The following is a 72,089-nucleotide window of genomic DNA, read 5'->3' as shown; positions in this document are numbered from 1 at the left end:
TATTTGAGATGTCATGTCTAATATGATTTATGTTTAGTTTTCAGAACTTAACAACAGGACATATCAGGACTTACTGAAATCAGAACTTACTGAAGTAAGAGCTTAATATCAGAACTTAAGGTCATATCAGAAATTAAGTGTGGGAAGACTTTCAGTTAAGGAATGAAGCTGATTTACAGGAGAAGATCGAGACTAAAGCAATAGAAGATATGCATGGAAAGAGTTAGAGGATTAAAAGACTTGTAGAAGATATCAGATTGATATATTTTAGGAGATAGAATTGTATTCCATATCAATTAGAATATATCTTATAACTGTGTACTATACAAACATAAAATTAGGGTTTACACTATGTGTGTTATGATTATCGAGAAGATTATACATTGTAACCTAGTAGCTCTTAGTGATATTTGTTCATCACTGAAAGAGAACATCAGTTCATATTGTAACAGAGTTTATTGAATATACTTGATCTTTGTTACATACTTGTGTTAAACCGATTTGATTGTATAAACACTGTATTCAACCCCCTTCTACAGTGTTGTGTGACCTAACAATTGGTATCAGAGCTTTTTTGTTAACACACATATAGTAAAGATCCAAACAATCATGTCTGAAGAAACACAAACCCCAACTAAGCCCACCAAAATTCAAGAAACTCAAAACACCCAAACCCACAGTCGATATGAGACTATTAGGGTTCCCATACTGAGACCTTCTGAGTATCCCATATGGAAAGTGAAGATGGCTATGTTTCTGGAAGCTACAGATCCAGAATACCTTGATAGGATTAATGAAGGACCATATAAGCCTACCAAACTCTCTGTTGCAGTTGCTGATCAACCAGCAAGGTCCATACTAAAGGAGAAAGGTGATTATACAGCTGAAGACATCTCATCTATTGCCAAGGAAGCTAGGAAAATTGGAATGGAAAGGAAGGTGTGAATAAAAGCAATAATTATATGCCTGTTCCTAATGCTCCTAGAAAGAAATTTTACAACTGTGGAAACTCTAACCATCTTACTTCTTTATGTAGGAAAAATAAAGATATAAACTCTTTACCTCCTAAATCAGGAGTTAAGAGTCAGTCTGTTAGGTTTAAACCATAAAATCCTTGTTTTCGTTGTGGTAGTTTATGGCATCCCATTTATACTTGTAAGGAATATCATAGTTTGTACTATGATTTTTATCAAATAAAATCTTCTTTAAAGAAAGTTAGTATTATTACTTCTAGTGTAAAGTCTGATGCAAAGTTTGATATAAATTCTGATAAACATCATGTTAGCATAAACTTTGAAATTAAATCCGCTACAAATGCTAACAAACTTAAAAAGGCCAAAGGATCCAAGCAAGTTTGGGTCCTTAAAACTAACCAATAGTGGTCTTTGTGATTGCAGGGCAACAGGGAAAATATCCTAGTTCTGGACAGTGGATGTTCAGGACATATGACTGGAAATAAAGTCCTGCTATCAGACTTTGTGGAGAAAGCTAGCCCAGGAGTTTTTTATGGAGATGGCAACATGGGAAAAACTCTGGGATATGGCATTATCAATCTTGGAAATGTCATCATTGAAATAGTAGCTCTTGTCTCAGGACTTAAACATAATCTGCTAAGTGTGAGTCAAATCTGTGATAGAGATTATCATGTGGATTTCTTTGAAGAACACTGTGAAGTTGTAAGCAATTCTACAGGAAAAGTGGTTATAAAAGGTTATAGGCATGGTAACATTTATGAAGCCATACTTTCAACAAGTTCTGATGGTTCTGCAATCTGTCTGTTGAGTAGAGCATCAATTGAAGAAAGTTGGAATTGGCACAAAAGACTCGCTCATTTAAATTTCAGTAACATAAATGAGCTAGTAAAGAAAGATCTTGTGAGAGGACTGCCAAAATCAGTATTTGCTCCTGATGGCCTTTGTGATTCATGTCGAAAGGCAAAACAAAGAAAATCTTCATTCAAGAACAAAACTGAATCTTCAATTCTTGAGCCTTATCACCTAGTGCATGTTGATCTATTTGGTCCAGTCAATATCATGTCTATTGCAAAGAAGAAATATGTTATGGTTATAGTGGATGAGTTCACAAGGTACACTTGGGTGTATTTCTTGCACAAGAAGAATGCAACTGTATCTACTCTAACTGATCATGTCAAACAGCTGGATAAGTTGGTCAAAGATTCTGTTAAAATAATAAGAAGTGATAATGGCACTGAGTTCAAGAATTCAATCATGGAAGAGTTCTGCAAAGAGCATGGAATTAAGAAGGAATTTTCTGCACCTGGAACTCCACAGCAAAATAGAGTTGTAGAAAGAAAGAACATGACTCTCATTGAAGCTGCACGAACTATGCTTGATGAAGCAAAGCTACCAACCTACTTTTCGGCTGAAGCTGTGCAGACTGCTTGTTTTCCACAGAATGCTACACTCGTAAACAAGCATGGAAAAATACCATATGAGATGGTGAAGAAAAAGAAGCCAAATATGAAATACTTTCATGTATTTGGTTGCAAGTGTTTTATTCTTAAGACTCATCCTGAACAGCTGTCAAAATTTGATCTAAAAGCTGATGAAGGAATTTTTGTTGGATATCCACTTTCCACAAAAGCCTTCAGAGTCTACAATTTAAGAACAAAGGTTGTCATGTAATCTATCAATGTATCTTTTGATGATAAGAAGATTACTGGACTTGAAGATTTCAATGATCATGATCAGCTGAGATTTGAAAATGAAGATTTAAATTCTATTACTGTAAATTCTGATGGCCTAAATCCTGATCCTGTAAGTTCTGACGGGTTAAGTTTTGATGTCATTGAAACTGTGGTAACTACTCCAAGGGAAAATGCATCTGTCCAGGGAGAGCAAGCCAATGATCCTACCAAATCTCAAGACGCTCAAGAAATATCAGAACCTGTCACTGGCTCTTCAAGTTCTGATTCATCAAGTTCTGATGAGCCAAATTCTGATAATTCTGGAAACTCTAATTCTTCAAATCCTGAAGGATCCAACTCAAATTCTGAAGTCTCAGAGAGCATATCTACAGGGGGAGCATCAGAAAATGCTGATGGAGACAGTATGGATCATGGCGGAGGATCCAATTCTAGAAATCAACTTCCATCTGCAAGGAAGTGGACCAAATCACACACACCTGACTTAATAATTGGAGATCCTAAAGCAGGTGTTAGTACTAGAACTGCAACATCAAATAAATGTCTCTATCATTCTTTTCTATCTCAGACTGAACCAAAGAAAGTGGAAAAAGCTCTTCAAGATGCTGATTGGGTGCAAGCAATGCAGGAAGAGGTAAATGAATTTGAAAGAAATAAAGTTTGGACCCTAGTGCCAAGACCAAAGAACAGATCTATTGTTGGCACAAAATGGATGTTCAGAAACAAAACTGATAGTGATGGCATAATTACAAGAAATAGAGCAAGGCTGGTTGCCAAATGCTACTCTCAACAGGAGGGCATTGATTATGATGAAACATTTGCACCAGTTGCTAGATTGGAAGCCATAAGAATCTTTTTGACTTATGCTGCTCATAAAAAGTTTAAAGTCTTTCAAATGGATGTGAAAAGTGCTTTTCTCAATGGAGAATTGGAAGAAGAGGTATATGTTGAACAACCTCCAGGATTTGTAGATTCAAAATTTCCAAATCATATCTACAGGCTTGATAAAGCACTTTATGGCCTTAAGCAAGCTCCAAGAGCATGGTATGAGACTTTAGCTCAATTCCTTCTGAAAAGTGGATTTCACAGAGTTACAATTGATAAAACACTGTGCTACCTCAATCATGGAAAGGACTTACTTTTGGTACATATATATGTTGATGATATCATATTTGGTTCTACAAATGCCAAACTATGTGAAAGGTTTGCAAAGCTAATGCAGTCAAGATATCAAATGAGTATGATGGGAGAACTTAGCTATTTTCTGGGACTTCAAGTCAAGCAAAATGAAGAAGGTACTTTTATCAATCAATCCAAGTACACCAGAAATTTACTGAAGAAATTTGGAATGCAAGACTGTTCAACTGCATCCACTCCCATGGCCACTGCAACCAAGTTAGATAAAGATACTGGTTCATCAGTAGATATTACTAACTACAGAGGTATGATTGGCTCTTTACTCTATTTAACTGCAAGTAGACCTGATATCATGTATGCTACCTGTCTTTGTGCAAGATTTCAGGCTGATCCAAGGGAACCTCATCTAATAGCTGTGAAAAGAATTTTCAAGTACCTCAAGGGTACAGCTGATCTAGGATTGTGGTATCCTAGAGAATCAGATTTTAAGCTAATAGGTTATCAGATGCAGATTTTGCAGGATACAAAATAAACAGGAAAAACACTAGTGGAAGCGGCCAATTTCTTGGAGGCGGATTGGTTTCTTGGTTTAGCAAGAAACAGAAATCAATTTCCATATCAACTGCAGAAGCAGAATATATTACTACAGGAAGCTGTTGTGCACAGATTCTTTGGATGAAGAATCAGTGACTGGACTATGTGTTAGAATTTTCTAAAATATCTATTTATTGTGATAATCAAAGTGCAATTGCTATGACAGGTAATCCAGTTCAACACTCAATGACAAAGCACATCACATTAGGTACCATTTCATATGGGAACATGTGATGGAAGGTACAGTGGAATTGTATTTTGTTCCAACAGATTCATAACTAGCAGATATCTTTACAAAACTACTATGTGAAGCTACTTTTACAAGACTGGTAAATGAACTTGGAATGGTTTTAGGTTCTTTCTCTAAATCTGCTTAGTTTTTGTTCACATGTATTAGACTTTATGATCAGTGTTTACAGATTATCTTATCTTTATGTAATATGTGCTTAAATTGTAATACATTAAATATTGATTGTTATCTGATGTGGATCAATATACTCTGATAGTGTTTTGAATGTTCTGTGGCTATTCATTCCAATGAGGATAATTGTGCTAGATGCTGACCTAGTAGTCTTTAACATACTAGAAATCCCATGTTTGAATTAGTTGTTTATGTGAAAATTCATTAACACAAGCAAATTCTGATGTGAGCTTAGTCAAATTTACTTTGTGTATATTATTACTAAGTCACAAACTAGATTCTTGCTTCTTATCTGTCAAATTCTGATGTCAGTAAATCTTAAGGATGAACCACATGCTTGATAAGCCTCACTTATCTAAAGAAAAGAAAATTGAAGTCAGGTACTCCTCTGAGATCCAGAGTAAATATGTGGAAGGGAAGACCCAAGTGCATTGTTGGTATTAAGTAATATGCATTAGAAAAGGAAATAAATTTTTCTTGGTGACTTTTCATATTCTATGATTACTGGAGAAATACTCTGATAATAGCATAAATTCTGATAGCAGTTATGATTCACTTACACTGAGAAGCCACTGTAAAAAGGAATTTTAAAAGATGCATAAAATGAACACAAACAGTTGAGGTGGATTCTTGCATAAATTTATTATATAGTAGACTTCATTATTAATGACAGATTTTAAGCACTTTTCTTAGTTATGCCTTATTTCTAAGATGTACTGAAGTTTATCAGACTTTAATCTTTATCTGATATTTTTCTAATGCACACACTTTCACTCCATATGAATGATGAAAATTACTGTGGTGATTAAGTTATTTTTGACAAACAGTTAAGTGCCATTTGCATAAATTCTGAGGACAAGTTCTGATGAAAGTTCTGATGCTTAAACTCTGAAGAAACAAGTCAGTATTTGTATGAAGAATCACAAAAACAAACTTTCACTTTTTGAGTACAGAAGCCATGTTCTGATGACCGTTAAAATTTGATGATAGTCAAGTTCTTATATTAAATCCTGATGGAAACTCTGATGCTTACGTGGCATTATTTATTTACTTGACTTATTTGTGGTAAATACTATAACGGTTATATTTTATCAGAATATAATTAGTTGAGATAAAAACATTCATAATCATTTAGTAAGTGGGAAGCGTGTTTTCCTTGAAACACTGCATGTGCACATTTATTACTGCTTAATACCTGTGCCCACTAATAATTTTTTGACTAATGATATATTGCCAGGTGTCTAAAATATGTTCTGCTTCAATCATAACAGTTGTCAAAAAGAGAGTTTATATATGGGAGTTAAAAGATTTTATAATCTTTAACCTACTTTTCTTTCTCTAATCTCTCTTATTCTCTCTCTCTCTCTCTCACTAATATTCTCTGAAGCTATTTTCATACAGGCCTTTTATCAAACACCTTGTGTACACTCTATTTTCTCACTTATTTTTCACAGAAATGGCACCCAAAGACATCATTTTCAATGGAGCTAAGTTTGTTCCTAACAACTACTTGGCTATACTGAGCAAGGATGAAGCCCCATCAGAACTTCACTTCATCCAAGACTTTTTGTCTCGAAGTGAAATAGGCTATGCACTGACCCAGCTAGAAGCAATCTCAGGGACTCAGGTGCTGGAGTTCTGGAGGTCTGGAGTTTATGATGATGGTGGTGCTAATGGGTCCCCAAACATCATATTTACAACATGGGAGGATGCACATGTGGTGACTTTGGCCACAGTTCGACAAGCACTCCAATTGCCAGAAAACTACACTTATTCAACAGTTGAGGAGCCAGCTCTTCAACATCTAATGGCCAATCTGGGCTATGAGAAAAGTTTGTTAAAGCTTGGGCAGTTGAAGAGACCCTACATCAGGAGGGAGTGGAGCTTCTTCTTTGACTGCATCATAAGAACCTTTGCAAACAAGTGTTCAAACTTTGATGCAATTCCTATCCTAAGTCAGCAAATTGGGTATGCTCTGATTACTCAATCTCATTTTGATTATGCTAATGTTGTACTAGAATCATAGGTGATAGGATGACAGAAGATAGGAATACAGTCTATTTTGCTAGATTCTGTCAACTTATTTATAGTTTTTGTAACTCTGATGCACCCCAATTAGCAAGTGAGTTGATTTCACCATTTAAACTTGTTAAAAGAGCTTTTACTGATTTATTATCAACTGATAATAAGAAAACTGTTCTAAGACCCCTCCAAATTCCATAATCAGTCAAACAGTTTTTGGTAAACTCTGACCCAAACACCTATACCTCCATATATCCTGATGTCCAACCATCCCAACCTCCATCAGCACCTACAACCACTACATAATCAACCACCTCTCAACCGCAACCAACTCAACCTACCATCAGAACATACTTCCAACCAGCTCTATCCTCACAACAACAACCATCAGCACCTACCATCAGACCTTTATCTTCCAGGCCTAAGAAGGCAAAGTCTGTTTCTCAACCTCCACCACAGAGAAGGAAGATGATTCTAAGGGATGAGTCAGATGATGAAGAAGCACAGGTTCATACATCAGAACCTGTGACTGTGGAAGCTGAATATGTGGTTTTTCAGAAAGAAAAAGAAGTTGAAGGGTCAACCCATCAGGATTTAGATGAAGCTGAGGGTTCAGGAAATTTGAAGAGGAAAACTGTAAGTTCTAATGCAGATCAAGCAACTCCTTCACTATCAAGGAGATTAAAGAAAATGAGGGCAAAAAGGCACATGGCTAAGTCTCCATCTGAGGATACTACTGAAGCTAAGGAAGGGGATCAGGAATCTCTGATCTCAAAGCCAGTTGTGATTGAATCTTTGCCACCTCCAGCTCAAGCCAAAGACACTGCTAATGATACAGTGATCACTCCTTCTGTCTCTCCAGTCAGAGAAATAAAAGGTGAAGATTCAGGATTAAGTCCTGAAATTGACCTTCAAAGGATGATTATTCCTACTGTTTTATTTCTGGAAGCTCCAACTCCAACAGCTCAACCATCTACAGTCAATTCTCCTATTCTATAGGCTGAGATACCAACAACTCCTATTTTGGAGATAAATTTTGATGATCAGAATTTAGATGAAGTTGTTCCAGAATCTCCAACAACAAGACACACTCACTAATACTGTCAGAAGATAATGAGTCTTCTTCAAGTTCTGAAGACAGTGTTTCTGTTGAAACTCCAGCTCCCATTCTAGGAAAGGAGGCATTGATCCAAAAATTTGTTGAACATGATGCACCTATTCCTTGGGAAGATACTCACAGAGGTGTGGAGTAGACCAAGAAGTGGAATAAAACTGATTTCATTCCAAGCTCTAAAGTTCTGACATAGCATATTGCTAAGGCTGATGAACTGATGACAAGTTCTGATTTCAAGACAACTCAAAGTCACAGCTCTGTCTACTAAACATCTTCAAGGCCTACACTCTCAAACTCATGAAAAGGTTGATAAACTTCTTGAAAAGGCTGAAAAGCTGGATATGGAGACCAAGCTTGATAAAAAGAGGTTTATCAGACCTATTTCTGAGAAAGTTGAAGCCATTGAGAAGATTCAAGAATAGCAATAGGCCCAAATCACTGAGGTCCTGCAGAATCAAGCTTCTCAAAAGGCTCAGTTGGATGAAATCCAATCTTCAGTTGAACTTCTTCTCTCTCTCCTACTACCCGACGATGCCAAAAAGAGGGAGAAGGTAAGTAAGTCCAAATGCTCAATCACTCAGATACTGAAGAAGATGGATGATAAAGGTGATGACCAGGGAAACTCTGATAAGAGTAGAGGTCATGGTCAAGGGCAGAGCAGCAAGGCTTCTTCTAGGAAACTAATCTCTGATGCAAGCAAATCTTCTACTCAAAAGAAGACAAGTTCTGAAGCTGCTCAAATTCAAAATCTGATAGCAAGTACTGATACTCAAAATTTGATATCAAGTTCTGATAAGCAAAGTCTGATGACAAAGCCTAATGTTCTGATACAAGGTGGAAGTCAAGACTCTCAGAAGTTTTTGCAAACTCTGAAGCTACAGGGGAAGCAGACTACAGTCTACTACAAGGATCCCAAGAATCAGACACTTGATGAAGAGATTGCTAGAAGATTATTTCTGAAACATAAACCTGGAATGGATTTAGAAAATCTTAAGGAAGAAGAAGCTAGATTTAAAGCTGAAAAGACAAATCTAAAGCCAAAAGCTTCTGTTGCAAAGAAACCTCCAAGGCCTAACGAAAAAGGCAGGTGATCAAGGAGAAGTCAAATACTGAGGCATCAAAGCCAAAGACTAGATCACAGACTGAGATTGATCCCAAAGACAAAGGGAAGGGAAACGTTGATGAACCAACCAAGCCACTGGAGATGAAAATTCCTCAAATCCTGATGAAACCAGTGTACAAAATGGTTCAAGTTACTAATGATACTCTTGCTGAAGATGAAGATGTTTAAACTCTGAAAAGAAGGAAGATTTCTGAAGAATCAAAGAGAACCTCTGACAATGCTCAAGTTGTTCAGAGTGACGAACTGCAAGCTACAACAGAAACAGCAAGTTCTGATAAAGTCATCAAGACATCAACCTCTGACATAGCTCAAGTTAATTTAGACAAGATGAAAGTAGCTTACAAAAAGAAACTTCTATGGAAAAATCTCAAACCATCAGATCCAAAGAAAATCCAATTGCTGTCTGATTTCATGACTATTGGTTAAATGCTAGAGAACCAAGAAACAGGGTTGGACTAGGTTCTGATGAAGCTAAAATCAAGACATGAGTTGAAGTTGCTACTAGAGATCCATTTCTATTGATTGACAGACCTCTTGAAGATGTTACACAGAAACACCTTGATAAGGTTATCTCTGTTAAAGTGGTACTGGATGATCATGACAAGCATAATGTCAAAGAAAATCTGATTCTATTTCTTGAAGATGGAAGGACATATCAAATGTCAGAATTAGATGTGCTGAACAAATCCCTGAAAGAACTTCAATTCTTTCATTACCTTTTAGAGGTAAAGTCTGATATTACCAGGAGATGGTCAAATTTCATATTGAAGACTATAAGAGATAAAGCTAGAATTTTTGGTTCAAGGGTTACATAATTCATTCCTAATATTGTTGAAGATGATGGAAGTGAAATTCCAATAAAGAAGGATTCTGCTAAACTTGAAGTGATTTTGAAAGAGAAATGTCTATGCTACAATGAAGATTCTTCTCATCCAAGGGTAATAAGACTGAATGATGGTTTAGAAAGAAACCATACCTCTGCTCTAAGGACTGCAATCTACCAAATTGGAAGTCAGAATGAAGAGATGAAGCTAGTCAAAGCTATACTATCTCAAGTCCTGAGGAATAAAGAAGAAAAGCTGATATCAAACTTTGTCAAGGATCACTTTGGATTCAGATTGACTCAGTGAGATTGGTAAAAGCTACAAGGACTGTAAGTTGTAGTTAGTTATCTAGTTAAACTCTTATTGCATTTGTACTTTAAATGTTTTTGACATCATCAAATCTATTAACTTGTATATTTTGCATAATTTACAAGTTGAGGGAGATTGTTAGATATATTTGAGATGTCATGTCTAATATGAGTTGTGTTTAGTTTTCAGAACTTAACAACATGACATATCAGGACTTATTGAAATCAGAACTTACTGAAGTCAGAGCTTAATATCAGAACTTAAGGTCATATCAGAATTTAAGTGCGTGAAGACTTTTAGTTAAGGAAAGAAGCTGATTTACAGGAGAAGATCGAGACTAAAACAATAGAAGATATGCATGGAAAGAGTTAGAGGACTAGAAGACTTGTAGAAGATATCTGATTGATATATTTTAGGAGACATAATTATATTCTATATCAATTAGAATATATCTTGTAACTGTGTATTATATAAACACAGACTTAGGGTTTACACTATGTGTGTTATCATTATCGAGAAGATTATACATTGTAACCTAGAAGCTCTTAGTGATATTTGTTCATCACTGAGAGAGAACAACTCATATTGTAACAGAGTTTATTGAATATACTTAATCTTTGTTACATACTTGTGTTAAATCGATTTGACTGTATAAACATTGTATTCAACCCCCTTCTACAGTGTTGTGTGACCTAACATTTCCATTTGCCTGAAAATAACACTAATGTTCCACACACAGACACAGATGTGAGCACCATGCTTGTGTTTATGGGTTATTCTCTCAATCCTGCCAAACTAGGTGAGGTTAGGAGAATGGGCCTTAGAAAAGAGTGGAGCTTTCTCTGTGATTCTTTTATAAAAACATTTTCTGGTAAATTTAGAAACTTTGATATAGTTACTTACTCTATGCTAAATATGTTGTATATGCTTTTGAATGATAAGTAATCTATGATCGAATTAAGGTATAAATTAGGAGATATTAAGAAGATTTCAAAGAATATATACTATGCTAGATTTCTTATGATGCTAGAATACCATGATTCTAAGGACCTCTTGATTGAGAACCCAATAAATAAGCTTAATTGTTGGGTCCAAGAAAAGAGGGTACTTGCTGATTTGAACAGGAATAATCTTCACAGTGAAGTACCTCTCAACTATCTGCCAATCATGGAGGCACTTCAGGTAAGTGAGGTAATTATTTCTATCACTACTCTTTCCCAGCCTCTAGTTTCTTTGCATTCAACTGTGGCTATGGCATCTGTGATTGCTAGTTGCATCCTCCTAAAAGGATGTAACTATTCAAAATAGCTCATCTTCAAGAGCAGAGAACAAAAGGGGTAGGGCACCACAGACCAAACTCAAACCTATGTCTGAAAGAAGAAGTTGAAACCTTTCGGGAAGTCACAGGGTGCACGAACAGTGCCAACTACAGTCAAAGACTCAGTTAATGCACCATATCAAACTCAGGTTGATGTGGCTCCAATTAATGTGGAGTCACATCCAAATTCTCTCCCAATTAAAATACCTCACACACGCAATTCTCCCATAAACTCACTAGATGTGGATATGATAAACATATCAATTCCTGATTCTCCATTTTTGAAACTCATGGAGGAGCCAAAATCTAAAGCAAGTGAGCATCATCTTATTGATGATTTTGTTGGCTCACTTGTCATTTCTTTCTGAGGCTACTAAGAAATCTGTGCATAATCTCAAATCAATCACCACAGATTCAACAGTAGTTTCAAATACTAACTCTATCATTTATAATCTCTCGACATATATTCCTCATCCATTGAAAAGTGATTGTCTCTCAAAGGATATGCTTACCAGCAATTACCCGTCGACATTCACAACTGCTATTTTGACGGATGTCTCTCATCCGTTGAAAGTCTCTACACAACCTGAAATTTCTAAACTTGTGACAAGTGTAGATGACTTAGTGGTTGTTCAATCACTCTTAGGATTTAGGGAAGGGAGTGACATGAGTGAGAGGCTGGGTTGCTCTCAGGAAAAAGGAGAGGAAAAGAGTGAATACATGGATGCTATTTCTTCCAGCATGGCAAAAGTGAGTGAGATGAGTCCCACCTTAGATGGTGAATGTGAGGGCGTGAGGGTGGGAAGCCAAGGGGAGCCCTTGATGCAAAAAAATAGAGAGATAATGAGAGAAAAGCAGGTACAAAAGAATGGGAAGATCCTACTGCTAGTGAGTTAATGGATGTGAATAATGCAGAAAAAGAACAACTATTTCAGCAAGAATATCAATTTGTTCTAGATTCTGTCTCTTTTGATGTTGAGGCATTTACTCATCCTGTTCCAGCATATCAGATTCTAGTTGAATAGGGCAATGAGGATTCTGAGAAGACTGTCAATTTGGTACACACTACAGCCTCTGTGCAAAGGGCAAATGATGCAATCAACTCTCTTCCACCTACAGTTGGTGATGATCTTGACTTAGATTCTGGTTGCTCTTTTGGGGATGATTCTAATGAAGAGGATGTTGAAGAAACTGGCCTGAACATAGATGCAGGACCTAGCTCACCCACAAGCACTCCATCCTGGATGTTCACTAAAGATTGCAATGATCATCATTTTAAATCCACACTATTCAAGCTTATCCATCAGACTCAATCATCCATCCAAGCGACCACTGATTTCAATACCAAATGTCTTCCACAAGCCCATCTTGAATCTCCGTTACTGCACAAAATTCAATCTCTCAAACAAAGTCAAGATGTGAATAAAATCAAGAGCACCATTAAGCAAGTCAAAAAGGACATCAATGACAGAATGAAGTATAAACTTCCTGAGTCAACAATGAAAGACATTCACCAGAAAATCAGGAAGGACTTTGAATTGAGTAATAAGATTGTAACATTGGATTCTAGGTTGACAGCATTGGAGAATTCAATTACCAAGGCGCTTCTCAATCAAGTGCATCAGAAACTCCTTCTTAAAAAATTGGTGGCTGCTCAAACTACAACCCCCTACCATACTTGATAATAACAAAAAGGGGGAGAATGATGTGCATCTCCAAGTTAGTTAGGTAATAGTTCCATCCATTACCTTCTCTAAGCCACCAATGTTGGACATTATTGATTTAATCAACATAGCAGCAGCTGAACTCAAGCTGAAAGAGCAAATGAAGAAGCTTGATGAAAGAGTTGAGAAGGAATTTGGTCTAATTTCCAGTAAAGACAAATCTGTGAAGCACTCCACTTAATTGAGACCAATTCCAATAAATGAAATGAAGCTGGGAAATATGGAAAAAGGTCAAACCTCATCTAAAAGACATTAACAGGCCATTGTGGTTTTGAAGCCTAAGAAACACTCATCAAAACACTCATTCAAAAATCCAATGGACCTAGTCTATGCAACTCTTAAACCTAATAAAAAAAAGCTGCTAGGTCACTTAATTGCAAATCACAAATATCCAAGAGATTCAGTTTTGAAGAAAAGGGTAGCAAAGATCTACAGGCGTGGCAAACTGATTTGTGTGATAGCTGGACATCCTTAATTTGGAGAAGCCAAGAGAGAAGAGAAATTGAGGCTCAAGTCTCAGGAAAAGCAGGCTGCCTTGTAAAGCAAAGAAACAAGCTGAAAAGCCTGATACAAAATCAGAAACTGAGAAGCCTGCTACCATAACTAAAACTGAGAAGCATGGGGAACCAAAGCAGAAATCAGAAAAAGGGTATAGGAAGGAGAGAGCCAAAAGAAAGCTGGTAGATAAAAGGAAAAACCAAAACCAACTCGTTCTACTACCATAAATCAACCATCCATGCCCATAATGGAGCAAGCTGAAATCAAAGTCCATCATGGTATAAACTTTCATGGTGAGCTAATCATTCCCAATGATGAACCAGAAGATTGGGAAAGCCTACATATTCCTGAGTTGAACATCCCAATTCCAACTACTTCAAAAAGGAGAAAGAATATAGCAAGAAAGCCAGTCAAGTGTGTCCCATTCCAATCCAAAACCTTATCCAAACTCAAACCAACAGTCAATAAAGGAGATCAACTCTTTATCAGTGACATAAAGGAATTTTCAGACATTAATATTTACTTGGATTATCTAGATAAAATGAGAGTAATTGATGCCCACAACAGACTTCCAGAAAGATTAGTGTTCAGGTACAAGAGTGGAAAGGAAATAACTTGTCGTCTTCATAGGATTCTCAATGAAGGCTACTCTATCTTAGTTAAGGTAATCTCTGTAATCAAGAAAAATTTTGGATTCATCATGGTGGCCAAAACAGAGAAACTTAACAAAGTTCAACAAATACAAAGAAGCTGGAGAGACCCAGGTGCATTACCAAGAATCTTAACTATTCCTGACACTGGAAGTAGAGTGCACTTGAGGCCATATTGGCTGATGGAGTTCAAGGATGAAAGAAATACCAGAAGATTTTTCAGACTAGAAGGCCATCTAAAAATATCAAGCAATGAGACTCTCAAGGAAATGCAGGAGATGCTGGATCAATCTAATGAAGATGAATCTGAGTTCTACAAACAACTGCAACACCAGATAGAAGAGAATAACGAGAAGCTGGGAAAGAATACTAGACATTCAAGGAAAAGGGATTAATTTGCTCAGTCTAGAGGAGCACCTTGAACAAGGCCTGTGAGATTTTTGTGAACTTTCCTTTATCAATTTTCAATAAAATTGCAACACTTATCATTTTTATCTCCATGTTAGGAATATATTATAGGCTTGATGATAACTCAACAAAACACTCTAAGTAGATAAGTTAAATGATTTTTTATCCATCAAAGTGATGGAGTATCTTATGTTTAAATAAGTCTGTAGCACATTTGTGGCACCCTCCAAACCCGGGTCAGAAGTTTGGGGTCCACAACACACACACCCCCAATATAATAACCTGTTTATGAAATAATATATGCAATGACCCTACTTACTATAATCCACGGATCGCAACAGGTTAAAGTATGCCCACCAACCACAACCTTATTTATATTACAAACGTACCAAATCCCAATTTATTTATCTTACAACTGAAGTAAAACTTTATTACAAACTTTCAACTCAAACTAAGATAAACATCTTCTGCTATCTTATTCCATTTCAACCTGGAAACCTAGCTTGCATACTTGTCTGGGGATCCTCGCTACCACCATTTTCCTTTTTAATTGGAAAGAACATAAACAGATTCACAAGAGTGAGCTAACTAGATCAGCAAGTCATAATGACAACAATGAGATTAAACAATGATCAATTGAATGATATAAGGAATTACGTTTCCTGATAAGTAATGATTAGAATTGGATATTCACTTTTATTTTAAAAAACCAAGGTTAAGCTACTGATCAGTCACGCACTAACCCCGAGCAAGGCTCACAGCTCAACTAATTATACTTGATTCAAGGCACACATTGGCCTATCAGAACCACGAATTTGGTCATACCATGAATCTGGTCCATATTTAAAAACACAATCCAATTCTATAATAACAACATGATAAACAATTTAAATCAATAAAAAGAATCATAACTAACATTTATCTCGAAGCATAGGGTGATTCATAGCACCATGAAGGTATAACAAGGTAAACATGGAGATTGACTTTCAACCAAGGAAAGAATCAGAAAGTAGAAGACCAAAGATTTAATGATTACAAGGATTGGTCTTCTATTACACAAGGTATAAAGGTTCGTATGTTAATCAATTCCATATCAAGGATCTTTATGTGGTATATATGTATTTGTGGAGTAGTATCGTATATGTATGGTTCGTATCTTGAGAATTCAACAATCAGTGGTTTACAAAGAATAAGGCTTACAGCTCAAGATCAATAACAAGAATCAGGGTTTAGGGTTAAGTACTTCAAAGTACTTACAATATAACACATAACTATCTCAATACATACCAAGATGGTTCAAGAATATTTGCTACATGATAAGGAAGAGTAGAAACACTTGCCTTATCTCAATCCGCTTTCACTTTACTTGTATTTGTCTATTGATTCTCACTCACCCACCACTTTCTTCCTCTTTCTACGTCTCTCTTCCTCTGTTAAACATCACATGTATTTATTAATTCTTATTCTCATCTCATTCTATTCATTACAAGCTTCAATCTACCCTTCGTTTCACCTAAATCCGAGGTACGGATTGAAAGTTACGATAAAAACCGTCAACAATGCATATACATGCATATCATACATCAGTCTGATCACATATAGCACATAGCACGTACGATATTCGATCAAAATAATTTTTCAAAGAAGATTCGGGGTTAAAATGATTTTTCAGGTATTTAATACAAATTTTTAAACCTTTTTTCGGAATTAAAACGAGTCAGTTAATCATTTTATAATTAAATAACAAGGTTTGAATACCCGAATCTGACTTTAAAATCATTTAATAATAATTATTGAGCCTTGAAAATAATTTAAAATAATATTTTAAAGCTCGAAAGGTTTTTTCAGAAATTTTAAATTAAAAGAAATAATTAAATCTAAATAATTAATTAAAATTAATTAATAACTAATTAAATCAATTAATCAATTAATATTTAAATTAATTGATTAATTAAATAATTAATTATCAACTAAAATTAATTAATAAAATAATTTGTATTTATTTTCGAATTAAAAATAATTTTTAGAAATTAAAAATAATGAATTTTGGAACTTAAAATAATTAAAACTGATTTTCTGAAATTAAAATAAATGGAAATATAGTTTTTGAAATTATTTAAAACAGAAATCCATTTTTCGTAAATTTTTAAAACTGAAATACATGATTTGTAACTTTGGTAAACTACATGGGTTAAACGGTAATTTCTCACCATCTTCTTCCCCGTTCTTCGTCCCTGGTGGCTGGCCGCCATTAACGGCGGCCACCAAGCTTTCCGGTGACTGTAAACAAGCCCATATCTGCACCAAATTTACGGGGTTTATTCCCCTCGATCCCAGCAACACAATCGTACAAAACTCGAGCAAACCATCGCTAACTCTCCCGGAAAGCTCATCCAAAGATTCTGACGCCGCCAGGCGGGTTTCCGATGAAGTCGATTCGGGGGTCAAACATCACAACCGAATATACGAATTAATTTGTTTTTACACAATCTATATGTTGTTATAATTTGTTTCAATCCAGAATCATCACAAATGCAACCCCTAATTTCAATTGAATTTGTTCAAGAACATTTAAAGTAATTATAAACCCTAATCTTCAATTCAGAGAATTAAACTCAAATTTCTATATGTTATTGAACTCTAAATTCAACATTTAATATATCTAAATTATCATGACAAAATTATCTATAAGATGCAATCATCAAATCACACAAATAACATTCAAATCAAAATTTCGTATATTAATCATAAATTATTTTGAATTAAAATAAATAAATAGGAGATTACCTTTGATTTCTGCAGTAAAACAACTTTTAGATTCTGAAAGTACTTTTCAAGAGCTTCGATTCAGTTATTCACACGCTTGACTTCGATTTCGATAATGCCTTCATTTTTAGGTTTGATTTTGAAGAACGCGACGAATATTCGAGTTTTTCCCTATAAATTATATATTTTAACTGTTTGTTTATGATTATCCAAATAAAATAAAATAAGAAAAAGGCTCTTTATACTTATGGAATATTAATATCCCATTGAATCATATCGGATCCGGAAATAGATTACTTATCCGCTAAGTAACTATAAAAACGATCTAACTTGATACCAGTTTTGGATAATTATCAAAACCGGGCTTCTTGTAAAACACTCTACGAGAAGATAATGTAAAAATATCCCGTCTCCCGAGAATACAGGTTTTATTGATCTATCGAAATGACTTTCGTATCGAAAATTTTCCACCAAGACTCGTACGGGTCAAACCATACTCCGGATCGAAAAAGTCATGACACGAAAAATATTCAGAATAATCAGATTAGGTTAAGAAGGAGTTTTCCGAAGATCTTCAGTTTGTATAAACATAAAAACGATTGAAGTTGGACGATTCCCGGTTTTATAAAATAGTTTTATAATTACTCTGAAAATAATTATAAAATCTTTAATTCATCTATAACATTATATAGCAATCCAAAAATTACCAGAAAAATATCAAAATTATCTATACTTTATTCTGGGCATATTAAAATTAAAATACTCAAATTCTATCACATATAAAACACCTAAATGTCAATACCAATCATCAGATAATTCACCAAAATTCACATAAAAATCATATAATAATTATTTATTGATAAAAATAATTACACGATATTTCCCGGATATTATATCTTTCCCCCTTAAGAGGATTCTGTCCTCAGAATCTCCTAAGTAAACAAATAAGGGTACTTTTCTCGCATATCACTTTGTAGCTCCCGGGTTGACTCTTCAACCTTTGGGTTTCTCCACAATACTCTCACTAAATTTTCAACTTTATTCCTTAATACCTTCTCTTTCTTTTCTAGAATCTCTATTGGATTCTCTACATAAGACAAATATGTCTGAAGTTCTATCGGCTCATACTCGATTACATGCCTAGAGTCTGGATTATACTTCTTAAGCATCGATACGTGAAATACATTATGAATGTGCTCCATGTGTGAGAGTAACGCCAATTCGTAAGCTAACTTACCGACAGGTTTCAAAATTTCAAAAGGTCCAACGTATCCGGGACTCAGCTTCCCTTTCTTTCCAAACCTAGAAAATCCTTTCCATGGTGACACTTTCAGTAACACTAGATCTTCTTCTTTGAATTTCATATCCTTTCTGGATTGATCAACATATTTTCTTTGGCGATCCTATACTGCAATTAACCTTTTCTGAATGACTTCAACAACTTCTTTTATCTGTTGCACCAACACGGGTCCAAGTATCTTACGTTCTCCAACTTCATCCCAATATACCGGTGATCGACATTTGCGTTCATAAAGAGCTTCGTAAGGAGGCATTCCAATACTAGCGTGATAACTGTTATTCTAAGCAAATTCCACTAAGGGCAAATGTTCGTCCCAATTTCTTTTAAAATCAATGGCACAAATACGTAACATATCTTCAATAGTCTGGATTGTTCTATCACTTTGGCCATCAGTCTGTGGATGATAAACTGTACTCATATTCAATTTAGTTCCCAAACATTCTTGAAAACTTCTCCAAAATCTTGAATTGAATCATGGATCTCGATCAGATATAATCGACATAGGGACTCCTTGACGAACTACTATATCTTTCAAATACATATGAACCAACTAGCATCATGGTTCGCTTTCATCCTTGGTAATCCGACTATAAAATCCATAGCAATGTGCTCCCACTTCCATTCTGGAATCTCTAATGGTTGCAATAATCCACTTGGTCCCCCGTGGTTCGCCTTAACTCTTTGACATGTATAACATTTGCTAACCCATTCGACAATTTCTCTTTTCATGTCGGGCCACCAATAATTCTTCTTTAAATCTCTGTACATCTTGGTACTCCCTGGATGGATTGAATACTTTGAATTGTGAGCTTCCTGTAGACTTTCATTCTTTAACTCTGCCACTGGTGGAATCCAAATTCTGGAAGAAAATACGAGAATACCTTAATCATCCTTTTGAGTTCATAACTCTTATCCTACCAAACGATTAATATCTTGGTCCATTACTTCCTTTTGGCATTTCTTTATCTCCTCTAACAATTCTGGCTGAAAAGTCATACTATACATCCTTGCTTCATTAGACATACAAATTATGACTTCCAATTCCAACTTCTAAAACACCTTATATAACTCCTCTGGTCTTGTTAACACGTTCAGTCTTTCCTTTCTTCTTAATGCATCTGCCACTACATTTGCTTTTCTTGGGTGACAGACAATCGTGCAGTCATAGTCCTTGATCAACTCCAACCATCTTCGTTGTCTCATATTAAGTTCCTTCTGCGTGAATATGTACTTCAAACTCTTGTGATCCGTATAAATCTCGCATCTTTCTCCATATAGATAATGTCTCCAAATCGTCAAAGCGAATACTATTACCGCTAGTTCCAAGTCATGAGTAAGATACTTCTGCTCATGAGGTTTCAGTTGTCTAGACGCATATGTAATAACTTTATCATGCTGCATCAAAACACAACCTAATCCCTTATGAGAAGTGTAATATCCCGTAATTTTTAGAATTAGATTAATAATTGAATAAAATAATAAAAAGGATTAAAATTGGATTAGGATTAGGATTTAAAATTTAAATTAGACCAATGGACCTAAAATTTGGATCGGATTATAATATGGATAACTTATAGGTTAAGGTATAAGCTTTTGTATCGTTATAAATACATCATATTCGTCTTTCTCGCTTTTTGTATTAAAATTCGTAGGGCTCTTCTCAGCAAAAATCAGCAGTCTTGTAAAATTCATAGAAAAATCATCGTAAGACAGAATTCAGTGATTCTAGATTTTTCGGAAAGGTCTTTTCATTATCTACAACTTTCATGCTTTGTGTTTTCCAAGAAAACATGGTTTAGTGGGTCAAAAAGGCTATATTCAGATATGGTCAGATTTTGAAGTAAGTTTTCGATCGATCTTGCTAGTGTTTTCAAAAGCTTGATGCGTCAAGTTGCCGAAGGTGGGGACACGAAGGCTGGTGGTATTATCCCACAATGGCAAGCGGTCCGGAGGTGGGGACACGAAACCAACCGGTATTATCCCACAATGGCTAGAGAGGTACGATCTTGGACCTATGAGATGTCTGTTTCGGCCCTGACGAGGACGTCAGGAGATTAAGTGGGGGAGTTTGTAACACCCCAGTCCCACATCGAGGAGATTTGGGACTTATATTTAGTTTATATGGCAAAGTACTACTACTACTATGTGCACCAACAAATCATGATCTTTTGGGGGATTGTGGTGGGCTTGTCGTAACCCAAGTTGGCTGCACTCGCGACAGTATGCTTCGCTTATTTCGGACTCGTGATCGGGACTTGGTCCGATTTTCGAAAAAGGCTCGGATTTGATCCGGGTTGTCACATATGGTATCAAAGCAGGCTGTCCTTCGGACTGTATTAGGTATGGGACTAGTACATTCCCTAGGATTCGATCTTGTGGGCCATAGTTTAAGTTTGACCCCTAGGAGATTAGTGGGAATAGATGTATAGGATTGTTGTGAATTTGGGGACCAAATTCTTTTTAAGGAGGGTAGTATGTAATATCCAGTAATTTTTAGAATTTGATTAATAATAGAATAAAAGTATTAAAATTAGACAAGGACTATGATTTAAAATTTTAATTAGACCAATGGGCCTAAAATTTGGATCAGATTCTAATATGGATAACTTGTAGGTTAAGATATAGAGTTTTATATCGTTATAAATACACCCCATTCTTCTTCCTTGTTTTTATTCATAAAATTCGTAAGGCTTTTCTCAACATAAATCAGCAGTCTTGTAAAATTCGTAGAAAATTCGTCGTAAGTCGGAATTCAGTGATTCTGGACTTTTCGGAAAGGTCTTTTCGAGCTCTACAACTTTTGTTTTTCGTGTTTTCCAATAAAATATCGTTTAGAGGGTCAAAAAGAGAAAATTCAGATCTAGTCAGGTTTTGAGGTAAGATTTCAATTGATCTTGCTAGTATTTTCAAAATTGTATGTTATGCGTTTATATTTAATTATCAAAATTTGGGTTAAGTGATGATATATTTGATAGTGTTGTGTGTTATAGTATATGTATTATTGTATATGTGTTGTGTCAAGACGATAATTTTGAATCTTTGATTTGTGCCATGGTGTGTGAAAATATCGAATAAGAACTTAGGACCGCAGTCACCGGATTGTAGTGACAGTTTTCAGAAAATTTAGGACCGTTATCACTGGGTTGTAGTGGTCGTAGCATGAGTTATTGATTTTGAATTATTGTTGTTTATGTGGTATGTGTATTGTGTGTATCGAATAAGAATAAGAATAATAATAAGAAAGTGTATCGAACGTGTTTGTTTCGTATATCATATCGTATAGATTACCGTATTTTGTTATATCTGTCAATGTTACTTGGCCCACTAGTTGGATCGATTGGTTTCTTACTGGGCTGTATAGCTCATTACTTACAATTTCAGGTTTCGTCTAAGAGTTTGAGTTGAATATCATTGGAGTTCGAGGACCTAAGTTTTGGAGTAGATTGACTTTTGGACTTCCACTTCCGTTAGCTGCGCTTTTGTAATAGTCATATTTGTAATAGATTTTTTATCAATAAATTATGTTTTGTATTAGTTTTGATTTAGATTTAATAGTCCAGAAGAGCAGGCCATTATAAAACTTTGGGTTGGATTTATTTTAGAAAGTGTTTTACAAAATTATTATTGATTTCAGAAAAATGTTATATTAAAACACCCATTATTTTTCTGCTTAAGAGTTAGTCAATTTGTACTTGCTGAGCTTTGTAGCTCACCCCATTTAATAATTCAGGTTCGGAATATTTGGAGCATATTAAGAATAAGGAATGAGAACTATGTGGAGATCTGCGCTGCTTAGTTTCGTGCTACTTGAATTAAAATAAAGACTTTGTTTTTAGAGAATAAATTTGATTATCTGTTTAGACAATTATTATCAGATTTGTGGAGATGCGTTTCTATTTTTATGATATTGATTATTGAGTTTGACCGCTGCTTTGACCTTCGTTATATACTGAATTAACGGTCCTAAATTTTTAGAAAACTGCCACTACAATCCGGTGACTACGGTCCTAAATTTTTATTCGATATTTTCACAAACCATGACATAAATCAGAGATCTCAAATTATCGTCTAGACATCACATATATACATCGATACATATACTGTAACACATCATACTTTCAAATATATAATCACTTAGCCCAAAATTTGATAATAAAATATAAACACACAACACACAATTTTGAAAACACTAGCAAGATAACTGTAACCTGCCGCACTTCCGGAATATTAACTCTAAATTAAAACTAACACAATATACAATCTATATATCCAAAATTCAATTACAAAGGATTCTATTACAAACGCGCAGCTAACGGAAGTCCAAAAATCAATCCAATCCAATCCTAAGTCCTCGAAACTCGAATGCTATCCAACTCGAATCTTAGACGAAACCTGAAATTGTAAGTAATGAGCTACGAAGCCCAACAAGAAAATAATCGATCCAACTAGTAGGCCAAGCAACACATATACACTATAAAAAATACGATAATCTATACGATACGATAAACTTTCGATACACTTTCATATTCTTATTCGATACATACGATACACATAACACATAAACAACAATAATTCAAAATCAGTAACTCATGCCACGACCACTACAACCCGGTGATAACGGTTCTAAATTTTTAGAAAACTGCCACTACAATCCGGTGACTACGGTCCTAAATTCTTATTCGATATTTTCACAAACCATGGCATAAATCAGAGATCTCAAATTATCGTCTAGATATCACATATATACATCGATACATATACTGTAACACATCATACTTTCAAATATATAATCACTTAGCCCAAAATTTGATAATAAAATATAAACACATAACACACAATTTTGAAAACACTAGCAAGATAACTGTAACCTGCCCGCACTTCCGAAATATTAACTCTAAATCAAAACTAACACAATATACAATCTATATATCGAAAATTCAATTACAAAGGATTCTATTACAAACGCGCAGCTAACGAAAGTCCAAAAATCAATCCAATCCAATCCTAAGTCCTCGAAACTCGAATGCTATCCAACTCGAATCTTAGAGGAAACCGGAAATTGTAATTAATGAGCTACGAAGCCCAGCAAGAAAACAATCGATCCAACTAATAGGCCAAGCAACACATATACACTATAAAAAATATGATAATCTATACGATACGATATACGAAACAATCACTTTTGATAAACTTTCATATTCTTATTCGATACATACGATACACATAACACATAAACAACAATAATTCAAAATCAATAACTCATGCCACGACCACTACAACCCGGTGATAACGGTCCTAAATTTTTAGAAAACTGCCATTACAATCCGGTGACTACGGTCCTAAATTCTTATTCGATATTTTCACAAACCATGGCATAAATCAGAGATCTCAAATTATCGTCTAGACATCACATATATACATCGATACATATACTGTAACACATCATACTTTCAAATATATAATCACTTAGCCCAAAATTTGATAATAAAATATAAACACATAACACACAATTTTGAAAACACTAGCAAGATAACTATAACCTGCCCGCACTTCCGAAATATTAACTCTAAATCAAAACTAACACAATATACAATCTATATATCGAAAATTCAATTACAAAGGATTCTATTACAAACGCGCAGCTAACGGAGGTCCAAAAATCAATCCAATCCAGTCCTAAGTCCTTGAAACTCGAATGCTATCCAACTCGAATCTTAGACGAAACCTGAAATTGTAAGTAATGAGCTACGAAGCCCAGCAAGAAAATAATCGATCCAACTAGTAGGCCAAGCAACACATATACACTATAAAAAACACGATAATCTATATGATATGATAAACTTTCATATTCTTATTCGATACATCGATACACATAACACATAAACAACAATAATTCAAAATCAATAACTCATGCCACGACCACTACAACCCGGTGATAACGGTCCTAAATTTTTAAAAAACTGCCACTACAATCCGGTGACTCCGGTCCTAAATTCTTATTCGATATTTTCACAAACCATGGCATAAATCAGAGATCTCAAATTATCGTCTAGATATCACATATGTACATCGATACATATACTGTAACACATCATACTTTCAAATATATAATCACTTAGCCCAAAATTTGATAATAAAATATAAACACATAACACACAATTTTGAAAACACTAGCAAGATAACTGTAACCTGCCCGCACTTCCGAAATATTAACTCTAAATCAAAACTAACACAATATACAATCTATATATCGAAAATTCAATTACAAAGGGTTCTATTACAAACTCGCAACTAACGAAAGTCCAAAAATCAATCCAATCCAATCTTAAGTCCTCGAAACTCGAATGCTATCCAACTCGAATCTTAGAGAAAACCTGAAATTGTAATTAATGAGCTACGAAGCCCAGCAAGAAAACAATCGATCCAACTAGTAGGCCAAGCAACTGAAAGGAATATGTCCTAAGTCCAATCATGTATTAGAATTTAGGAATAACTTTTATGTAATCTGTTTTGATTTCATTGATATTAATAAAGACTTGTTTTGTTTTTATTACGGGCTTTATCTATTTAAGTGTTTAAATAAGATATACCATAGTTTAGAGTAAAGCTTTTTATGGATTATGATGAGATCATAATAGTGAGACGTAAAAAGATGATAACTCTAAACTTAAATAGTTCCTGGTCATAGGATTACTAACTGGTAATTAATAATCCACAAAGATCGGTACATACTATGCTTGCTTCATTATGAAGGATGTCTGTTCTCATAGACATTTATGTGGTGACACTATAGCTAGTATGTAGGTGCTTATTATGGAATAAGTTCACTGAACATGACTCGCCCAGCTGAACAACTGATGGAGTTCACTCACGTGTCAGCAGTTGTTCGCTTAGTGATAGTTGTACAAGTATCCTTAGACTTGAGGTCATCATAGTCATCTTGTGTACACTGAACTATGCTTTGGTTTAGTTCTTAGTCTCCAGGGACAATTATTAGGGCTCTTCTGGGTATAGGAATTTGTACACGAAGATAGTGTATGATCAATAAAGGATCTACCCCTTCCAGTGAAGGAAGCGAATGTTCAAGGCTGATCCACTTATGCTAGTTCAGGAATCTCTGGCCAGAGTAAATGAAATTAGAAAGGAGTTTCTAATTTGCATAGAACTACGCATAATAGATGGTAAGCAAGTGATTGAATTAGATAGGCTTGACACGAGATCCATGCCTTGTATTTAATCGGGACATTGTAGGGTAGAAGGAGTTTATTGTACGGTAACTATTCACTGACAGGTTCTTGGTATTCTAAGCAGTGAATTCATATTATCCGGATAGTCGCGATATGTTGAGAAGCATCACTCACGACGTAGAATAAATGTGATTAATTAATTAATCATATTTAATAAATTAGAGAATTTATATAAATAATGATAAAATAGTTTTATTATTATTTATTTCTACTACCGGCTTAATATTGAACCTACAGGGTCACACCATAGAAAGAGAATGATTTTATGGTGGAGGAATTAATTAATAATGGCTAATAATTATTTATTTGTGAAATAAATAATTAATTGGCAAATTTAATAATTGATTAAATGAGATTTAATTGATTATAAATTAATTAAGAAAAGTTCTTAATATTATTAATTAAGGATTTAATTTTTGGAAATTAAACCAAGAGAGAGAATTAATTCTAAAGTGTTTAGAAAAAGGATTAATAATTAAAAGGTGTTTTAATTATTAATGAGAATAATAAATGGGATAATAATAATATTATTTATGGGAAAATTTCAGCTGAAAATTTTGCCTATAAATACACTATTATAGACCCTATTTTATTCTAACCCCAGAAACCCAAAAGTTTCAGAAAACCAAATTCTCTCCACCTCCTCCTCCTCCTAAAAGTCGTTTTCTTGGTGGATACCGGTGGAGTGCTTCACACTTGAGGAGCAACTGCTAAGGATCTCTGATCGTTGTCTCCGAATTATTTTAAAAGGTTAGATTCGATCCCTCGAATTTTTATTCACGATTTATATGCTTTTATTTGGATTTTGTGTGTGTAAAAGTGTTTTACCATGACCCCGCTGCGTTAAAAATCCAAAAATGGTATCAGAGCCTAGGTTGTATGCATATAGATCTGTGGTAAAAATTTCAGAATTTTATGTGCTTGTATGAATTAATTATGATTTTTACAAGTTATATCATGGATTAATTTTGTCTGATGAGAAATCGTTTCTCAGAATATTTTTGAATGTTGATCTGGGTTCTACAAGTGTTGTAGATCGTCTGGGTATTTTTTTCATAATTTTAGGATGTATAGATTTTTTATTACGAATTTTTGAAGTTGTTTCAATTAAAATTCGTAATTAAATAATTATACATATATATATAAATTGTTAGTCTATTTGTATATACATCTGTGTATTGTCTGTTTGTTGTTGCACGGAAACAAAAAAAAAAGGGGAAGCACAGACAGACATGGCAGAAGAACAGTCTGACAGCACGCAAACCGAGGGAGAAGAAGGACCGCGCGTCGACCACGCACGCGTGGGGCTCACGCGCTGGCGTGCCACGCACGGCGCGTGGAAGACACGCGCTGGTGACGTCGTGCTGACGTCATGCTGACGTCATCAGATGACGTCATGCTGACGTCAGCATAGGGGTCAGGGGCGCGTGAGGCGCGTGGGCGCGTGGGCGCGCGTGGGGGGAAGTCTGACACGTGCCTGACAGCGCGTGTGCGCGTGGCGGCGCGTGGGACATCTTCTCGGGGCGCGTGCGGGCGCGTGGAGGCTCAGAATTGGGCGATTTTGGTGCCGTTGGATTCGTATTTTCGAGACGCTTCTAATGGTATATTATGTGATATTTTATGAAATTGTTTCGAACTATTTATAGCTAAGAAAAGTGTTTTTAAGCTGTTTTTGACTGTTTAAATTGCTTTTAAATGCTTCATGTGATACATAGAGATGTATATTGCTTAGATTAATGTGCTAGATGAGATAACATGCCTACCTTGATGTTTATTCATGTTTATATATGTGATATATACTTAGTTTATCATGCGATGATAGATTTAGGTGAACTTGAATGAATATAAGGCGTTTGTTAGACAACCTAGTATAGTGAAATTGTTTCATAACCTTAAGAATAATATTATGAATACAATCATGAGATTCTTGTGTTTATGAAACACGTAATTGAATATGAATTTTCGATATGAGAGAAAGGATGATTCTGTCAACAACAGATTTCTATCTGTAAGAAAGGGTTATTAAGTGACGCCTCTTGACAATGCTCCACCCAATCTGGGAATCATCTGATTATTGATTATTGATTTGAAATATTTAATTTAAAAGGAAGAATCTCTTTATAATATGATTATGATTGTAACGTAATATAATCCCTCTAAAATTAAATAATATCAAGTAGTAATTGGCCAATGATACAACGGGCTTGTGTCGGTCATAGCCTTCCAACATGATAGAAAAGTAGTTCTTATTTTTGAATCATTGTCGGTTCGTGCTACAGCCGAGGGCTTTGATTTCGAAATAAGAAATACTTGTCTATTACATAGAGATGTGTACATTGAATAAGAATCTAAAGGTCGGTACGTGCTACAGCCGTGGGCCTTTGGGGACTGATTCAACTGTACGGAATGTTGGGTTAGACTTGACTTAGAATATTGAGTTTGTCGTGCTACAGCCGAGACTCAATTATTCAAGAGGCTAAAGTTTGATTAGGGAATAACATGAGATGTAATTGACAAGAGTTGTCTGCCTATTGAACATTGCATGGTGGTTCGTGCTACAGCCGGGGTTGTGTAATGGAATGTAGGATCCCTATTCCCACTAGCATTATGATGCTTAATTTTTCACGTAGGGGGTTGAATAAATTAGGAAAACTAGTGGGAGCCACTTATGAATAAAGACCCGATTCATATAGTGTTTTGAAATGAAATCGAATATTTGCTAAGTGTTGTTATGTGTTTATCATTTACAGATTTACTTTGTACGTTATGTCTTCTGCACTATCACTCAGGAGCATACTGGATGCTCACAAATTGACTGGTCCTAATTATGCTGACTGGCTTCGAAACTTGAGAATTGTTCTCAGGATTGAGAAGCTGGAATACGTGATTGACTCACCTAAGCCTACTGAACCTGCTAGTGATGCACATAATGATGAACACATTGTGTATCGTAAGTGGATAGATGATGCAAATGTTGCTCAATGCATCATGCTAGCTTCCATGAACATTGAGCTACAGAAGCAACATGAGCATATGGATGCTCACACTATCCTCATGCATCTACAAGAGTTGTATGATGTGGCAGGGAGGACAGCTCGATATGAGATATCGAAGGAGTTGTTCGGTTGTAGGATGTCTGAGGGATCATCTGTGAATGACCATGTACTTAAGATGATCAATTTGATTGAACGTCTTGGACAACTTGGTTTTGCCATGGATGGGGAGCTGAGCCAAGACTTGGTCTTGCAATCGCTTCCGAGTTCGTTCTCGCAGTTTGTTGTGAACTTTCACATGAATAAGTTGGATGTCAGCCTGCCTGAACTCCACAACATGTTGAAGATTGTGGAATCGAATTTTCCCCCTAAGAAGAGTTCTGTTCTTCTAATTGGTGAAGGTTCCAATCCTAGGAAAAGGAAGAGGAACTCTTCCAAGAAGAAGAAAGTAGGTGAGAAAACGCCGGTTCCACCAAAGGCTGAAGACCCCAAGAGCAAAGTTGTTTGCTTTCACTGTAACAAGGTGGGGCACTGGAAGAGGAACTGCAAGGTTTACCTTGCAGAATTGAAGAAGAAGGGTAGTGAGACTACCGCTTCTGATTCAGGTATGTTCATGATAAAAGTGAATATGTCATTTCTACTTGGGTATTAGATACCGCCTGTGGTTCTCATATCTGCAATTTGTTATAGGGACCAAGGAGAAGTAGGACTCTTGAGGAAGAGGAGGTGATTCTACTGATGGGAAATGGAGCAAGAGTTGCTGCTGAAGATGTAGAATCATTTCATTTACATAGGCCTACGGGCAAGACTATTGTTTGAAATAATTGTTATTTTGTTCCCTCGATTGTGAGGAATATTATTCCCATGTTAGACTTCGCTGGATTTTTCATTTATTATTGAGAATAATGAATGTTCTATTCTTAGAGATAATATTCTTTATGGACGTGGTGCTTTAAATAATGGTCTGTATATATGTGACATAATTTACTTCAGATTGAACAAACTAATAAAAGAAAAGGGATGATGAAAATCTCACTTTATTGTGGCACTGCAGTCTCCATTTAGTGGACATGGAGAGAGGGCTGCAGATTTGCTAGGATTAGTACACACAAATGTATGTGGACCAATGTCTACGCAAGCCATGGGTGGATTTTCATACTTCATTACTTTCATAGATGATAGATCTGGATTCGGATATGTGTTTGATGAAACACAAGTCTGAGGTCTTTGAAAAGTTCAAAGAATATAAGTATGAAGTGGAGAAACAACCAAACATAGTATAATAACTCTTCGATCAGATCGAGGTGGTGAATACTTTAATGGAGTGTTTCTAGATTATCTCAAAGTAAATGGTATAGTCTCCCAGTGGACTCCTCCAGATTGGTATCTGAAAGGAGAAATCGAACTTTGTTAGACATAGTTCGGTCCATGATGAGCTATGCAAATCTTCCAGTATTCCTATGGGGTTATGCATTGGAAACCTCAGCATATTTAATGAATAAGGTGCTTTCCAAAATCTGTTCCTCAAACTTCGTATGAGATATGGAAAGAAAGGAAACCGAGTCTTAAACACGTTAAGATTTGGGGATGTCCAGCTTATGTCAAGTAAGTTGACCCAGATAAGCTGGAATATTGATCCGTAAAATGTAGTTTTGTGGGATATCCTAAAGAGACTTTAGGGTATTACTTTTGCACCGATCATCGGGTGTTTGTCTCCAGACATGCTACCTTCTTGGAAAAGGAGTTTATCCTTGAAGGAAACAGTGGGAGCAAAATTGAACTTGATGAAGTTCAAGAAGCACAAACTACTACGGATCAAGTGGAAACACCTGTTCTGACTGAACAACCTTTTGTGGAATAGCCCATTCATAGATCAGGGAGAGTGTCTCGCCAACCTGAGAGGTATTATGGCCTTGTCATTGAGAATGACAATGAGTCGTCGATCATTGATGTTGACGACCCTGTGACCTATAATGAGGCTATGAGTAGTGTTGACTCAGAGAAATGGCATAGTGCCATGAATCCAGAATGGAATCTATGTATACGGTATACAAAAGATAGATTATAGCAGATGGCCAGGTGGAGACCTATAAGGCCAGGCTTGTGGCAAAAGAATTCAAACAAAGGCAATGGATTGACTTTGATGAAACTTTTTACATGTAGCCCTGTTAAAATCAGTTCGGATTTTTCTTGCGATTAATGTGGTTTAAAGCAAGCTTCTCGAAAGATGGAACATTCATTTTGATGAGATAATCAAAGAGTTTGATTTTATCGAAAACGTAGATGAACCATGCGTCTACAAAAGGGTTAGTGGAAGCGCGGTAACATTTCTTATATTGTATTGAATTAAAGTTGACACACACAACAACATAGCAGACCCACTCACAAAGCTACTTTTTGAAAGTCACTTTGATCGTCATAAAGATGAGATGGGTATTAGATACCAGAGTGATTGGCTTTAGTACAAGTGGGAGATTGAAAGGAATATGTCCTAAGTCCAATCATGTATTAGGATTTAGGAATAACTTTTATGTAATCTGTTTTGATTTCATTGATATTAATAAAGACTTGTTTTGTTTTTATTACGGGCTTTATCTATTTAAGTGTTTAAATAAGATATACCATAGTTTAGAGTAAAGCTTTTTATGGATTATGATGAGATCATAATAGTGAGACCTAAAAAGATGATAACTCTAAACTTAAATAGTTCCTGGTCATAGGATTACTAACTGGTAATTAATAATCCGCAAAGATCGGTACATACTATGCTTGCTTCATTATGAAGGATGTCTGTTCTCATAGACATTTGTGTGGTGACACTATAGCTAGTATGTAGGTGCTTATTATGGAATAAGTTCACTGAACATGACTCGCCCAGCTGAACAACTGATGGAGTTCACTCACGTGTCAACAGTTGTTCGCTTAGTGATAGTTGTACAAGTATCCTTAGACTTGAGGTCATCATAGTCATCTTGTGTACACTGAACTATGCTTTGGTTTAGTTCTTAGTCTCCAGGGACAATTATTAGGGCTCTTCTGGGTATAGGAATTTGTACACGAAGATAGTGTATGATCAATAAAGGATCTACCCCTTCCAGTGAAGGAAGCGAATGTTCAAGGCTGATCCACTTATGCTAGTTCAGGAATCTCTGGCCAGAGTAAATGAAATTAGAAAGGAGTTTCTAATTTGCATAGAACTACGCATAATAGATGGTAAGCAAGTGATTGAATTAGATAGGCTTGACAAGAGATCCATGCCTTGTATTTAATCGGGACATTGTAGGGTAGAAGGAGTTTATTGTACGGTAACTATTCATTGACAGGTTCTTGGTATTCTAAGCAGTGAATTCATATTATCCGGATAGTCGCGATATGTTGAGAAGCATCACTCACGATGTAGAATAAATGTGATTAATTAATTAATCATATTTAATAAATTAGAGAATTTATATAAATAATGATAAAATAGTTTTATTATTATTTATTTCTACTACCGGCTTAATATTGAACCTACAGGGTCACACCATAAAAAGAGAATGATTTTATGGTGGAGGAATTAATTAATAATGGCTAATAATTATTTATTTGTGAAATAAATAATTAATTGGAAAATTTAATAATTGATTAAATGAGATTTAATTGATTATAAATTAATTAAGAAAAGTTCTTAATATTATTAATTAAGGATTTAATTTTTTGAAATTAAACCAAGAGAGAGAATTAATTCTAAAGTGTTTAGAAAAAGGATTAATAATTAAAAGGTGTTTTAATTATTAATGAGAATAATAAATGGGATAATAATAATATTATTTATGGGAAAATTTCAGCTGAAAATTTTGCCTATAAATACACTATTATAGACCCTATTTTATTCTAACCCCAGAAACCCAAAAGTTTCAGAAAACCAAATTCTCTCCACCTCCTCCTCCTCCTAAAAGTCGTTTTCTTGGTGGATACTAGTGGAGTGCTTCATACTTGAGGAGCAACTGCTAAGGATCTTTGATCGTTGTCTCCGAATTATTTTTAAAGGTTAGATTCGATCCCTCGAATTTTTATTCACGATTTATATGCTTTTATTTGGATTTTGTGTGTGTAAAAGTGTTTTACCATGACCCCGCTGCGTTAAAAATCCAACAGCAACACATATACACTATAAAAAATATGATAATCTATACGATACGATATACGAAACAATCACTTTCGATAATCTTTCATATTCTTATTCGATACATATGATACACATAACACATAAACAACAATAATTCAAAATCAATAACTTATGCCACGACCACTACAACCCGGTGATAACGGTCCTAAATTTTTAGAAAACTGCCACTACAATCCGGTGACTACGGTCCTAAATTCTTATTCGATATTTTCACAAACCATGGCATAAATCAGAGATCTCAAATTATCGTCTAGACATCACATATATAAATCGATACATATACTATAACACATCATACTTTCAAATATATAATCACTTAGCCCAAAATTTGATAATAAAATATAAACACACAACACACAATTTTGAAAACACTAGCAAGATAACTGTAACCTGCCCGCACTTCCGAAATATTAACTCTAAATCAAAACTAACACAATATAAAATCTATATATCGAAAATTCAATTACAAAGGATTCTATTACAAACGCGCAGCTAACGGGAGTCCAAAAATCAATCCAATCCAATCCTAAGTCCTCGAAACTCGAATGCTATCCAACTCGAATCTTAGACAAAACCTGAAATTGTAAGTAATGAGCTACGAAGCCCAGAAAGAAAATAATCGATCCAACTAGTAGGCCAAGCAACACATATACACTATAAAAAATATGATAATCTATACGATACGATATACGAAACAATCACTTTCGATAAACTTTCATATTCTTATTCGATACATACGATACATATAACACATAAATAACAATAATTCAAAATCAATAACTCATGCCACGACCACTACAACCCGGTGATAACGGTCCTAAATTTTTAGAAAACTGCCACTACAATCCGGTGACTACGGTCCTAAATTCTTATTCGATATTTTCACAAACCATGGCATAAATCAGATATCTCAAATTATCGTCTAGACATCACATATATACATCGATACATATACTGTAACACATCATACTTTCAAATATATAATCACTTAGCCCAAAATTTGATAATAAAATATAAACACACAACACACAATTTTGAAAACACTAGCAAGATCGATCGAAAACTTACTTCAAAATCTGACCAGATCTGAATATAGACTTTTTGACCCATTAACCACGTTTTCTTGGAAAACACAAAGCACAAAAGTTGTAGATAATGAAAAGAGCTTTCCGAAAAGTCTAGGATCACTGAATTTTGACTTACGATGAATTTTCTATGAATTTTACAAGACTGCTGATTTTTGCTGAGAAGAGCCCTACGAATTTTAATACAAAAAGTGAGAAAGACGAATATGATGTATTAATAACGATACAAAAGCCTATACCTTAACCTATAATTTATCCATATTATAATCCGATCCAAATTTTAGGCCCATTGGTCTAATTTAAATTTTAAATCCTAATACTTATCCAATTTTAATCCTTTTTATTCTATTATTCAATTATTAATCTAATTCTAAAAATTACGGGATATTACATACTACCCTCCTTAAAAATAATTTGGTCCCCAAATTCACAATAATCCTAAAGTTCATGACACATCTATCCCTGATCTATCAAAGGTCAAACTATGGTCACAAGATCGAATCCTAAGGAATGTACTAGTCCCATACCTAACACATTCCGAAAGACAGCCTGCTCTAGATACCAACTGAAACGACCCGCACTTCCGGACTATTAACTGTAAATCAAAACTAACACAATATACAATCTATATATCGAAAATTCAATTACAAAGGATTCTATTACCAACGCGCAGCTAACGGAAGTCCAAAAATCAATCCAATCCAATCCTAAGTCCTCGAAACTCGAATGCTATCCAACTCGAATCTTAGATGAAACCTGAAATTGTAAGTAATGAGCTACGAAGCCCAGCAAGAAAATAATCGATCCAACTAGTAGGCCAAGCAACGCATATACACTATAAAAAATACGATAATCTATACGATACGATAAACTTTCGATAAACTTTCATATTCTTATTCGATACATACGATACACATAACACATAAACAACAATAATTCAAAATCAATAACTCATGCCACGACCACTACAACCTGGTGATAACGGTCCTAAATTTTTAGAAAACTGCCACTACAATCCGGTGACTACGATCCTAAATTCTTATTCGATATTTTCACAAACCATGACATAAATCAGAGATCTCAAATTATCGTCTAGACATCACATATATACATCGATACATATATTGTAACACATCATACTTTCAAATATATAATCACTTAGCCCAAAATTTGATAATAAAATATAAACACACAACACACAATTTTGAAAACACTAGCAAGATCGATCGAAAACTTACTTCAAAATCTGACCAGATCTGAATATAGCCTTTTTGACCCACTAAACCACGTTTTCTTGGAAAATACAAAGCACAAAAGTTGTAGATAATGAAAAGACCTTTCCGAAAACTGTAGGATCACTGAATTCTGACTTACGATGAATTTTCTATGAATTTTACAAGACTGCTGATTTTTGCTGAGAAGAGCCCTATGAATTTTAATACAAAAAGCGAGAACGACGAATATGATGTATTTATAACGATACAAAAGCTATGTGTCCTAGCTTTCCACACTTGAAATATGTAAACCCAATTTCTAGAACCTTGCCTACCTGATTCCTGGTAGGCTGATCCTTATTGGCTGGCTCTCTGGCTGGATGATTATGGCACTCCCTTGAATAGTTCCCCTTCTGGTTGTATATATAGCATACCAGATTCAACTTGCTGCAAATTACTCCATGCTTCTTTTCACATACCTGGCAGTCTGATAAAGCTGGCCTCTGCTGGGTTGAATGGTTCCCAGTGGCTGGATAATTTCCTTGTCCTACGTCGCCTGCATTCTACCTTCTGAAATTAAGATTCCTTCCAGGATGAAACTTGCCTTTCCTCTGATTAAAATTTGAAAACTTCCCTGCTTGTGACTGTCCTTCACTGCTCCAATGTGATAAAATGATTATGAGTGAGGTAGTAAATGTGGTAATCGCAAACCAAGAGAAGATTCCTGTGAATCAATTTTGTCCAAAGTGTGAGATCGATATTTCGGGGTATAAGTTTTCAGCCGACTTGATACTCTTCAAGTTGGGAGAGTTTGACATAATTTTAGGAATGGATTGGTTAGGAGAGAATAACGCTCAGATTAATTGTAAGACCAAGAAAGTGTATTTAAAGACGAAGAGTGGAGAGAAGGTAGTATTTAAGGGGCAGAGGCAAGAGCAACTATTTCTTACAATTGTTCAGGCTAAGAAGCTACTTAGAAAAGGTTGTGAGTCATTCCTAGCTTATGTAGTGGATTTGGAAAAAGGCAGCCTCAGCATGGAAGATATCCCTGTAGTTAACGAGTTCCCAGATGTGTTTCCCGATGAACTACCAGGCTTACCACCAGATCGACAAATCGAGTTCGAGATCAACCTTGCTCCAAGCACGGAACCAGTTTCAAAGGCCCCATATAGGATGACACCAGCAGAAATGAAAGAGTTGACAAGCCAGCTACAAGAATTGTTGGATAAGGGAGTGATACGGCCAAGTACGTCGCCATGGGGAGCACCCGTTCTGTTTGTAAAGAAGAAAGACGGGAGTATGCGATTATGCATAGACTATCGGGAGTTGAATAAGGTAACGATCAAGAACCGCTACCCGCTACCAAGGATAGATGACCTTTTTGATCAGTTGAAGGAAGCAAAATGCTTTTCGAAGATTGATTTGAGATCGGGATACCATCAATTAAAGATCAAGGAAGAAGATATTCCCAAGACCGCATTTAGGACCAGATATGGGCATTATGAATTCCTAGAAATGCCGTTTGGATTGACCAACGCTCCGGCCGCATTTATGGATCTGATGAATCGGGTATTTAAGAAGTATTTGGACAAATTTGTCGTGGTATTCATTGATGACATCCTTATTTATTCTAAGTCGGAAGAAGAACATAAGCAGCACCTCTGGATAGCATTGGAAATACTTCGTCAAGAGAAGTTGTATGCCAAATTTACCAAATGTGAGTTTTGGTTAAAGGAAGTTCAATTTTTGGGGCATGTCATTGGAAATGAGGGAGTTAAAGTGGATCCGGCAAAAATTGAGGCAGTTATGAGTTGGGAGAAGCCAAAGACTGCTACGGAAGTGCGAAGTTTTCTAGGATTGGCCGAATACTATAGAAGATTCGTCAAGGATTTCTCGAAGATCGCCACGCCATTGACCAAGTTAATCAGAAAGAATCAAAAGTTTGAATGGAGTGCAGAATGTGAGGATAGCTTTCAAGAGTTGAAGCAGAAGTTGGTAACAGCTCCGGTGTTGGTACTTCCAGACGATCAAGGGAACTTTGTAATTTTCAACGATGCTTCACATAAGGGTTTGGGTTGTGTGTTGATGCAACACAGTAAAGTGATCGCATATGCGTCAAGACAATTAAAACCGCATGAGTTAAAGTACCCGACGCATGACTTGGAACTAGCCGCCATAGTGTTCGCACTTAAGATTTGGAGACATTACCTCTACGGAGAGAAGTGTGAAATCTACACGGATCACAAGAGTTTAAAGTACATTTTTACTCAGAAAGAGCTCAATATGAGGCAGAGGAGATGGCTGGAATTGATCAAGGACTATGACTGCTTGATAAATTACCATCCTGGAAAGGCGAATGTTGTGGCCGATGCTCTGAGTAGGAAGGAGAGACTGAATTTGATGATAACATCAAAAGAGTTATCTAAAGAAATCGAGAGATTTGAACTGGAACTTTGTGCTTGCGGAAAAGTTGAGGAATTTTGTCATGCAATGACCTTTCAGCCAACACTAGTAGAAAAGATAAAGAAATGTCAAGAAGAAGTAATGGAGAAAGAGAAGAATCAGTTATCTGGAGAGGAGATTAATACTCGAAGGGATGAGCAAGGGATACTAAGGTTCTCTTCCAGAATATGGATTACTCATGTACCTGAATTAAAGAATGAGATCCTCCATGAAGCCCACAATTCGAAATTTTCAATCCACCCGGGAAGCACCAAAATGTATCGAGACTTAAAGAAGAACTTTTGGTGGCCAAATATGAAGCGAGACGTGGCAGAATGGGTTGCGAAGTGTTATACTTGTTAGAAGGTGAAGGCAGAACATCAACGACCAAGCGGATTAATTCAGCGCCTGAAGATTCCAGAATGGAAATGGGAAAATATCGCTATGGACTTTATAGTAGGACTACCGCAAACGAAATCCGGGCATGACGCAATATGGGTTATAATTGATCGTCTTACGAAGTCGGCGTATTTCCTTCCAATAAACGAGATGTCATCATTGGACAAGTTGGTTCATCTGTACGTGCGCGAAATCGTACTGAGGCATGGAGTGCCCGTATCAATAGTTTCAGACAGAGATCCCCGATTTAACTCGAGATTTTGGAAGCAATTTCAGGAATGTCTGGGCACAAAGTTGAATATGAGCACGGCGTACCACCCGCAGACTGATGGCCAGAGTGAAAGGACAATTCAAACAATCGAAGACATGTTGCGCAGTTGCGCAATCGATTTTGCAGGTATTTGGGACGATCACTTACCGTTGATTGAATTCTCTTACAACAACAGTTATCATTCCAGTATCGGCATGCCACCATACGAAGATTTGTACGGGCGAAAATGTAGATCACCAACAAGTTGGGATAAAGTAGGAGAAGGAAGAATTCTCGGCTCGGAATTGGTACAACAGTTGCATGATTCAGTCAAGTTAATTCAGAAAAGGTTGCTTGTTGCTCAAGATAGACAGAGGAAGTATGCGGATCCAGCGCGTAAGGATGTTCGATACCAAGTTGGTGAAGCTGTGTTGCTGAAGGTGTCACCTAGAAAAGGGTTGTTTAGATTTGGCAAGAAAGGGAAGTTAGCACCTAGATACATAGGTCCTTTTGAAATATTGAGTCAAGTGGGAAAGGTGGCCTATGAGTTGGCCTTACCACCTCAATATCAGCATGTGCATAATGTGTTCCATGTGTCGTTGCTTAAGAAGTACAATCCTGACGCTAGTCATGTGATAGAATATGAACCTGTAGAAATTCAGGCAGACCTGTCATTTATGGAGCAACCTGTCAAAATACTTGACTGGCAAGTAAAGAGTCTTAGGAATAAGTCGGTAAAGTTAGTGAAAGTACTTTGAAGGAACCCTAAGGTCGAAGAATCGACTTGGGAGTTAGAGTCTGATATGTGTTCCCGGTATCCTCATCTGTTCTCTTAGATTCTGGGGACAGAATCCCTTAAGGGGGAGAGGATGTTACGACCGACATTTTATGTAATATTATTTGTGGATTTGGTATAATATTAAAGCCGAATGAAAATATATTCAATGATTGTACGTTGGTGTGAGTGAAAAATTTCTGCATTACAAATTTGCTTTATGTAGTATATGATTTTTCAAAGCAAGAGTTTATTTAATTGCTTTATTTTAAATTTATAAGGAATATTCTAAGCCTTGGAAAAAATTTCTTTTAAAAGGTATTTTGTTCACAAATTTTGAAAATGATTTTATAAAGTCTCTAAAAATCCAAGTTATTTTATGGTATAAATTTTATAATTTTTGAACTTGTATTTTATTTTATAAAAATAAATCTTTACAAATTTTATTTATTATAATTAGCAAATTACATGGCTGCCCTTGCATGCAAATACTCTTCCAATTCAACTAAGGGGCAATGAAGATATTTCCAACCCCACTCACTTTCATTCTACTAACCAAATTACCACTTTGTCCTTGCATGCAAATCTACCTAACTATGTTGCAAGGTTACTCTTGTAAATTCTCAAATCCACTCACTTTTGGTCAAATAAAAACCAAACTAACATGATTATTACTCCACATTCACCCCACCATTTCCACACTCCTCCTTTCCTCCCCCTCCTCTCGGCTCTCCCCTCTCCTCTCGACTTTTTGGCCGAAGCCATACCCCCCTCCCTTTTCTTCATTCTTCATTCAAGCTCCCACTTTCCAATCAAGTAAATGTTACTTCCCATATCTTGATCATACATAATTCAAAGAGTGTTGAGTGAAAAGTATAAGTTTAAAGGTTGCATGTAAAGGTTTTAGTGAAACTCAAAATACAACCTTGATTCTTGTAAGTTTAGGGTTGTTTTTGAGAGGACTACAAGGAATGGAGAAGTGCCAAGTCTTGAGAGGGAAACTCTTGATGATTAAATGGCCATTCCCATCCATTTCATTCGGCCATGACCATATGGGAGCCGAATGAATGGTTCTTAAGACTATTCTTGTTGCTTAAATCAATTTTTGCATGTTTATGTGATAATGACTCGAATTTTGTGGTGAAAATTTGATAAAACTCTTTGCATGCTAAGTGATCATCTAGGTATAGCTTATGCTAGGCTTGCATGTCAATTTTATGATAGAATATATGTAGAAAATATGTTGTTTTGGTTTGCAAAACCCGAAGGCATGCATGCATGTGGATTTCTCTTAGAATGTTATAAAATTTTGATTATTTGGAAAGATTTTGTTAGTGAGCCTTAATTTTAGTAGGAATAATGTGTTAATATTGATTTATGCTTCTTATTGCATGGTAATAATTCTTGTTATCTTTTATAAAAATGCATAACTTGTTGTTTCAAAAGCATGAAGATTTGTGAGTTGTGAAGTGTAGTTTCTTTTGTTTTGCCATAATTGTACCTTAGGTAAGGATGATCTCACCCAAGGTTATTTTGAGAATAAGGGAGTTAGTTCAGTAGATTACCATGTTTAAGTCTTGGTTTGAGTATTGGGTTGTTGGTAGTTGAGTTTGTCAAGTCAAAACCTTGGAGAAAGGAGAGTTATAGTTTCTGCAGAAAATCAGTTTAGAACTCTGAGGTTTAGAGTGAGTTTTGACCATGTCATTGATGTGCACTTTGAGGCCCAATCCACCAGAAGTTATTATTGGGAGTATATAAAAGGTTTTAGGAGTTGGATGGAGGTTTGCATGTCATTTGGTTAGGTGCACAAGAAGAATGACAAAATCTGTCCAGCAGGGGACAGTTTTGCTGCAACTTAGAAATGGGGAGATTTCACCATGTCATGGGTAGGCCCTCATTAGGCCCTGTTGGGCCTTAGTTATAGGGAGTGTCAGAGAAGTTTTTTCAACCATAGTTCATAGGATATGAGTTAGAACCATGTGTCACAAGTTAATTCAAGTCAGGGCATTTTCTGCCCAGAAAAACAGGGGAACCTTGGACTTTTAGCTTAGGCCCAAGAAGGCCCAAGCCAGGCCCTTGAGCCACATCAAGTTTGTAAGATGCCCTTAGGTTAGGAGAGTCTTGTGTAAAAGTTTTGAAGGAAAAATTGTAGTTTAAGAGTGTCTAATGCACTCAAGAAACCATAGTTGTCATTCTGAAATTTGCACCAGTGAGCACTTTCACTTATCGCATAGTTTTAGAACACTTAGGAGTGAGCATTAGGTCGACCACCATAGTTGTAAGATAGTATAAGGTCAGTAGAACAAAAGGCACAAGTAAGGGTCAATAGGTTTTGGATACTTTAGTAAAGGCACATCGAGTTAGGAAGCCAAAATTAGAAGACTTTGTCTAGTTTAGCGACCAAGTGACTTTCGTTGTGAGTCGAGATCATCCAAGCCTAGTGTTGCATTATGGTATATATGGTGTTATTTGGTATTAATATATGATACGAGAATATGTGGCTATGTGTGTACAATTGTAATTTAAAAGTGAATATAAATTAAGTGCGTATAGGCCTAAGTGCCATCCGTGTTTAATTTCGAGTTGTAAATAGGTTAAGATGGTAAGAATATATTATAATGAGGATTATTATTATTTATGTAGGATCTCGAGATGAGGGAAAACTTGCCATAAAGGTCGAGTGAAGCTCCAGTTGCTCCTACCAGTCAGACCAGACCAGCCTTTGTCAAGGCAAGTGATTCAACTTGACCTTCGTATTTACTGCTAATGGTTCACACATTGCTGCAACTATCCTGAGTCATGTTGTTATATTTAAATCAAGCGTATCTTATGCTTATCTTTGAAATGCCATGAACCCTCGAGTACGTAATGCAAGTAGTTCAAAAGTCTTATTCATGATAGTCTACTAAAGTAATTTGAATGCCATGATAAAAGAAAGGGTAGTTACCACTCTTAGTTGATTCTCTTGAATAACATGCTGATGATTCCTAAGTATTGATATCTCATCCTGATACTTGAACCCCTATAGAACCTTACCTTGAACCCTGAAAGTCAGACACTTATCAAAGTGATCCCTCATTGATTGATACCCCTCTTTCTTATCCTAAAGTTTGACAATTCTGATATATCCCGAGCTAAAAATCATTTCTTCATACCTTAACACCCTTAGTATTCATGAAGCTTATCTTCTTGATGATCCAACACCTGTACCTTGACGAGAAACCATTGCTTTAAGCCCAGTTTGGCATTACCCCTTCATATTATCCATTAGCCTCACTAAATTTTCTTGTCCAAGTTTTGACATATGAAAACCTTTTATTTACCCTAATAGAGTAAAGTTTTGTGAATCATGGCCCTGAGATTTAGTACCATATTTCCCGTGTTTCGAGTTGATCTATAATCCCTTGATAAAAATGTTTACTGCTAAAAGAGATTTTGTTATAATTCGGCATCAGTTTTTGAAATAAATAAAATGTGGGTTTTCAGTCCCAAAGGGGGATAAATGTTTTCTTTGAATAGTGGATCTGGACTGAGACGCGAGTCCTTTCCACACTTATATTAGGCTTAAAAGTTGCCTAGGGATTCCCATTAATGTTTTAGAACCCAGCGAGGTTCGGGATTACTTCGCGGCTGATCACCGGCTATAATCCGTAGTGTCATAAAATGATTTTGATTAAGACATGATTTTAAAATTGTTTTGATACAAGCAAAATGATGCCATCTCACATAGTTTTATCTCTCGTTATCATTGGTTATGTCTTTCCATTGTCATTCTTTAATGTATATCTCGATTTATATTTCGTATCGTACTGTTAGCACTTGTTGAGCATTTGGCTCACTTCTTGCTTTACCCTGATATTACAGCTAGCAGCTATGGTTAGATTCAAGCAGACTGCCCGTAAGACCTGTGATGCTGATGCTTATGTTCGAGCTCAGGTAGAATAAGTGATAGTAGTTTGTGTGAGGACTCGGTATTCAAAATCAGATATAATAGTTGGTAGTGTTGGGCTGTTCCAAACCCTAAACTGTAAGATCTTGGATTTGGTTGTGTTATTTCTTTTAAAATTTTGTAATAGCTATATTTATTTTGCTGTTCAAGTTGGGGGCGTGACATTTGATGATGTCAAAAATGTTAAGTACAAATGCATGAGAAATTGACTAGATAACTACAATTTATAGTCCTTAAAGCTTTATCAACTTTAACTTCTGATAACAACTTCAGTCTGTATACATATCAGAATTTGAGCAGTTGTAGATCTTGACTTGGCTTCACTTTCCGATCTCTCTGATGTCAGGAGTTGTTCTGAGATAGTTCTTTAACAAACATCTCTCAGCATATCTGAGTTCATCAACCATCCTCCTTTTAGCATCTTTAAGCTCTGCAGAATCTTCACCAGTTTGGAAGATAGCAGCCCTGAGATCATTAATTCTAGCTTTCCTTATGTCCTGATCCAGTCTGATTAAATATGCCTTGTCAGACTCAAGATTGAATTCTACAGCCTTATAACCCAGAAAGGTAGTTATAATATTAGCAGAGTTAGGCTTCATCACAACAGTATCACCCTTGTGATCTCTGTACTTTGGAAGATATGTGCTGTCAGACTTTACAGAATAAAGCTTTTTCTGTCTCTGAATTTGAGTCTTCAAATAGTTTGCAGCACTTTTTGTTATTCTGTCATTCACTTGAAGTAAGAATAATACATGTTCCAGTTCTTCAAAATACTTCAGTGGAATAGCATTTTCCCTTATGTGGTAAACCCTACCATCTGTCATGAAATATAACAAGATGTATTCTTTCAAGTAAGTATGGTAAACCATCTGTACAGATTCTAGTTGATTCAATCTTTCAGGAGTTGCTCCAACACCTGGTTCACTTAAGGAAGTTGGATAATTGGTTGTGTTATGTACTCTTCTTTCATCAGCACTACCCAATCCAGATTTATCTCTTGTTTCCTTTCCAGTAATCACTCTTGCTTCAAAACCACTTGCTGCAGTCTTCAAAGGTTGAGTCTGTTTGGCTTTGGTGAATCCTGGTAGGAGTAACTTTGAGGATTTAACATGAGCAATGTCAGAGGTTTCCTTTGATTTATCTTCTGATATCAAGTCAACTTAAGCTATGTCAGAGGTTACTTGCTTCTTTGTAATATTAGAACTAACTATATCTTGACTCTGAACAACTTGAGCCATGTCAGAAATTTCTTCATCCATAGGAGGCACATAAACCTTTATAGGTTCACCAACTTTTTCTTTGCCCTTAGACCTTGGATCTATCTACAATTGTGATTTGGTGTTGGTTGCCTCAATATTTGTCCTTTCTTTTATCACAATGCCTTTGACCTTTGGAAGTTTCTTTTTACCAACAGAAGCTTCAGATTTAGAGTTAACTTTTTCTGACTTAAGTCTAGCTTCTTCTTCCAATAGACTCTCAAAGTCCATTCCTGGATTTTCTTTCAGAAATAACTGTCTTGAAATTTCTTCATCAAGATCCAAAAATTCATCAGAACTTATCCTTTTACTAGTATCAGAAGTACTTCTTTTTCCAGTATCAGAACTTGTTCTATGACTTGTAGCTTCAGCTCTTCTTGATGAGAGACCTCTACCTTGACTATGTCCTCCACCCATTCCAGAGTTTCCCTGGTCATCTTTTTCATCATCCTTCCCCTTCAGTGTCTTAACAGTTTTGCATTTGGACTTAAGTACCTTCTCCCCCTTTTTGGCATCAGTAGGTAAGAGAAGAGAGACAAGCAATTCTACTGAGGATTGGATTTCATCGAGTTGAGATTGCTGAGAAGCTTGATTTTTCAAAATTTCATCAATCTGAGATTGTTGCTTCTCTTGGGTCTTTTCAATGTAAGCAACTCTGTCAAAGGTAGGTTTGAAAAAGTTTTTCTTGTCCAGCTTGACAAGTGTATCTTGCTGCATTAAGAGTTCTTGAACCCTGTTCAACTTGTCTTGAGTGACAGACTGTTGACCTTGAAGGTGCCTTGTAGTAAGTGTAGTAACTCTTAGTTGTGTCTTGAAATCATCATTATTTAGCATCTCATCAGCTTTTTCCAAGTGTTCAGCAAGAATTTTTTCAGATGGAACAAAGGTAACTGTGTTCCACTCCTTAGTCCACTCCTGTCCTCTAGGAGTTTCACTCCAAGGTACTGGTGCTTCCCCTGTAACAAACTTCTTGACTATCTCACTTTTGTGAATAGTTTGTTGAGGTGCATGTCCTGATGGACCAGCTGCAGTAGCATGTTTATTTATATCAGCATCACCAGTAGTATCAGCATTTGCAGCATCAGAACTTACAGAGTCAGCATCTTCTGATACAAGAATAGTATGAGAAGCAATTGAGGCTTCAACATCATCCTCTAAGTGCTGATCTGCTTCCAAGTTCTGATCAACAACCATATTCTGATGCTCACCTATAGTCTGATCATCAATATCTAGATGCAAAGAAGGTGTTGTAGACAATTCTGGAGTTTCATTAGCATCAGTAATTGGTGTTGTTGATGGATTAATTGGAGCTGTTGGAGCTTCTAAGTAGAGAACCTCAGGCACAACCAGGCTGTGAGTATCAATTTCAGCACTTGTACTTGGGTCTGCAGTAGATACTGGTTCATGTACAGGAGACACAGGTGGTGTAGATGCTTTATCTGTAGCAGTAGCTTCAACAATTTCTGGCTCTTGTGAGATCAGAGATTCCTGATCTCCTTCCTTAGCTGCTGCTTCCTCATCATCTGAAACTGGCATGTGAGCTCTCTGTTTCTTTCTTTTCTTTGAAGATGGAGATTTCTTGGGAGTTTCAGCATAAGACATTCTTCTAAGCCTTTTGAGAAGCTTAGATCCCCCAATTCCAGTATCCTTCTGAGAAGGGACCTTCTCAGCTTCTTTAATAACAGGTTCTGATATAGAAACCTGTTCCTCACTGTCTGACTCATCTATCTGAACAATCCTCCGTCTCTTCTGTGGTGTCTGAGGTACAGACTTTGTCCTCTTGGGCTTGGAAGATGAAGGCTTCACAGTATGTGCTGATGATGAAGGTTGAGTTATCTGTGAAGGTTTGAGATGTGTTCTGATAGAGGGTTGAGTAGGTTGAGAAGTATGTGTAGTCTGTTCTGCTGGTTGTTGTGGTGTCTGGGATGTGGTGGTGGGTTGAACATCAGGGTAAACAGATCTATAGGTTAGAGGATGTAATAACCCCAATTTTCGGAACTTTTAAAACACGGATGAATAGTAACTTTTGCTGACAATGCTGATTAAGGAAAATTATCAGACCACGTTATATAGGAGTACTGTTATGGAAATTCTAAGATTGTATTAGTATTCCATAAATTAAATGAGTGTATGTAAAGGTCATTAGAATTCGGATCCGGACACTTTGATTTTTCCCGAAAATCCACCAGATACCGAAAGAATTGAGTATAAGGTAACATGATTAAAAGGATTTAAATTCAAGGGTTATAAGAGAGGACCATAAAAGGAATATAAAATATTGAGAAAGGTTTAGGGGAACCCAAGTAATAAGATCCTGGATATGATCCCTCAAACGATCAACGAGAATGAATAATAAACGAGTCGTAAAGCAATTAAACAACTAAAGATAAAGCTTGGGCAAGTAGCTAGGGGATTAGCAAGGATAATACAAGTATTAAAGCACCTAATTAACAAGGATTAAGCTTAATGAAAAGCTTCCACCATAAGAAGAGGACAAGTGGCAAGAGTGATGCAAGTGGTGACATAGGCTTGCTTACATCACTTTCCACTAACTAACCAAGAGTTAGCCAAACAAATATCCACCTACCATTCCATTTACACCACAAAATAGTCAACACAAGCAAGCTTTTTTTCTCCCCCATTTTCATTGCTCTCGGCCAAAACAGAACCAGCACATTAAAACTGCTGTATCTCCTTCATTTCTCACTTAAATGTTGTGTTCTATAGCTCGTTGGAAAGGTATTGAGATGGCCTACAACTCTTGTTCACAAGTCTCATCCAAATAAGCATGGTAAGACCCTCATTTTTACAGTTCTTTAAATCGGACTTTTAGAAACTTCAAAGCCTAACTTTGTGTTCTTGATTTCTTTGGAAAGATCAAGCTTGTAGGAGGCTCCATAAGGCTTCCTAGTAACTTTCCACCCTCCAAGAAAGGTATAAATCTTCACACCCTTTAGTAATAAGTTTGAATGTTAAAGTTTGGAGATGGTTTGGATGGATGAGTAGTAATTTGAATGATAAGCATGATTCGAGCTTAATTGTTAAGTAGTTTAGTTGAATTTGGAGATGTTATAATATATGATTGGATTGAGATCCTTGAGCTTATTATGACTGAAATCAGTATCATTGATGTGTATCTTGAGTTGTTGTCGATTGGTAGTTGGATTGATATGATTTGGAATGGTAAAAAAAATTTGGAAATCGCGTAAACATAGCCGTCGTAATGTCCGATTTACTTTATACTGCTTTTGTTCATAACATTAGGACCTGAGAACTCCCTGCTAGGTTTTGACCATTGCCATGTTTAGATAGTTCATGTTACGAGCTTCGTTTTGATATGTGGTTCGTTTGATTCCGATGTACGGTTTAGGAGAAACGGCCGTTTTAAGTAACGACGTTTCGCGAACGAAATATTACCCCTCACCTTACTTTGAAACATAGGTTAAAGACCTTAAATGATTAATTGGAGTATGAAACATTTATGTAAAGGGTAATAGGCAGTTGGTAAGACACTTGCCAAGGAATCACCTTAAAACTCGTAATGGTTAATTTATTAAAAATGGTGGAGCCGAGGGTACTCGAGCGACTTAAGAGAATCAGTAAGCGCAAAGCGAGCGTTAGAGTCTAATTTGGTTAAAGTATAGATTTACAAGTGACTTCGGTTTAATTCCAACTTATATGTTGTTTATAGGTTACCAGACTCGTCCCGAGCCATTTGTAACCCCCAGTCGCTCAGGCAAGTTTTCTACCCGTTATACTGTTGTTGTGATGTATATGTGTATATGCATGATCTTGTGATAAATGCATATTTGTTATTAGCAAATTCTTGCGATATATTGTAGCATGTGATATGGTATATATGCATGCCTGTTTCGTATTCTTGATTTATATATCTATTGGTTCAAATGCTTATTCGTTGCATAATACCTATGCTAGAGATAAGCGGTATTTGCGTATACCCTTAGTATAGAGGATCAAAAGGTGAACTTTTTCTAAAACCGGGAGGCTAGGCTCCCGAGTATAATATATATTTATATATATATATATTGATATAGTTTTTAAAACTATTAATCGAATAAGGTTTATTCGATAACTTTATTTTATTTAATGAATATTATTACGAATATTCATTCGAGGGCTTATGACTCCTTTATTTTATTTAATGAATATTATTACGAATATTCATTCGAGGGCTTATGACTTCTTTATTTTATTAAATGAATATTATTTTGAATATTCATTCGAGGACTTATAACTCCTTTTATTTTATTATTTGAATATTATTTGAATATTCATTTGAGGTCTTATGACTCTTTTATATTATTTATTGAATATTATTTGAATATTCATTCGAGGGCTTATGACTCAGTTTATATTATTTAATGAATATTATTTGAATATTCATTTGAGGATCTATGACTCCGATTATTTGCTGAGATATTCTTTATTTTATTAAAGAATAAGGTGTCGATAATCAAACTTATCTTTGATTATTCAAATAAAGATAGTACTTTCGTATAAGTATATCTTTGGTTATTTAATACTCATTTCAAGTATAAGTTTTAAAACTTCTACTTCAATTATTTTTTATAAAGATTATTCTTTATGGGAATATTATTTAAATAATAATATTCAGATATTTTCTAATATATTGGGACTGATTTATTTCATTAAATCATCATTACTCCAAACACTCTTTAAAGTGTTTTCGAGTCTTCAAAATGATTTTTAAAAGTTAGAGCGGATCCCAAAACTCATTTTTATATTTAAGATCTTCCTTTTAAAGGGGATTTAAATACTCGTTCAAAACTTGAGGGATCCGGCTCAGTGGTATATTTTACATTCGCAACGAGGTTGCTGTTTTGAGAAAACATCTTGATTACTTGCCCATCGTTCGGGAAGTAAGTTCATCTATTTGAGTCGGCATAAGCAACATGGGCTCAGTGGGCGTCCATGAAAGTGTAAGTGGCTTAGTGGGAGTCCATCAAATGCGTAAGTGGCTGAGTGGCAGTCCAGCATAAGGTCCTATTGCGGCCAGGGTGATGACCAGTGGGGAATTCGTCCATCTACTAGTAGAAAAGGTTACTTATTGGTATCTCTGCCTGATCAACAAGATATCAGGTTTATGCCAAGGTTTTCTCCTTTCCAAATTCATTGGATATTGCAACTCTGTTTATAATTTTCATAACAGAGGTTTTCAAGGAGTGTATGAAATGTATATATATAGGTGTATATATATATCGGGATTTAATGAAGTATCTCGTAACTTTATTATTTATAATGATATTCAAAGATTGAATCTATTCAAATCTTGTCTTGTAGTCTCATCTATGTATTGAACTTTTGAACTGATTATAACTTGAACGGTTGTAGTTCAAGTAATATTTGGAAAAGATATAAGTATATTGGGGTATCTTGTAACTTCATATTTTCAACTTATATCTAGTTAATGATTATCTTATGCATATCATAGATTTTCAGAAAAATGTTGAGACAAGGGTAGATATATGAGATCACCTTGCAACGATATTTTTATACAATTATAAACTGGAACTCTGTGTATATTATGCATGGAAGAGGACTTCCAATATTTTGAAAAGTATATATGTATATATACTGAATATTTTGCGACTTCATCGCATTAAGATATCAAACTTGGTTCATTTCTTTTGACCAAGACTTTCATGAGTACTATGAGAAGGCTCATATATTGTTAATCATTATACATATTATTTTGGTGGGCTTTCTGCTCACCCTTGCTTTCTTCTTTCATCACACAACAACAGATAGAAAAGATGAACAGGACCAAGCTCCCGATTCGCAAGCGGTTAGAAAACGTTCCGCAGTCTTCTGAAAGTGTTGATGCCGCCGTAGCTGAGGTAGGAGCTACCAATAGGCTAGGTTTTCAACTATTGATGAACCAGACTTATGTATAATATGAATTGTAATAATGGAAAGGAATATGTAAATTTATTCAGAACCTTTTTAAGGTGTAACGGTTTATAATTGTGGAATATAAGGACTTGTGTTATTTTTTGAGTGTTCATCTCTGAGACTATAACTTGTGGTGTGTGTGTTTATTGTGGGGTCACAGTACATAGTAGTTGATTATTTATTAAGATTGGGTGTTATTAAGGGAAATGGAACTCGTGACAACCCGGATCCCTGACCCCGGATTTAGGGGTGTTACAGAAGTGGTATCAGAGCTAAGCGTTATAAACCTCAGAGATGATGTGACGTTAAGATAATAAGTTCACTAAGATAATAAGAACTCTTGCCAAGTTCCTAGTCGGGCTACCTAACGTAGTACTGATAGTTAAAACCCTTATGGGAACCCTTATACATATCGTGATAGAAGCGTAGTTCGTTATCGTATATGGTAGCGGGACTCCGAACCCTGAGGTTGAGGAGCAACAACGCGATGATATTTTATTAATTATTGGAGATCAGATTATGGATCCGATAGAGCGTCCTAACGCGGGATCGGATGATGTTCCTGTTGAGGATGTTGTCCTAGAAGGGATAGTTGCTGAGGAGGATCCCATGGAGGATCCTGACAAGAATGAATAAAGGACCACTGATGAATTGATGACCATGGTTAGGTCGACTACCAGAGGTAGAATTGGTCGGTCACTATCGGAGGTTAGTTCGAGTTTGTAAAGATAGTAGCCCCCTTTAACGCGGCTTACTCGTAAGACTGAGAAGTTTGAATGGACAGAGAAATACCAGAACAACTTTCAAGAACTGAAGCAAAGATTGGTGATGACCCCTATGATGGCGTTGCCGGATGGAAAAGGAGATTTTGTGATGTGTAGTGACGCTTCGCATAAGGAATTAGGGTGCTTCTTATACAGCACAACAAGGTAATCGCGTACGCATCAAGACAATTAAGGGAATATAAAATTTGATATCCCCACCCATGAGCTTGGGCTCGTGGCAATAGTTTTGCCCTAAATATTGGAGGCACTACTTGTATGGAGAGAAGTACGAGATTTACACAAGCCATAAGTGCTCTAGTGCATTTTCACGCAGAAAGAGCTCAACATGCGCCAAATGAGGTGGTTAGAGATAATCAAGGATTACGATTATGAGATTCTTTATCATTCGGGGAAAGCCAATGTGGTGGCTGATGCCCTTAGTAAAAAGGAGAGACTCAAGATGATAATGTCTTTGAGAGAGTTTATAAGAGATTTTGAGAAAATGGAAATAGAAGTGAAGGTAACCGGAGCCGGTACCGAAAAGCTGTTTGAGATTGCAAGACAGACCGAATTATTGGAAAAGAAAATATTGTGCCAGAAAAAGTGATGAATGAAGGCAGAGAGCCAAAAAATAGATATGAGATTAATACCGAGAAAGATGATAAGGGAATAATGAGGTATTCCTATAGAATTTGGGTTCCAAATGTTTAAGAGCTTAAAGATGAGATCCTAGATGAAAGTCATAGTTCAAGGAATAAGATTTAGGGCAAACCCTGAATGTGATAGTCAGGGAGGACGCCATCAAGATAGAAGGAACCCATAACATAATGAAGTGGAAAATGAGGATTTTAACGTATAAGATAACCCCAAGTATGGGAGAAGGATGAAACATTTCATACTGAGAAAATAGAAGTCGAGCAAGATAAGGAGACCCGAGACGGTACTCCTATATGGAAATTCATGGACCTGTCTAAACAGAACTTATACTTTTATTCCCAACCACCACCTTAAGGAAACAATGCGGTAGGAAATCCTTTCATGACCTTTAAGTCGCTAAGCTCTCAGAGTTCCAAGGAACAGTTTGACCCAGTCGAGGCAAGAGCTTGACTAAAGGAAATATAGGAATTATTTGAGATTCTAAATGATTGACGAAGCACAAAAGACTGTTTTTGTCACTTACCCCCGTAAGAGAGAGGCCACCCGTTGGTGACAGGCCAAGAAAGGCACAGAGCCAGAGGTTATAATAAACTGATTAAAGTTCAGACAATTGTTTTCGGGAAAGTACTTCCCAAGGTTATGGAGGTAGTGTAAAAGCTTTAGAGCCAGAATAAAAGCGGACGAGTATGATGAATTATGAATCTAAGTTGTAAAAGTTGTCAAGATTCGTTTTGAGGACACGAATCCAGAATGACGGGATGTTTGAAAGCAATGCATATGTTGTGTTGGTTCATGTAATGGTTGTAATGGAAACGAAAATAAAAGACTGAAAAGGGAAGGAGTATAAAGGGATATAAAGGAAATAGAGTTGAGAAGTGATAAGGGAGTTAGGTATGGGAAACCCTAAGAAACCCTTGCAATAAATATAGAGAAGTGTGTCATCATCAGCGCAATGGTGACTGATCATGAGATAAATTCAAGGTTTGAAGGCGTAAGCGATACGTATAGTTAATTCCCTTGAAGTTGACAATATTCGATGAAACTTTGAGATAGATCGATTGATTAATAAGGAAACGCGGATGGACTGAGGAGTCAAGAAAGTAAGAAATTAGGAAAATTGGATGAAGGAAGTGACCTTCAAGAATATGAAGTGTAAGACCGGTGGCTTGATACCCAAAAAGGGAGACGCCGGGTATGAAAGATATCCCAACATTGAGATGACTGTTGAGATAAATAACAAAAGTAAATAAGGAATTATTAAGAAGAAGTTCACGTTGAACACTACCAATATCTTCCAGAACATCCTTGTTATCGTTACCCAATTTAGGCAATAAAAGCGGATAACCGTTGTTATCTTTTGGAGGCCATATTGATTGACCTCATTTTGAATACAGATGTTATTGTGAAATTCAGCATATACTATCGAGGTGGGAATGGTTAAATAAGACACCCTTATCAGGGATATATGACTTGATTATCCATGGAAGGATGCATGTACCTTTTAAAGGTGGAATTAAGGATAGAACATCGGTAACTTAAAATAAATCCTAGGGGAATGCATAAAGGTTGGCATTTCACCCTTAATAGGGATAGTTTGAGTTTTGACAGTATGAATTGGAAAGGATTAAGGTAATAACAACCTTTAAGAATCAGTGGAGAAATTCTTCAGAAGTATATAGATAATGATTCTGGTATTAATAAATGGTATCTTGATATGCCCTGTATCTAGGGAATACAGGAGGAACGATTCAAGGATAACCTTAGAGGTTTTACAAGGAGAAAGGTAATATTCAAAATTCTCAAGAATAGAAATGTTGATAAAGGAAATATGACGTAATTATAATGATGCCAAGTGGGGCACGTGTTAAACCATGAGAAAGTATGGATCGAACCAGTAAAGGTCGAAATTGTTCAGGGCAATTAGGGCCTAGGATAAAAGATGTTCTAAGTATGATTGAGAGTCCGTCGTGACAGTGATTAACCTCTAAAGACTGAGGCAATAACTTATGGAAAAATGGTGATATTTTTTTTTTTACTCATCAGATTTTAAGGAAAACATCTTCACAAAATCAGTGATTGAAATAAGGTAGAAAATTTATTTGGAGGTGGTTAAAATGACATTGACTGTAAGGAAATTTTACTATCAGGAAAGGCCAAACAGGTGGCCGACACTTTAAAGGTAAGAGGATAATTATAGGCGCTTGTGCCAAAGGAATACAGTGATGATGGTTAAAGCTGTGAAGGTTGTATTATGGTTTGGAAGATTGACATTCCTTCTGATGACTGTGCAATACTCAACCGTAATAGTAGTTGGGTAAAGGTTTAATTCGTGTAATCGCCATTAGCGGGCTATCTATCTTAGAAGGTCCTATCTTGAGAATAAGCCAGGACCATATTTCAAAAAGGACCAAACAAACCTTTGAGTTAAGTCTTCTATTGAAGGCATATGATTAAGAATGGTATTAACCTGCTATCGGTGCTTTGATTGAAACTCTTCTACAATTTTATATGCTTCATGTCATGTATGTATGTCAGGATCAGGAGTGTTCTTCATGAATTATGAATGGTGATTATGTTAACTCCTTAGAAGAATTCTATACTACATGTATGGACTCCGTATGGTTAGATATTAAGATTTCATGGAAAGTGAATGACGACAGTAGGTCAGTGGTGGACCATAGTAATGCAGCAATGATTCTGCGAGTAATGAGCTGATTACAACCGTGAGAGTTGTATTGGAATGGATGTTGAGATTGAGTACCACTAATCTTGTCATGTTGACGTATAAGTTATCTTTGATAGAAAAACTAGGTCGATTATTTACCTATTGAATATTTATTCCTTCTTAGGAATAGAGAGTCGTATTACTATACGAAGAAGATTGCGGTGCAAGCATATAATTCTAGTAACGATGATGTCTAGAATGAGATCCCAGATTCGATTTTTGATGTCGAAGGAGTTTCAAAGGTGATTGTGTATAAGCTCGAGGAAGAGCATGGGTCCATAGAATGATGGACGGAATAGCAAAAATATTTAGGCATGTGAAATACGATGCTATAATACTTGATGTTGATATAAATACATATATGTTTTTTTCTCCTATGACAAACCTCTATAGTTCAGAGGTAGATTCCAAGCCAGATATTTTATGGCAATAAATTTTTTTTTTACGAATATACAATTCTCTTCAGTTCGTTCTTTTCTATTCTTTTCATTTCATATAAACTGAGAAGAACAACCCTTCCAGAAGGGGAGGTATTGCCGAATGACTATCTATCTGTGTGATAGAAGCTGAGTAGGATACCATCGATTGTTTAATTGCTTGTCAAGTACTAAAGGCTGGCCACCTTCTGTACTAACTATGCAATAGAACAAGTGTTCATGATCATAGTGATCTCTCAATAAATTCTTTTACTTTTATACGAAGGACCAAGCTTTCAAAGATGGAGGCAGCTAGAGATGAAGTGGTACCAAGTAAGATGGTATTCCGATTCTAACGCGTCCGTGATACTAAGGTTGACGCGATTATTAAGAGGTTATAAAACTCTAGCGAGTAAAGGTATATCTAGAATAGTATCATGTACGGAAGATAGTAACGATTACGAACTGGAAAAGAATGGGTATTGAGAAGCAAAATCTATAGTGCTAGAAGCTATGATGAAATTCTGTGCAATAGACTTGAAAGAAATTGGAATGATCACTTAACACGGATTGAGTTTTCTTACGACAATAGATCATATGTCATTATCGAGATGTCGCCTTATGAGATCCTTGAGGGAAGACAATGCGATCTCCCTTATGTTAGGATGAAGTTGTAGAGCGCAAGATGCTCGGACCAGCAGTGGTCCAAAGGACCAAGGATATAATAGATCTAATCAGAAGACGACTGGTAGTAGCCCAAGATGGATATAAAAAGTATGCTGATTTGACAATGAAAGGACAAGAAGTATGAAGTAGGGGACCTAGTGTTGTGAAAGATATCCCCTTGGAAAGCCTTGGAAATGATTGATGAGGTTCGGAAAGAAAGAAAAGCTAAGTCCACAATTTGTTGGACCCTTGGAGATATTAAGACGTATTGGGAAGTTAGCATATGAGCTAGCCCTATCCCCGAACCTGTAGCAAGTTCATAACGTGTTTCACATATCAATGTTAAGGAAGTGTAATCCGGATGCCAGACAAATAAGGGCATATGAGCGCATAGACATGCAACCAGGCGTAAGCTATATGGAGCAACCAGGAAGGGTTATAATTGGAAAGGGATTAAGTGCTTAGGAGTAGGGTTATCAAACTAGACCAAGTTTGGTGGTAGAACCACCATGTGGGAATAATTGACTTGGGAGTTAGAAAGTGCAATGCTAGAAAAGTATCCCCAATGGTTTTCTATCTGATTCCGGGACGGAATCCTTTTAAGGAGGGGAGACTGTAATAACCCCAATTTTTGGAATTTTTAAAACACGGATGAATAGTAACTTTTGCTGACAATGCTGATTAAGGAAAATTATCAGACCACGTTATATAGGAGTACTGTTATGGAAATTCTAAGATCGTATTAGTATTCCATAAATTAAATGAGTGTATGTAAAGGTCATTAGAATTCGGATCCGGACACTTTGATTTTTCCCGAAAATCCACCAGATACCGAAAGAATTGAGTATAAGGTAACATGATTAAAAGGATTTAAATTCAAGGGTTATAAGAGAGGATCATAAAAGGAATATAAAATATTGAGAAAGGTTTAGGGGAACCTAAGTAATAAGATCCTGGATATGATCCCTCAAACGATCAACGAGAATGAATAATAAACGAGTCGTAAAGCAATTAAACGACTAAGGATCAAGCTTGGGCAAGTAGCTAGGGGATTAGCAAGGATAATACAAGTATTAAAGCACCTAATTAACAAGGATTAAGCTTAATGAAAAGCTTCCACCATAAGAAGAGGACAAGTGGCAAGAGTAATGCAAGTGGTGACATAGGCTTGCTTACATCACTTTCCACTAACTAACCAAGAGTTAGCCAAACAAATATCCACCTACCATTCCATTTACACCACAAAATAGTCAACACAAGCAAGTTTTTTTTCTCCCCCATTTTCATTGCTCTCGGCCAAAACAGAACCAGCACATTAAAACTGCTGTATCTCCTTCATTTCTCACTTAAATGTTGTGTTATATAGCTCGTTGGAAAGGTATTGAGATGGCCTACAACTCTTGTTTACAAGTCTCATCCAAATAAGCATGGTAAGACCCTCATTTTTACAGTTCTTTAAATCAGACTTTTAGAAACTTCAAAGCCTAACTTTGTGTTCTTGATTTCTTTGGAAAGATCAAGCTTGTAGGAGGCTCCATAAGGCTTTCTAGTAACTTTCCACCCTCCAAGAAAGGTATAAATCTTCACACCCTTTAGTAATAAGTGTGAATGTTAAAGTTTGGAGATGGTTTGGATGGATGAGTAGTAATTTGAATGATAAGCATGATTCGAGCTTAATTGTTAAGTAGTTTAGTTGAATTTGGAGATGTTATAATATATGATTGGATTGAGATCCTTGAGCTTATTATGACTGAAATCAGTAGCATTGATGTGTATCTTGAGTTGTTGTCGATTGGTAGTTGGATTGATATGATTTGGAATGGTAAAAAAATTTGGAAATCGCGTAAACATAGCCGTCGTAATGTCCGATTTACTTTAGACTGCTTTTTTTCATAACATTAGGACCCGAGAACTCCCTGCTAGGTTTTGACCATTGCCATGTTTAGATAGTTCATGTTACGAGCTTCATTTTGATATGTGGTTCGTTTGATTCCGATGTACGGTTTAGGAGAAACGGCCGTTTTAAGTAACGACGTTTCACGAACGAAATATTACCCCTCGCCTTACTTTGAAACATAGGTTAAAGACCTTAAATGACTAATTCGAGTATGAAACATTTATGTAAAGTGTAATAGGCAGTTGGTAAGACACTCGTGAAGGAATCGCCTTAAAACTCGTAATGGTTAATTTATTAAAAATGGTGGAGCCGAGGGTACTCAAGCGACTTAAGAGAATCAGTAAGCGCAAAGCGAGCATTAGAGTCTAATTTGGTTAAAGTATAGATTTACAAGTGACTTCGGTTTAATTCCAACTTATATATTGTTTATAGGTTAACAGACTCGTCCCGAGCCATTTGTAACCCCCAGTCGCTCAGGCAAGTTTTCTACCCGTTATACTGTTGTTGTGATGTATATGTGTATATGCATGATCTTGTGATAAATGCATATTTGTTATTAGCAAATTCTTGCGATATATTGTAGCATGTGATATGGTATATATGCATGCCTGTTTCGTATTCTTGATTTATATATCTGTTGGTTCAAATGCTTATTCGTTGCATAATACCTATGCTAGAGATAAGCGGTATTTGCGTATACCCTTAGTATAGGGGATCAAAAGGTGAACTTTTTCTAAAACCGGGAGGCGAGGCTCCCGAGTATAATATATATTTATATATATATTGATATAGTTTTTAAAACTATTAATCGAATAAGGTTTATTCGATAACTTTATTTTATTTAATGAATATTATTACGAATATTCATTCGAGGGCTTATGACTCCTTTATTTTAATTAATGAATATTATTACGAATATTCATTCGAGGGCTTATGACTTCTTTATTTTATTAAATGAATATTATTTTGAATATTCATTCGAGGACTTATGACTCCTTTTATTTTATTATTTGAATATTATTTGAATATTCATTCGAGGGCTTATGACTCTTTTATATTATTTATTGAATATTATTTGAATATTCATTCGAGAGCTTATGACTCAGTTTATATTATTTAATGAATATTATTTGAATATTCATTTGAGGATCTATGACTCCGATTATTTGCTGAGATATTCTTTATTTTATTAAAGAATAAGGTGTCGATAATCAAACTTATCTTTGATTATTCAAATAAAGATAGTACTTTCGTATAAGTATATCTTTGGTTATTTAATACTCATTTCAAGTATAAGTTTTAAAACTTCTACTTCAATTATTTTTTATAAAAATTATTCTTTATGGGAATATTATTTAAATAATAATATTCAGATATTTTCTAATATATTGGGACTGATTTATTTCATTAAATCAGCATTACTCCAAACACTCTTTAAAGTATTTTCGAGTCTTCAAAATGATTTTTAAAAGTTAGAGCGGATCCCAAAACTCATTTTTATATTTAAGATCTTCCTTTTAAAGGAGATTTAAATACTCGTTCAAAACTTGAGGGATCCGGCTCAGTGGTGTATTTTACATTCGCAACGAGGTTGCTGTTTTGATAAAACATCTTGATTACTTGCCCATCGTTCGGGAAGTAAGTTCATCTATTTGAGTCGGCATAAGCAACATGGGCTCAGTGGGCGTCCATGAAAGTGTAAGTGGCTTAGTGGGAGTCCATCAAATACGTAAGTGGCTGAGTGGTAGTCCAGCATAAGGTCCTATTGCGGCCAGGGTGATGACCAGTGGGGAATTCGTCCATCTACTAGTAGAAAAGGTTACTTATTGGTATCTTTGCCTGATCAGCAAGATATCAGGTTTATGCCAAGGTTTTCTCCTTTCCAAATTCATTGGATATTGCAACTCTGTTTATAATTTTCATAACAGAGGTTTTCAAGGAGTGTATGAAATGTATATATATATATAGGTGTATATATATATCGGGATTTAATGAAGTATCTCGTAACTTTATTATTTATAATGATATTCAAAGATTAAATCTATTCAAATCTTGTCTTGTAGTCTCATCTATGTGATGAACTTTTGAACTGATTATAACTTGAACGGTTGTAGTTCAAGTAATATTTGGAAAAGATATAAGTATATTGGGGTATCTTGTAACTTCATATTTTCAACTTATATCTAGTTAATGATTATCTTATGCATATCATAGATTTTCAGAAAAATGTTGAGACAAGGGTAGATATATGAGATCACCTTGCAACGATATTTTTATACAATTATAAACTGGAACTCTGTGTATATTATGCATGGAAGAGGACTTCCAATATTTTGAAAAGTATATATGTATATATACTGAATATTTTGTGACTTTATCGCATTAAGATATCAAACTTGGTTCATTTTTTTGACCAAGACTTCATGAGTACTATGAGAAGGCTCATATATTGTTAATCATTATACATATTATTTTGGTGGGCTTTCTGCTCACCCTTGCTTTCTTCTTTCATCACACAACAACAGATAGAAAAGATGAACAGGACCAAGCTCCCGATTCGCAAGCGGTTAGAAAACGTTCCGCAGTCTTCTGAAAGCGTTGATGCCGCCGTAGCTGAGGTAGGAGCTACCAATAGGCTAGGTTTTCAACTATTGATGAACCAGACTTATGTATAATATGAATTGTAATAATGGCAAGGAATATGTAAATTTATTCAGAACCTTTTTAAGGTGTAACGGTTTATAATTGTGGAATATAAGGACTTGTGTTATTTTTTGAGTGTTCATCTCTGAGACTATAACTTGTGGTGTGTGTGTTTATTGTGGGGTCACAGTACAGAGTAGTTGATTATTTATTAAGATTGGGTGTTATTAAGGGAAATGGAACTCGTGACAACCCGGATCCCCGACCCCGGATTTGGGGGTGTTACAGAGGATCAGCATTTACCAAGATCTGTTTTACAGACTGAGGTATCTGTAAGGGTCTAACCACCTTTTTCTTAAGGTCAGCATTTACCAAGTCATTAAAAGCCCGTTTTGCAAGTTTAAAGGGTGGAAATAAGAACTGGCTGGTTGAGGTTCATTAGCACATCAAAAAGTATATATAAGCTGACAGAATCTAGCAAAGTATACTACATTCCTATCCTCTGTCATCCTATCCCCTATAAAGCCTAGCACCACACTTGCAAAATCAAAATGAGTTTGGTGAATAATAGCATACCCGATGTGCTGACTCATAATAGGAATGGCATCAAAGTTGGAATACTTTTTGCCGAATGCTTTAGTGATGCAGTCGAAGAAAAAGCTCCATTCCTTTCTGATATGTGCTCTTTTCAACTGTCCAAGCTTGGCCAAACTCTTCTCATACCCCAAATTGGCCATGAGCTGCTGTAGAACTGGTTCCTCCGCTATTGAGAAAATGCAGCCTTCTGGTAAATGTAGAGCTTTGCGAACTGCTCCAGGAGTTACCACATGCTCAACATCATTGACTTCAAAAATAATGCTTGGAGTACCAGTTGCATCACCATTGTCAAAATGCCCAGTCCGCCAGAACGTCAGAACTTGTTGACTGGAAATGACTTGAGGCTGGGTTAATGCATACCCAATCTCACTGTGTGCTAGAAGATCTTGCACATAGTGCAAATCAGATGGAGCTTCATCATGGTTTAAGATTGCAGCATAGGTGTTGGGAACAAACTTGGCTCCATCTATAATCAAATCCTTAGGTGCCATGAAAAAAATTGAGAAATAAGTTTGCCTGTAAGGTGTTTGACAAAATGTCTGTATGAAAAAAAACGTCAGGGGATGAGATAGAATAGAAGTAAAGAAAAGAGAGATAAAGTGTGAAAGTAAATAAAAGATTTTACAATCTTCTCTCTCTTTTACTTATACACGGTAGAAAAAGTAACCGTTGGACACCTGTCAAACATGCAGTAGTAAAGAATAATTAATGGGCACGGGAAAATAGTAATCATTACTTATCACATGCAGTTTTTCAAGGAAAAATCGTTCCACTTACCAAGTAATCCCATTAATTAAGGTAGTTCAGTTTTAATTTAAAATTTAAACTGTTTCCACTTAAAAAATTATTTTTACTACGAGACCAATATTCTTTATAAATATACTAAGTGAGAGAATGACCAAAAAAATAAATCAAGTAAACAGGTACTGCCATGTCAGAATCAGAACTTGATTTGTATCAGATATAAAAACGGTCATCAGAATATGGGTAAATCAGGATTTAAACTTATGTCAGAATTTCAAACAACTCAGAGATAAAATCTTGCAAAAATATAAAATTTCATTAATATATTGAGAAAATACATTCATGAAATTGAAATTACAGCACAAAATTACAAGATTGTCCTAAGCTACAAATCCTATTTCTTCTTCCTACTTTCAACAAAAAGAATAGCGAGACGAATGATTCGCTCCTGCTGTCGAAGAGCTTCCGACCGTTCTTCTTCTAGTCGCTCAACATGGCGATGGTAATCCATATATAAGAATAAGAGGTCTGTCAGAACCTCTTGGGGAACAGAATCCCAAACCTCATCAGGAATGGCAGTAACATGCCATTCCTGCTGCCATTCTGGGCATCTCATGGTGAGAGAGAAAATATCATAGTTCAGAGCTAAGTTGTAATTAACCATGATTGTGATGAGTGAAAAAGAAATGAGTTTGAGAGTTTGAGTGTAAATGAGAGATGTACTGGCTGCAATGAAGTGTTGGTTTATATAGACAATAGAATGCCAGGAGACGCAAAGAAAATTTAATGCTTACAGGTAGAAATAATTCTACCTCGTCTCCCTAGACTGAGGAGAATAAAAACAGTCATTGGAAGTGTAAAACAGGGTTTAATGTGCACAAGAAACAAGTAAACATTACTGTGCATGGACGTGTACCACTAACCCTAAGTGTATTGACTGTTAATATCTCACCCGAACATATTCTGATTTAAAATAAGACTGTTTCAGATTTTAACCACAAATAAGTCAAGTAAAGGATCAGAATTTTAATATCAGCACTTAGACTTATATCAGAACTTAACAGTCATCAGAACATGATTTCTTAACTTGAAAAATGAATGCCTATTTCTGCAATTCTTCATACAAATTCTGATTTCATTTCTTCAGAACTTAATCATCAGAACTTCCATCATAGCTTGTCCTCCGAATTTATGCAATCTGACACATAAACTGTTCATCTAAAACAACATTGATCACCACAGTAATTTTCATCATCCATATGGAGTGTAAGTGTGTGCATTAAGCTAAATATCAGACAAAGAGTAAAGTCTGATTCACTTCAGTACATCTTAGAAATAAGGCATAACTAAGAACTTTACTTAAAATCTGTCATTATTTTGAAGCCTACTATTGAATGAGTTCATGCATGAGTCCACCTCAACTGTTTTGTGCTTATTTTATGCATCTTTTGAAATTCCATTTTACAGTGGCTTTTCAGTGTAAGTGAGTCACGACTGCTTATCAGAATTTATGCTATTATCAGAGTATTTCTCCAGTAATCATAGAGTGTGAAAAGTCACCAAGAAAAATAATTATTTGCTTTTCTGATGCATATTACGTAATACCAGCAATGCACTTGGGTCGTCCCTTCCACATTTTTACTCTAGATCTCAAAGGAGTACCTGATTTTTATTCCTTGTTTTTTTCCTTTTTCTTTTGATAAGTGAGGTTTATCAGCACTTAGTACATTCAGCAGATTTACTAACATTAGAACTTAACAGATGAGAAGCATTATTCTAGTTTTTGACTTAGTAATAAGATAGACAAAGTAAACTTAACTAAGCTCAATATCAGAATTTGCTTGTGTCAATAGATTTTCACATAAATAATTACTTCTAACATGGGATCTCTAGTATATTAAAGACTACTAGGTCAGCATCTAGCACAGTTATCCTCATAAGATTGAATAGTCACAGAAACAGTCATATCACTATCAGAGTTTAGAAATTCACATCAGACAACAATCAGTACTTAAGCAATTTTCAATTAAGCACAGAATACACAAAGATAGTAATATCTGTAAATACTGATCATAAATTCTGATGCAGCAGAACAAAAGCTAAGCAGATTTAGAGAAAGAACCTGAAACCATTCCAAGTTCATTTACCAATCTTGTAAAAGTAGCTTCACACAGTGGTTTTGTGAAGATATCTGCTAGTTGTTGATCTGTTGGAACAAAGTGCAATTCCACTGTACCTTCATCCACATGTTCCCTTATGAATTGGTACCTAATACTGATGTGCTTTGTCATTGAGTGTTGAACTGGATTACCTGTCATAGCAATAGCACTTTGATTATCACAGTAAATAGGGATTTTAAAATATGTTAACCCATAATCCAGTAACTGATTCTTCATCCAAAGAATCTGTGCACAACAGCTTCCTGCAGCAATGTACTCTGCTTCTGCAGTTGATGTAGAAATTGACTTTTGTTTCTTGCTAAACCAAGAAACCAATCTGCCTCCAAGAAATTGGCAGCTTCCACTTGTGCTTTTCCTGTTAATTTTGCAACCTGCAAAATCTGTATCTGAGTAACCTATTAGTTTAAAATCTGATTCTCTGGGATACCACAATCCCAGATCAGCTGTTCCCTTAAGATACTTGAAGATTCTTTTCATAGCTGTTAAGTGAGGTTCTCTTGGATCTGCTTGAAATCTTGCACAAAGACAGGTAGAATACATGATATCAGGTCTACTAGCAGTTAGATAGAGAAAAGAGCCAATCATACCTCTGTAATCAGTAATATCTACTGATTTACCAGTATCCTTATCCAGTTTTGTTGCAGTGGCCATGGGAGTGGATGCACTTGAACAATCTTGCATTCCAAATTTCTTCAGCAAGTTTCTGGTGTACTTGGTTTGATAAATAAAAGTGCCTTCTTCATTCTGCTTGACTTGAAGGCCCAGAAAATAGCTAAGTTCTCCCATCATACTCATTTGATATCTTGACTGCATCAATTTGGCAAACTTTTTGCAAAGTCTGTCATTTGTAGAACCAAAGATGATATCATCAACATATATCTGAACCAAAAGTAAGTCCTTTCCATGGTTGAGGTAGAACAGTGTTTTGTCTATAGTTCATCTGTTAAATCCACTTTCCAGAAGAAACTGAGCTAATGTCTCATACCATGCTCTTGGAGCTTGCTTAAGGCCATAAAGTGCTTTATCAAGCCTGTAGACATGATTTGGATATTTGGGATCTACAAAGCCTGAAGGTTGTTCAACATATACTTCCTCCTCCAATTCTCCATTGAGAAAAGCACTTTTCACATCCATTTGAAAGACAGTAAACTTTTTGTGAGCAGCATAAGCCAAAAATATCCTTATGGCTTCCAATCTAGCAACTGGTGCAAATGTTTCATCATAATCAATTCCCTCCTGTTGAGAATATCCTTTAGCAACCAACCTTGCTTTATTCCTTGTTATTATGCCATCACTATCAGTTTTATTTCTGAACACCCATTTTGTACCAACAACAGATCTGTTCTTTGGTCTTGGCACTAGGGTCCAAACTTTATTTCTTTCAAATTCATTTAACTCTTCCTGCATTACTTGCACCCAATCAGCATCTTGAAAAGCTTCTTCCACTTTCTTTGGTTCAGTCTGAGAAAGAAAAGAATTATAAAGACATTCACTTGAAGTAGCTGTTCTAGTTCTGACACCTGCATCAGGATTTCCAATTATTAAATCAGGTGTATGTGATTTAGTCCACTTCCTTGCAGATGGAAGGTTTTCTCTAGAACTGGATGCTCACCCATGATCCATGCTATCTTCATCAACATTTTCTGATGCTCCCCCTGAAACTATGCTCTCTGAGTTGGATTCTTCAGAATTTAAGTTTTCAGAACTATTAGAACTTGGCTTATCAGAACTTGATGAATCAGAACTTGAAGAGCCAGTTGTATGTTCAGATGCTTCTTGAGATGTGGTTGTATCTTCAGTATGCTCCCCCTGCACAAGTGCATTTTCCTTTGACGTAGTCACCACAGTTTCAATAACATCAGAGTTTAATCCATCAGAGTTTGCTGTATCAGAATTTAGACTGGCAGGATTTTCAGTATCAGAATTTAAGTTTTCATTTTCGAATCTCAGCTGATCATGATCATAGAAATCTTCAAGTCCAGTAATCTTCTTATCATCAAAGGAGACATTGATTGATTCCATGACAACTCTTCTTCTTAAATTGTAGACTCTAAAGGCTTTTATGGAAAGTGGATATCCAACGAAAATTCCTTCATCAGCCTTTAAATCAAATTTTGATAGTTGTTCAGGATGAGTCTTAAGAACAAAACACTTGCATCCAAATACATGAAAATACTTCAGATTTGGCTTCTTTTTCTTCACCATCTCATATGGTGTCTTTCCATGCTTGTTAATGAGTGTTGCATTCTGAGTGAAATAAGCAGTCTGCACAGCTTCAGCCCAAAAGTAGGTTGAAAGCTTTGCTTCATCAAGCATAGTTCGTGTAGCTTCAATAAGAGTTATATTCTTTCTTTCAACAACTCCATTTTACTGTGGAGTTCCAGGAGCAGAAAATTCCTGCTTGATTCCATGGTTTTTGCAGAACTCTTCCATTATCAAATTCTTGAACTCAGTGCCATTATCACTTCTTATTTTCTTCACAGAATCTTTGGCCAATTTATCCAGTTGCTTGATATGATCAATCAAGATAGATGGAGTTTCACTTTTTGTGTGCAAGAAATACACCCATGTGTATCTGGTGAACTCATCCACTATGACCATAACATATTTCTTCTTTGCAATAGATATGACATTTACTGGACCAAATAGATCAACATGTAGTAGGTGATAAGGCTCAAGAATTGATGATTCAGTCTTGCTCTTGAAAGAAGATTTTCTTTGTTTAGCCTTCTGACATGAATCACAAAGGCCATCAGGAGCAAATACTGACTTTGGCAGTCCTCTCACAAGATCTTTCTTGACTAATTCATTTATATTGTTGAAATTTAAATGAGAGAGATTCTTGTGCCAGTTCCAGCTTTCTTCAATTGATGCTCTACTCATCAGAAAGATTGCAGAACCATTAGTACTTGTTGAAAGCGTGGCTTCATAAATGTTACCATGCCTGTATCCTTTCAGAACAACTTTCCCTTTAGATTTACTTACAACTTCACAGTGTTCTTTAAAGAAATCCACATGATAACCTTTGTCATAAATTTGACTAACACTTAGCAGATTGTGTTTAAGTCCTGAGACCAGAGCTACTTCTTTAATGATGACATTCCCAAGATTGATATTGCCATATCCCAATGTTTTTCCAATATTGTCATCTCCATAAGAAACACTTGGGCCAGCCTTCTCCACAAAGTCTGATAGTAGGGCTTTATTTCCAGTCATATGTCCTGAACATCCACTGTCCAGAACTAGGATATTTTTCCTGTTGCCCTGCAATCACAAAGACCACTAATGATTAGTTTTAAAGACCCAGACTTGCTTGGATCCTTTAGACTTACTAAGTTTGTTAACATTTGCAGCGGTTTTAGCAACAGAGTTTATGTTAACATTTTTCTTATCAGAATTTACACTATCAGACTTTGAATCAGAACTTATACTAGAAGGAACAATGCTAACTTTCTTTAAAGAAGGTTTTATTTGATAATAATCATAGTATAAACTATGATATTCCTTACAAGTATAAATGGAATGCCATAAACTACCACAATGGAAACAAAGATTTTGTGGCTTATATCTAACATACTGACTCTTAACTCCTGACTTTGAAGGTAAGGAGTTTATGTTCTTATTCTTCCTGCAAAAAGAAGCCAAATGGTTAGAACTTCCACAGTTATGACACATTTTTCTAGGAGCATCAGGAACAGGCTTATAATCATTGCATTTATTCACACCTTCCTTTCCATTCCTATTTTTCCTAGGTGATTTTACCTTGTTTGCATTCTTAACATCTTTCAGCTTATGCTTAAGCTGCTTCTTGGTCATTAAGACTACGTTTACTTCAATTGTCTTTTCCTGTTTTAGTTTGTCAGAAGTTAATTCCTTTTTAACTTCTGATTTCTCAGTATCAGACTTTACAGCTACAAACTTAACAAGTTTTAACTTTGGGTTTTGTTTAACAACTATAGGCTTAATAACTACAGTTCCTCTATCATTCTTATCATCTCTATAACCTAAGCCCTCTTTCCAGTTTTCACTACTTAACAAATTCTGAGTGGTTCTGCCAAAGTTAGTCCAAGTCCTGATAATCTCTCTTTCCTTTTTCTAAATCAGCTTTTAGAGATTCATTCATTTTAAGTACTTCATCCCTAACATAGAAAGCATCATCTCTATCTTTCTGAGTTTGATGGAACATGACTAACTCTTTTTCTAAATAAGCATTCCTCTTTCTACAAGAAAGATTTTTAGAAGTTAATCTTTCACATGTTAAAGTTTGATCTCTATAGCTAATGAACATGGTTTTAAGATATCTTCTCAACTCATTAATATCATCAGTATGAAAGGCATAAGTAGTTTGAGGTACCTTTAACTCAGCAGCTTCAGGACTGCTATCAGCATTTGCCATATCAGCATTTGCCATCAGGGCATAGTTCTCCTCACTTTCAGAATCTGAAGTGTCTGTCCAGCTTTTCTTCTTTATGACAAGAGCCTTGCCTTTGTCACTCTTCACTTTCTTGCAATCAGGAGATATGTGGCCTTTCTCTCCACAATTGTAGCATTTGACATTTGTGTAGTCTCCTCTGTCAGACTTCCCTTCTTTGCCTTCAGATTTTCTGAAATTCTTCTTATCAGAACTTGTACCTTTCCTGGAAAACTTCTTTCCCTTCCTGAACTTCATGTATGCAATCCTTGTGATTCCTTTCACCATAAGAGCACACAACTTCATCTTCTCTTCATCAGCATCCATCTCAGGCAAGCTTTCAGTTTCTGAGGCATCGTCACTATCAGAACTTGATGACTCAGTATCAGACTTTGTGATGAGCGCTTTTCCCTTGCCTTTCCTTGAGGTTGCTGCCTTGGGGGATTCTTCTTCATCCTTAAGCGCAACTGTCCTTGACTTTCCTCCTTTCCTCTTGCTTCTTTGTTCCATCTCAAGTTCATAAGTCTTGAGCATCCCATAGATTTCATCAAGAATCATTTCATCAAGATTATAGTTGTCTCTTATAGTTGTTGCCTTCAAATCCCAGCTTTTAGGAAGAGCTAACATGAATTTAAGGTTTGAATCTTCAAGATCATACTCCTTATCAACCAGTGACAAATCATTCAAGAGTTTGACAAATCTATCATATAAATCAGTCAATGACTCATTAGGCTTTGAGTCAAAGTGTTCATACTCTTGAGTGAGTATTGTCTTCCTGTTCTTCTTAATCGAATCAGTTCCCTGACACCTTGTTTCTAAGGCATCCTATATCTCCTTTGCAGTCTTGCAGTTAATTACCCTGTTTGACATTACATTATCAATGGCACTATGCAGCAAGTGTCGTACCTTAGCATCCTTAGCAATTGAAGCGATATCTTCAGCAGTGTAATCACTCTTCTCCTTTGGTACAGACTTTGCTGCTTCACCTGGAACTGCAACAACGAGTTTTGTTGGATTGTGAGGTCCTTCCTTGATTCTATCAAGATATTCTGGATCTGTAGCTTCCAGAAACATAGTCATCCTCACCTTCCATATGGGATATTCAGATGGTTTCAATATGGGAACTCTAATAGCCTCATATCGACTATGGATTTGTGTCTTTGGAGGTTCTTCAGTTTTGGTGGGCTTAGTTGGAGTTTTTACTTTAGACATAATTGTTTTTGGATCTTAAACTGTTTGTGTGTTAATAGATAGGCTCTGATACCACTTGTTAGGTCACACACACTGAAGAAGGGGGTTGAATACAGTGTATAGCACAATCAAATCGAATTCTAATAACACAAGTAACATAAAACAGACTTTATTCAAAGCAATAAACTATGTTACAATATGGAACTGTCCTCTCTCAGTGATGAACAAAAATCACGAGAGCTGCTAGGGTTACAATGAATAATATTCTCGATAATGATAACACTTATAGTGTAAACCCTATGTCTGTGTTTATATACTACACAGTTACAAGATAATCGCTAATTGATATGGAATATAATTCTGCTTCCTAAAATATATCAATAAGATATCTTTTCTTCCAAGTATTCTATTCTTCATATAATTTCTTCTTCATGCATATCTCTTCTTACGTTTGTCTCGATCTTCTTTCCTTTCAATCAGCCGCCTTCCTTATCTGAACGTTTCCTTTAAGTCATGATATTATCTTCTGATAAATATCTCCTGAACCTTAAGTACTGACGACTTAAGTTCTGACTTCAGTATAAGTGCTGATTTCAGTTAAATACTGATTTGTCCTGTTTAAGTAAGATCTGAAAACTAAACATAAATCATATTAGTCATGACATTATCAAATATATCTAACACTATAATTGATCATGGGATTCATAGTCAATCCCTTAGGACTAAGGTTGATCATCAGTCACCTAAGTCTGATGGTGGAAAGCCTAGGAAACCTAAGAAAAAGGCTAACAAGGCAGGACCCAAGGAAACTTGGGTACCAAAATCAACTTGATTTGATTTGGATGTGTGAAGGGAAACAGAAAGAATATTTGGTATCTGGATAGTGATTACTTAAGGCACATGACTGAGATTCTACCCTGCTACTAAGTTCAAGGAGAGAGTTGGCCCAAATATTACTTTTGGAGATGACAAAAAAGGTTATACTGTGGAATATGGCTTGATTTCGAAAGATAATGTCATCATTGAAGAAGTTGCTATAGTGGATGGACTCAAACACAATCTTTTGAGTGTCATCCAGCTATGTGATAAAAGCAACTCTGTAACCTTCAATTCAGAAGCCCGTGTTATTATAAACAAGAAGAAAACAATATGGTTCTCACTGAAGTAAGAAAAGGAAATGTGTATCTAGCTGACTTTAACTCATCAAAATTCAGAGTCTGTCACTTTTCTTTCCAGCAAAGCAAGTCAAGATGAAATTTGGCTATGGAACAAGAAGGTGTCTCATCTGAACTTCAAAACTATGAATGAGTTTGTCAGGAAAGACCTAGTAAGAGGAATTCCTCAAGTTGAGTTCTCAAAGGATGGACTGTGTGATGCCTGTCAAAAAAGAAAGAAAATCAAGGCATCATTCAAAAAGAAGCTTGAATCTACAATTGAATAACCACTGCAACTATTACATATTGATTTGTTTGTACCAGTAAATGTGTTTTCAATCTCAAAGAAAAGATATTGCCTAGTGATTGAGGATGATTTCTCAAAGTTCACTTGGACATATTTCCTCAAATCTAAAGATGAATCTTGTGTAATCATTATCAATCATATAAGACAAGTCAACAATGATCCTGATCTCAAAGTTAGAAGAATCAGGAGTAACAATGGAACTGAGTTAAAGAATTCTGTAATGAGGTTATTTGTGAAGAAAATGGAATCATGCATGAGTTTTCAGCAGCAAGGACTCCACAACAAAATGGAGTGGTGGAGATAAAGAACAAACCTCTTATTGAAGCTGCAAGAAGCTGCAAGGACAATGCTAGAAGAATCAAAGTTACCAACTTATTTTTTGGAAGAAGCGGTAAATACTGCATGCTACACTCAGAATATTTCTTTGGTCAATCAAGAAAAATGCATGTCTTCTTATCAGTTCTTCAAGAACAGGAAACCAACACTTAACTTTCTTCATGTATTTGGATGCAAATGTTACATTCTAAGGAATCAAACTGATCAACATGGAAAGTTTGATGCCAAAGATGATGAAGGTATATTTGTTGAATATGCTATAGAAAAAGCATATAGAGTCTACAATCTTAGAACCAACATTGTTATGGAATCTGTACATGTTGTGTTTGATGATAAGAAGATTGAAGGACTGCAAGATGAAGGTTTCCATGAAAGCCTCAAATTTGACAATGTTGAGATGAATTGTGATGATAGTAATGATGAAGGTGATCAAGAAATAATTTCTAAGAAAGATGCAGAAAAGTCAGCAACAAATGAAGCACATAATTCTACATCCGTCGAAAGACAAGGTGCATAATCCGTTGAGAGACAAACTGCATCATCCATCGAAAGGAAAAATTCAACATCCGTTGAACCATCAATGGGAGTTGAAAGGACCCCAACTTCAAGTAAAAGATCCACAAACTCAGGGGGAATTTCTTATAATCAAAATTTAGTCACATATCAAGACAACTTTGAGGTCTCCTCATCTAGAGCTAATCTACCACACCAAAGGAAATTGACTAGAGATCACCCATTTGAACTGATCATTGGTGATGCATTTTTAAGAGTATAAACAAGGAAAACAACTCAAGAAGAATGTCTATATAGCAGCTT

This window comes from Apium graveolens, chromosome 1 (assembly GCF_009905375.1).
Source record: "Apium graveolens cultivar Ventura chromosome 1, ASM990537v1, whole genome shotgun sequence".
Taxonomy (NCBI): domain Eukaryota; kingdom Viridiplantae; phylum Streptophyta; class Magnoliopsida; order Apiales; family Apiaceae; genus Apium; species Apium graveolens.
Note: the sequence above shows the minus strand (reverse complement) of the source record.